This window comes from Centruroides sculpturatus, unplaced genomic scaffold (assembly GCF_000671375.1).
Source record: "Centruroides sculpturatus isolate CEXI.00-Female unplaced genomic scaffold, Cexi_2.0 scaffold1415, whole genome shotgun sequence".
Taxonomy (NCBI): Eukaryota; Metazoa; Arthropoda; class Arachnida; order Scorpiones; family Buthidae; genus Centruroides; species Centruroides sculpturatus.
The window spans coordinates 16684-88772 of NW_019385923.1; the positions used below are offsets into that span (position 1 = coordinate 16684).

The 72089-nt window shown below is 30.4% G+C and overlaps 5 protein-coding genes and 1 long non-coding RNA gene across 6 annotated transcripts; 4 read left to right on the forward strand and 2 right to left on the reverse strand.

Moving 5' to 3' along the window:
- The first annotated feature begins 5923 nt into the window (after positions 1–5923).
- On the forward strand, positions 5924–9383 carry LOC111612595 (glutamate receptor ionotropic, delta-2-like). The gene is made up of 8 exons (XM_023353827.1): positions 5924–5949; positions 6036–6121; positions 7298–7388; positions 7539–7697; positions 8041–8188; positions 8255–8484; positions 8592–8842; positions 9097–9383. The coding sequence occupies exons 2-8, from the start codon at positions 6096–6098 to the stop codon at positions 9317–9319; spliced, it is 1128 nt and encodes a 375-aa protein (XP_023209595.1). The 5' UTR covers positions 5924–5949; positions 6036–6095; the 3' UTR covers positions 9320–9383.
- Positions 9384–11281: 1898 nt separating this feature from the next.
- LOC111612602 lies at positions 11282–13736 on the forward strand. The gene is made up of 2 exons (XM_023353832.1): positions 11282–11688; positions 13336–13736. The coding sequence occupies exons 1-2, from the start codon at positions 11386–11388 to the stop codon at positions 13552–13554; spliced, it is 522 nt and encodes a 173-aa protein (XP_023209600.1). The 5' UTR covers positions 11282–11385; the 3' UTR covers positions 13555–13736.
- A 7288-nt stretch (positions 13737–21024) lies between these two features.
- On the forward strand, positions 21025–23487 carry LOC111612597. Its single transcript, XR_002754635.1, has 3 exons — positions 21025–21159; positions 21237–21322; positions 23471–23487. It is a non-coding gene; the product is annotated as an uncharacterized LOC111612597 (long non-coding RNA).
- A 1680-nt stretch (positions 23488–25167) lies between these two features.
- On the forward strand, positions 25168–29714 carry LOC111612599. The gene is made up of 4 exons (XM_023353828.1): positions 25168–27075; positions 28677–28824; positions 28904–29133; positions 29628–29714. Exons 1-4 carry the CDS (start codon positions 25168–25170, stop codon positions 29712–29714), a joined length of 2373 nt encoding a protein of 790 aa, XP_023209596.1.
- A 3577-nt stretch (positions 29715–33291) lies between these two features.
- LOC111612601 lies at positions 33292–35607 on the reverse strand. The gene is made up of 2 exons (XM_023353831.1): positions 35153–35607; positions 33292–33702 (listed from the first exon to the last, which is right to left on the reverse strand). Exons 1-2 carry the CDS (start codon positions 35471–35473, stop codon positions 33454–33456), a joined length of 570 nt encoding a protein of 189 aa, XP_023209599.1. The 5' UTR covers positions 35474–35607; the 3' UTR covers positions 33292–33453.
- A 16903-nt stretch (positions 35608–52510) lies between these two features.
- Positions 52511–55110, reverse strand: LOC111612603. Its single transcript, XM_023353833.1, has 2 exons — positions 54696–55110; positions 52511–52913 (listed from the first exon to the last, which is right to left on the reverse strand). Exons 1-2 carry the CDS (start codon positions 54996–54998, stop codon positions 52668–52670), a joined length of 549 nt encoding a protein of 182 aa, XP_023209601.1. The 5' UTR covers positions 54999–55110; the 3' UTR covers positions 52511–52667.
- Positions 55111–72089: the final 16979 nt, after the last annotated feature.

Consider the following 72089-nt stretch of genomic DNA (forward strand, 5'->3'; position numbering starts at 1 on the left):
TAATTTATTAACAATAGTTATAAAAATGTCAAAATTAATTTATAATGCAACATATTTATTTGTATAATTGATGGATCTTGTTATAGGTACATAGTCTGATATTATAAAACTCAATTTATTTCGTGAAAATATATAGTAATTGCTGATGAATTTATTTACAATAGTTACATAAAAATATCAACTTTTAATATTACAGTATAAAATTGCAATCTGAATGATTTTAACTAAAACTGTATAATCTTATGTACAGTATTTCACTGACAGTAAGAAATTTTTATATATTTATGGCAATTTATGTATAAGTTCTGTATATGTTTTATTCATGTTTTAATTAAATGATAAGATAACAACTTAATAGTTTTGTATTTTACAAGCATTTGTACTGAAGTGTTTGAAATGGAATTTGATTTTTATTTTTTTAAGACAATATTTATGTAAATTTAATAAATTGATTTTAAGACAATACTCTACGATCATTCACTGTCCCCTCCGGTTAGACAGTGAATCTAGAGTCAGATTGACAAGAATCTAGATTCAGATTGAGCACCGAGGATAACCGTGTTCGTGTCTGCAGGCCCCGTGGTGAACGCCTTCATTTTGCCAATGTTTCGGAGCGGCACATTGTCTGCACAGCTGGTGTGATGATCTCGAATGTCATCATATACGACATTTGGTCACCTATATAGTAGTGATCCAAGGGACAATAACAGCCAAGCGGTATGTTAGTGACATCCTGCAGGCACGTATTGCTTCTAGTGGCATTATTCCCAAGAGTAGTTTTCAGGACAATGCTCGACCATAAACAGCATAGGAGTCACACAACTGCCTCTGCAACATTGGCACACTTTCTGGCCTGCCAAGTCCCTTAAAAACCTTTCCGCCCATATCCCGAGTTAATTTTACTTTAATACAAAGAATTTAGAAGCGATTCAAAAATGTTTGTGAAGTAAATTCTTGTAATCTTTATATCTACAAAGGAATATTACTTTGTAAGTAAATAATATTTAATTATTCAAATTTAAATATTACACCATAATAAAATTATAGTAATAAAACAATGAATTTTATTCTTAACTAATAGAAAATGTGACCCTGTAAGGAGTAGCGACTGAGAATATACAAGACTAGGTTAGTCCCCTAAATTCCTTGAAGTACCGTCTAATTATTATTCTAATACATTTGTATTTGAAACCTTTCATTTGAAAAATATGTATTTTTCGTGTATATTTCCAATCCGGCCTCCCCTCTTTTAAGCTCTTTCACGAATCAACTTGAACACTTTTCAGGGCTGTTTTAGTTGACTCGTGGACAGGACTAGCTTGTAGATACGTGTTCCTGTCATACTATTGTCTTTTGTACGCTTCCGGACATTCTCTAATAAGAGTTTCTGTTTTTTTGTGCTTACTAAAAACAAAATTGCAATAGTAATTTTTGTATTTCTATTACCATAAAACACTGTAAAGTTTTCATCTATAGTGTGAATCTACTAAAAAGACCGTACGAGTATACGTGATTAGAAAGCTATGAGTTTAACAGCGAAGAATTTAATGTAACAGAAGCCAATCCTTCTTGCGAAACATAGTGCAAAATCTGTGAATAATGCAGCTCATTCAGGTGAATTGCCAATTATTGCGACTCACGTATAATGCGCATCCTTATATTTTTCTCTCAAATTTGTAGGAAACGTGCGCAGTATATGGAGAGAGTATTCATCCTTCATGCATATAATAATAAAGTACAATTTCTATACAGACTTTTACATAAATCGAAACTTGGTAGATGTTCCATTTGGTACATCCAAACGAATTTTTATACAAGATCACAATCATTTCTCATTCCATTAATTTATTATATAAAAAATAAAAGCAGTTCTTCAAAACAGCTCTCGTATTATTATTTTACATTAAGAATTAACATTTCACATTTTATTTATTAATTTGTTAATCAATTAAGAAGCAAAGAGAATAAAGCCACATGTATGTTTTATAAATGATTACATTTTTAAAAAATAACAATATAAACATAACGCATTTGTGTACGTTATCTTTCACTATTTGTGAATTACAGTAGAGCGCCGATTTTCCAAAAGTCAATCACCCGAAATAATTCCAGTCGGCAAATTTAAATTTTCTCCAGTGCTGTGGCACTTCAATCTTTGGCTATGTCTTGAACTACTCAAATATTTTACGTTTTTGATNACTTTTCCTTTGTTTAAGGGTATTTGGGCAGTTTATTCTCTGTTGTATTCTCAAGTAAACAATACATACAAGTACAGTACAGTATTTTCTAAGGAAACATTCATACTTATTTTTTTAATCCCATTCCCGATCACCCGGCATTTTCACAAACTCGGCCACCCTTCGGTTCACATTAAACCGAGTTTTCGAGACTCTACTGTATTAGAATACGAGAAAACTTTTATAGTGCAGTTGGTGATCGGTTAACAAAAAAAGCAGACAACGAACACTTTCGAGAAAGTTTTTTATGTTCGGACAACAATCTCATGTTCCAATAAACACTTGACAGAAGAAGAACATGAGACATCTACAATTGTATACATAACCTCTTTTGCATTAGTTAATTAATTTTTGTTTTCTGAATTTCAGTCCTTTTCTGAACTTTTTATTTTAAAAACTGATAATATTATAGAGATAATATTTTACTATTTTTAGAATAATATTAATATTATTCTGAAAAGAATGGAGCGTCAAGAACTGTGTTCACAATATATACTAAGCAGGAGATAATAGTCAAGATAGACTGTAGGCAGTTTGGCTTCCACAAGTCTACAGTAAATACAATCTTAGAAATGAAAAATATAATAAAATCTCAAGCAGATTAATTAATAATGTTTCATGTTTACAGAAAACAAAAATAATTTATATGCAATAGTTATTGTTTTCATGCAAATAGGAATGACATGATAAACATTGTTAAAATCCATTTAACAAAATGAAATAGAAAACATAAGATGAAAACCAAAATATTCTGTACTTTGCTAATAATTTACCTTTGTTCAGTTTCAGAAGGCATCGTAGACGAAGGTGAGTAGGATACAATCATCTTTTGTACGAATTTTATTTGACAAATTATTAAAATAATATATTTTGTTGTTGACATAAAAAATTACTGATAAATGTTATTAGAATTTTGATGTTTTATGTAACTCCATATCGATTCTTTACTGTTTGATATTGGTACTCAGGGGTACATAGGAACTAACATAGCTTAAGCCCTGGGCCCCAAGTGTCAAGGAACCACAAAAATTAAATTATCATCATAAATTTTTAAACCTTTTTTTATTAACAATAAGCATTCATGGATATAAAGTTTATTATCTAACACCATTTTATAAAAAAATATTTTTCAACTCTGATTCTGATGTTATTAAAAATAAATTTTAAACACTAATTGAAAGATGCTTAATCTAATAAAAATGGGGCCCCATTAGACTTCAATAAGCTCTAGACCCCGAAAAACTTAGATCCGCCTCTGTTGTTATTTGTATTAATAATCTGACTTTAATAGATACTGTATTTATATTATTAAGATTGAAATTGTTTAATTTTCCTGAAATAAATATAAAATAATAAAAGTTATCAATTCATTTTAACAGAAAATGAAAACTGTACTATGTTTAAAAAAAAATATATATAATGATATTCAATATTTACTGCTGTTATAGAAACAGAAATTAATATCCTGTGAAATTTTTAATTTATAAAGCTTAGAACCATTCGTGATAGTGAAATAAAGAAGCAAAGATGATGAATAAACTATTGTATGGGGTAGTAATAATTTCCTTTTTTTCTGTCTCAAAAGGCATCAAAGAACAAGGCAAGTAAAATATTGATATCTTTTATACAAATTTTATCTCAAAATCATTCAAAATATTACTTTTATCACAAAGAAGTGCAAAATAATTTCTGATGTTTAGTACATTTTAAAGATATTTTCGTATATAAGAATATTAAATCTTTTTTCAAGTGTTTTTGATAATGTAATTCAATAAAGTGATTTTTCAATTTAACTGGTTCATCAAAACTCCTAGGCTTTATTCTACGCAAACTTCACCTTTATTTCAAAAATTTCGTAATCTTGAAAATTCGGTTAGATTACGAAAAATCAGTTTATAATATGTCTATGGTAAGAATCAATTTTAAATTAATCAATAAACATCAGCCATTAATTGCTTAGTTGTAGCAAGTTACTTCCGGTTTCTTCTTCATTTGTTAAACTCGTCACCGCTAATATGATTCACTTTATGGTACAGTAGCGTCTCGAAAACTCGGCACTCGATAACCCGGCAGTCCGGATAACTCGGCCACACCCTAGCAGAACAAAAATCCTTAGTTAACTAATTTTCATTATAGACAGCTTTATGCCTCATAAAGTATTTTTCTCAGGTCTGTCTCATCAGGTAAATTACTGTACACAGTGTATTCATTAATTTTCATTTTCATGTATTAAAGGCTCTATGCCTTTATAAAGGACGTACTTTTCCTTTGTTTAAGGGTATTTGGGCAGTTTATTCTCTGTTGTATTCTCAAGTAAACAATACATACAAGTACAGTACAGTATTTTCTAAGGAAACACTCATACTTATTTTTTTAATCCCATTCCCGATCACCCGGCATTTTCACAAACTCGGCCACCCTTCGGTTCACATTAAACCGAGTTTTCGAGACTCTACTGTATTAGAATACGAGAAAACTTTTATAGTGCAGTTGGTGATCGGTTAACAAAAAAAGCAGACAACGAACACTTTCGAGAAAGTTTTTTATGTTCGGACAACAATCTCATGTTCCAATAAACACTTGACAGAAGAAGAACATGAGACATCTACAATTGTATACATAACCTCTTTTGCATTAGTTAATTAATTTTTGTTTTCTGAATTTCAGTCCTTTTCTGAACTTTTTATTTTAAAAACTGATAATATTATAGAGATAATATTTTACTATTTTTAGAATAATATTAATATTATTCTGAAAAGAATGGAGCGTCAAGAACTGTGTTCACAATATATACTAAGCAGGAGATAATAGTCAAGATAGACTGTAGGCAGTTTGGCTTCCACAAGTCTACAGTAAATACAATCTTAGAAATGAAAAATATAATAAAATCTCAAGCAGATTAATTAATAATGTTTCATGTTTACAGAAAACAAAAATAATTTATATGCAATAGTTATTGTTTTCATGCAAATAGGAATGACATGATAAACATTGTTAAAATCCATTTAACAAAATGAAATAGAAAACATAAGATGAAAACCAAAATATTCTGTACTTTGCTAATAATTTACCTTTGTTCAGTTTCAGAAGGCATCGTAGACGAAGGTGAGTAGGATACAATCATCTTTTGTACGAATTTTATTTGACAAATTATTAAAATAATATATTTTGTTGTTGACATAAAAAATTACTGATAAATGTTATTAGAATTTTGATGTTTTATGTAACTCCATATCGATTCTTTACTGTTTGATATTGGTACTCAGGGGTACATAGGAACTAACATAGCTTAAGCCCTGGGCCCCAAGTGTCAAGGAACCACAAAAATTAAATTATCATCATAAATTTTTAAACCTTTTTTTATTAACAATAAGCATTCATGGATATAAAGTTTATTATCTAACACCATTTTATAAAAAAATATTTTTCAACTCTGATTCTGATGTTATTAAAAATAAATTTTAAACACTAATTGAAAGATGCTTAATCTAATAAAAATGGGGCCCCATTAGACTTCAATAAGCTCTAGACCCCGAAAAACTTAGATCCGCCTCTGTTGTTATTTGTATTAATAATCTGACTTTAATAGATACTGTATTTATATTATTAAGATTGAAATTGTTTAATTTTCCTGAAATAAATATAAAATAATAAAAGTTATCAATTCATTTTAACAGAAAATGAAAACTCTTACGTAGTGAAGATAGCAGTGGTATGAAAATTTTATTTTTAGAATTTTTAATATATATTCTCTGTATTGTACTAACATATATACATACATACATGTTTTTTAACTAGCAATCTAGGTATAAAAATACTCCGCACGATAAAATCATTCCAGACTTTAGACTTTTCTACATGATTTACCAAAGGTTGAAGTTTAGGTAAGTTTAAATAGAAGAAATATATTGTTGAATTATTATAGTACGCGATATCGATTGAATTGTTTTTGAATCTATAAACTTAATCTCACTTATAGCTTTAGCTAGATATTCAAAGTTTCATCTGCTCATCGATCAAATCTGTACGAAAGATACACTCATTTTTTTTACTGCCACAAATTAAACTTCAGTTTACTGTAAATTGTCTTTAATGTGTAATTCTGGCTTACTAATTACTTTCATATTTTTATTTATATGAAAATAAATACTAAATTTTAGTATTTATGTAAAAATATGTCAATATAAAAATTGTAAATTTATAAATTCTCACTGTTATCCATTCAGCTGTCTGTCATCTGTCTTCTTTCAATCTTGAAAATAGTGTCAGGTACATAAAATTTGAAAATAAATATCCAATATAACAGTATAGTCCAATATAAACCTAAATTGACGTTAATTCAATTTAAATCTTTTTCCTGGACACAATTAATGTATGACTGGCTCGACTCCATTGTTACAGGAAAAGTATAATTTACAAGGATAAGTAACTACTAATTTGAGGCAGTGAACATATATTTTAATAAAATAAATTAAAGATATGATCAAAAATTTCAGCGGAGCATTGTGACTATGTCACAATTATTTCTCGTTGTGTGTAGCATGTTGAGTTCGTTTCATGTGCAGCAAAATGACGTTAATTTGGGGTCATATCGACGCTTCCTCACTCCTTCGAAGTATGGACCTGAGCGTTTATACACAATATGGGAGTGGCTGCACACGGATTTCATTCAGTTATTTATTCATTTATTTTTTTAATTTTTTATTAGTTTTTTTTTATTGGTATTATATTATTATAGGCATATTTTTAAGATGTACGAAGTCACTATGTAAACAAAAATGAATATAATGCCTGAAGTAAATAAATGAACTAGACAGAAAAATATCTACGCTATTGAAACTACTATAAATAATTACAACGAAATAAATTTTATTTATAATTTTACGAAAAATAATTAAGTTCTATTTATAGTAAAAAATAAAATAATTTATATTTATTAAAACACTGTTAGAAAATTGTGAATTTTTTAGTTTTCTGTTGTGTAACTCGTTTATTTACGAATTCTGACGTAAATACTTTATAAAAATCTACAATATCTTATTATAACAATACGTTTCCAGATATAAAATAATAGAACCAATGCTGGATTTCCCTCCAACATCGTATACAAATGTATCACCTACTGGAATTCTCGGACAGTTAGCTAACAAAGTAAGAAATAGTATAATAATTTATTTACTGTTAAACTAACGTAAAAAATAGTAAAAAGTTAACGTTAAATTACATAATGCCATAATTTTATTTACACATTCAGAAATTATATAATATTTAATTATAAAATTGTTTTGGTTTTTTTTATAGACAGCAGATATATATCCTTTTTATGCTTCATATTCAAGTGAAATAATAGATTTTGTAGACTACACTCCTATTATCGGAATAAATTCTATAAGCTTTGTTATGAAACGTATACAAATAAAGCCAGGATGGAATGCAATTTTCAAACCTTTGTCAATTGAAGTTAGTATTTTACCTGTACTTATGTTATTTTCGTTGTTACATTATTATTTTTTTTCTATTTCTTTTCAAATAGAAAAGGAAACTGACAGCGTTACTTTTTGTATTAAAACTTTAACAATCTTCTTAATCTTAAATAAATTAAAAGAGACGTTTAGCCATGAAATTATAAATACATTACCATAGCATTAAATTTCGTATTTGATTTTATGAAAGTCTTATAATGAGATCTTTATTAACTCAGTTTTATTTAATCAGAAAATTTAAAAAATCTTTCCTACAAATGCTAGGAAACTGTAAGTGTTTTAATTATGATGAATTATTTTTATTACTCTTTTAATGAAAGGTTTGGTTAACAACAGCAGCTATCGTGATTTTCGTTACATTAATTCTTCCACCCATAATAAATTACGAATTAAACAAAAGAGAAATTTCACGCCGTTGGACAATGAAGACAAGTTTCTGGTTTATATTTTCTTCTTTCGTTAATCAAGGTATTAAAAATTAACATACATTTACGTAATAATTTCAAACATCCCATTCATGTTTTTAACTTGCAGGATTTGAAATAAGCTATATAAAAAGAATATTTGCAAGAATTGCGATTGGAACTTGTGGTATCACAATTCTGATATTAACCTTCAGTTATAGCGGAACATTAATTTCTCACTTGACTGCTCCAAGAGAATTGCCCGTACCCAGAACATTCGTGGAATTAGTTGATTATATGAAGAAAGGAGAGGTTTCTTTGTATACTTATGAAAAGTTTGTTGTTTACAGAATAATAACGGTAAATTTTTATATATTTGTTAGTAATTAATTAACGATATATTTGATATTAACAATAAAATTCGGAATAATGTTTAATAACTTAAATTGTTTATTGTAATTTTATAGCGAGCAAAAACAGGTATTGTTAAAGATATAAGAGATCACATCGTAACCAACAACAATTTTGTGAATTGGGACACTTTTTTGCCAACTCTGAGAAAAGGACGAAATGCAGTTATTTTCAATCAGAGATATGTACGTGCCTGGATGAGTCTTGCCGACGATCTATTTTTCATTTCTGACGACTCAATTGCAATTGTTCCATTTGGATATGCTATGAGAAAGGGGTTTCCACTGAAAAAGAAATTTGATGCCATGTAAGTGTAAATTTGAATTTATTTAAAATGTTTGCTTTAACTGTTTTATACGAAACTATACTAGTAAAAATTTAAGATATAATATATGACAGGCATATCACTGTAAATCATATATACAATCGAATGGACATCTAAAACACGTTTCTGCATGGTGATATGTATTTCATATATGCCGATCTATAGTAAATTATTACTTCATAAGTTATTTACAATAATAGAAAAACAAATATATATTACTTTTCTTTTCACCGCAGAGTTACTCGATCGTTTGAGTCAGGAATAATCAGTAGATTTCGACTCCCAATAAGATATAAAAATGAAAACATGGAAACGAAAATTGAAGCATTGAATTTACGACACTTCTTAGGAGCTTTCATTCTTCTCGGCGGAGGGTACTTATTAGCCGTTATCTGCTTTATTTTAGAATTGTTTGCTGGAAAGCGATGTACTGCTGTGTTTGACCGAAATAGCTGTTAACTCCAAGTTATTAAAAGACCGCTGCAATCGTCTACTATCATATAATTTAGAAGTATAACCTCACAATAATGAATAAACTAAAAGCAAACAAGAATTTTAAAAACGTTTAAACTTATCTATTTATTATGAAATATATTCAGAGTTTTCAATTGTATTTAATGTTAAAATCTTCTATCTCTTTCAATATTCCTTATGAAAGATAAACGTAAATGCAAACGATAAGTAAACAAGAAAGTGGATAATTCACTTTCTTGTTTGCTTAACATGTGCATTTACATTTACAATTACGATAAAAAGCATTATATTGACGAACGTATTTTTAAATGTTAATTAATTAATATAATAATGACATACGAATTACTATATTGTAAATCAATCATTGTGTATACGATCAATCAACGTGTATACGATCTTTTCAATTCATTTTCTGCAAAATGCAAGCATGTACTATTTACTATTGTATATACGCTAAGAGATAATGAAATAAGAAAACTTTCAAGAAGTAAAACGAAAACTATGGTTAGACTGTTACACTGTTGGATCAGTTCTTTTTGTTGCGGTTTTTGACTATAATTCTTTCGGAGTCTGTAGTTAATGTAAGTTAAAACCATTCCTGCAATCTCTAACTACAGAAACAATAAATCATATACTACTTGTCTCGTTGATGAATACTGTAACACTATGCAGCATATTACACAAAACAGATAAGTTTTCGTTTTGCTTATTTGTATACTTCATGGCAATGAAATCTTTATGTAGTTTATCGTTCACATTTCTATTTTTATGTGAAGTATATTTTTTTGAAAGAACAAACTGTTATTTTGTATTAATCCGATTTGTATTTTTCTACAAAATTAAAGTTTTTGCACGTAGACACATTGATATTTCTATTGTTTTCTTATGAATTTCGAATTGTTAATTTTGGTCGAGTACGATTCAAACATTGCCACTAATAGATTGCTTGATATATATAGGTTTTGTGTTGACATAAATGTAAAAGGTCAGTTTCATTGCTGCTTTTTCTTTTTCTTTCTATTGTTATGAAGAATATAATTGCATCACAGTTTTTCACGTTGTGCTGTGAATTTAGTTAATTATATAATTAACTCAAATAGTATTTTATTATATATTTTCTGCACATTAGAAAAGAGCGAATTACTATAAGTATATATGTATAAGATAATAAAATAACGGTATAACTGGTAACAAGTAGCACGATCAGTTTGATCAAATGAACGATCAAATGCAAGGTTATGAATATTTTAAAATTGTATTTTCATGTGAACATTTACAGATTATATGTAATAACGTAATAAATAAGCTTTGTGAACAGAAAAGTCTACTTCTACTTGCATTATTATTATATACATTGTATTCTCAGCTGACATAAATAATTCAAAATATTTACAAAAAGTTATTTAATGTACAGTAAAACCTTGATAGTTTAACATAACTCTTTACTAAAAGTTTTTGTAAAACCAATTGGTTTTAATGTCAAACAAATTTTTTATAAGAAACAATATGAAATGAATTAATTTGTTTTCTGACCATCAGAATCATTTTTATTTGTTCGTAGCTATACTAAACCCTGCATTGCTAACTTGTACATAGTTTGTACAGTTTATTGGAAAATTGTAAGCTCTTTATTATCATAAGAACCTAATTGTTATCGAAGTTTTACATGAGTTTTTGTATTTAAACAAATCATAAAAAGATTCTCAGATGTTAAGTTTAACAACTTCCATCACGTGCCTGCTTATTTACAAATATTAAAAAATAAGTCGTTTATTTTTAAATATCTGCATATCGTTTACTATTTTACAACTCCCAAAACCTTAACTCTATCATTATGTTTTCTTTTCTCCTAAATACAAAAATAAAAAAAATTAATAAAAATATTTTATATCTGATTAAAAAAACAATACACTGAGTACACCGAGTAATAATTCGTTAACTCTCGGTATTATAGAGAAACAATAAAATAATTGTGCAATTGTTAAGAGCAACGTTACAGTTTCCTATTCAGAAACGTTTTGTCTTGGTGTGACAAAAAGAACCTGAACAAAATGCATTTAAAAAATTCTAATTTTTATCGGAGAGAACTCATTCTCTGTGGATACAATCTGAAAAACAATATCCACATTATTGAGATCTGGAGTCGAAGTTTGAAAAACGCACCATTTCGATGCAGATACTGCAACAGAACTTTTGATACGAGAGAAGAGTTACGAAAGCACATGAGGGATGTGCATGCAAATCCAGGTAACGAAACTCGTTCAGGTAAATCATTAAAACACGAAGAATTCAGAACATACAGAGAATTCTTTATCTTGTACCAAGACATAATTTTGCATGATTTATTTTTCGAGGTATGTACTGAAAAATTAATTTTATTATGTTTTCAATATGGATAAGTTTTATCAGTAATATTCACTAAAAATTATCATTAATTTTTAGTGAATATTAAATTTTTGTTTTATTACTACCAACAACTCTACAATTATCGGGTTTTGGTATTTGCGGAACACGGTAGTCTGATTCTCAAAGTAATTTTAAAAATTATTTGAGAATAACTGTGTGCAATAATATACATAGGTTTTAATATTTCGTATGGGTTCTAAACAATGTAAAAAGTATAGCATATTATTTACCACGTCACCAGCCAGAGTAATGCTAAAATAAGAGTTGAGTATATTATTTCAACAGTTTAAAAGTATAATTACTGTCTCACAGTTATTTTCACTTACGTAGTAAAAATACTTGTCTTGAATATAATGACTATGGCTATTAATAATAAAATATTCATACCCATTTAGTAACTGTCAAATATAATTAGATTATTTCTTTAATTTTAAAAGTTTATGTATATTAGGAAAATTGTCATCATTTTCACATTATGATCATGGAGGTGCTTGTTAGACCTGGAAAGATGGTTTCTATTTTTACTCGATTTTATTTTTACAATATGTTTATTTGCACTAGATATTTTTTTAATTTTAAGTACATTTTATATTATTATACCAATACGAAAGAAAATCGTACTCAGAATTACAGCCAAAAAGTAAATTACTAGCGCGAATACTTGCGGGGGACACAGTTCTAATCCACATAGATTACATATGGAATTATTTCTGTTGATATTAACGAAAGAAACTACAACTAGCTCAAAATATAAAATATTAACATAAGAGCAATTCAAACAACAATATTAATATATCGCTGTTCGAGACAAAAATACAGCCTTAATAAAAATATATATACTAAGAAAAAATAACGATGGATTACATTTATAACTTCGTCAATTATAAAGCGAATTTATATACATTTAAGTAAGCAAATACATCATTTCACGACAACCACAAAAATTTAATAAATTATATTGAAAAAGCATTTTATGTGATATCCAGCATAATTAGTTAAAGATGTATCTAATATAACTCATGTAATAAATTGAATCAACAGCAATATAAGGTTATACACTTTGAAATGTTTCCTTATTGTCTTTCGCATAATTTTATTCAAAACGAATATAATTTGATACAAGAGGCGACAACAAACATTTTCCAAGACTCACTGTTAGAAGAAAAAAAAAAGTTTTACGTAAAATATACAATGGAATATTGCAGAGTTTTAAGTTTGTTCTCCGATTAATTTCTGTCTTAACATGGATTAAAAAAACGTTTACATACAAGATGATAATCACTCATTTCAAAACCAGTAAATGAAACAGAAAAGATAGCAATACATGTGGACGAATAAGAGACCACAACATACTAAAATACTTACAGGAAAAACTTTCTATTGCAATCTTAGCTATTGGACATTGCGTTTACTTCAGTGTCAAACAGCTAATATTCGAATAGAAAGTTCTCTCTGGAGGCAACCTAATTGTAGTTCGCCCATGTGTAGCATTTCCTTATTACTTTAATTCAATTTAATAGTATCTTCGTCTTTAGTAAACAAATTGTTTTCATATGTAAAATATATTTCATTCACAAATAAAATCTTTATTACAGAAAATTTTTGCAACGTTTACAAAATTACAAACCGATTTCGAAAATTCCAAGAGACTGAGTTCACAAAAGAAAACAGAAGAGTATTTTAAAGCTGTACCAAAAGTTATAGATAACAATGATATGAAGGTTGCGGGTCCCGAAAAAAAAAAGAGAACATTAAAGCAAATGAAAAGCCAGATCCAGCAGAAAGCCGTCATGAATTCCTTCCGGACAGTGTAGATAGCAAACCTGAGATGGGCAAAATTTAAGCTAATTAGAAATTCTGAAACGTTACTTATATTTACAAAATTTTTATTATTGAAGTGCTGTGAGCACTCATTTACTTTTGCTGCATTTAAATAATTTACTTTAAATTTGTTAAACAGTTTTTAAATCCAAAATTATAAAAATTGCAACCTTGACATTTACCTATAATAATAAAATGGTTTCAATTTTAATTTCTTTATTTTCCAATTCCATAATTAATTTCCTATAATTATAAACATATCTATATAATATGAGAGTATCGTTACAAGTAATTAATCTGAATATTAAAGTAACAATTAAAAAAAACAATAATAGTATAACCTTTACTCCTTTCAAAAAACAATGTTCTATAAATAAAACAATTCGTTACACTTCTAACATACTTACGTATATAAAAATGAATATTTTTAACATGAATATATAAAAATTAAAACAAGAACCAGTAGAATCACGGAAATAAATAAAAATAGAAGCGAACTAAAAAGGAAGTTTATGTTAAATAGCTACCCCAACAGAATAATTAAAACCTACGAGAAAAAAAGCTAAGCGATAAGAAATATGAAAGAATAAAAACAAACGACAACATCAGATATATTAATTTTCCGTATATAAGAGGTCTAAAGGAAAAAATAGATGAAGAATTGAAAAAATAAGCGTAAAACTAGCACCAAATTATGAAAAACTAGCTGCAAGTACCAGCTTCGCTTGGTTTTTATTTCTACATTTATATGTAATATGGATTTATATATATATATATAAGTCTGTTTCTCTTCCTCTACATAATCTTTCTCTGATTCGATGTGTTTCCCTATAATTTTCAAGTTGCTCTTCTATCTGCTTATTTCTGTCTCTTTGATAATTTTCTGGTAGCAATGTTACACGTACTTCTATTTCTTCCGTGGTTTCATTTCACCGCGTCATCTTTTGCCTTTGAGATATGATTCGAGACCGTAAAATTTCTTTCTTACGCTTTGGCATTGTTTTGTATATTTTACTTTTCACACTTAACTATTCACTTTTTACTTTCTACTATTTCTGTTATCCGTACACTTTTACTCATAAAAAGTCAACTGAAGCATGTGCATCACACGTCTCCAAAAGTCATCCCCCACTACTCACACATAACAGTCCTCGACTATTCGAAAACATTTAAGGTTAAGATTCAATTATAGCCAATCTTACCCGTTTTCACAAAATGAAAGAATTAGGTCCCCCGTTTCAAGACTAATTAGAGAATTTTTACATGGGTCTAAAAATATATTCGATTTTCCGCAAAAACGCAAAACACCGCATCTGCGCCTGTAAATCTTGCACGTCGCTTTCTCTTAACACTTCAATTGTTACTTAAGAACCTCTCCCCGCGGGGAAAATTTCAAAAAATCCCTTCTTAGCGTACGTTCTCACGACGCACCCTAACTTGTACCAAATTTCAACCTACAACTCCTAACGGTTTGGACTCTGCGATTATTATTATTATTATTCGGAGTGGCTATTTTACTATGCAAAGGGCAATTTTGGCAACTAAAAATAAGATTGTCGACGATATCAACTTTAATATTCAAAAGAAAATGCAGAACTGGCACGAGCTCCTTCTCTTTTAAGTTTGGGCATTGTATAAAATATAAATCAAATTAACGTTTTATTAATAAATACACTAAGTACACTTTACACACTTTATTTCTCGATTTATATTCAGTCTCTTTATCACTTTGACTATTCACATTTCACTGTTTGTTTTTATTCACTCACTGCACTACTTTTTTACTTCTTTTTCGGTTCTTTTCTTCGTCACTGATAAGAAACTGACGTTCGAACCGACGACGAATCTTGCTTTATGTACCCTCACCAATGGGTAGTCTCACCCATACAAAAAAGGCTTCGAATAGTCCACAATGTTCCATAACATTACACAACATTCGAAAGTTTACTGGAATGTCATGGAATGGTCTCGAACACTCTCGAACACTTTCGAATGTTCTGGACTGTTCTAGAAATGCCTAGAGGGCGAAACTTCCAGCCCTTATATCTTCAACATTCAGGTAAAAACGGGAATTTTCTTCATGGATGGGGAATAGAGTGCTACCACACGATATAACTCCCTTGATCGTACCAGGTCTCGTTTTTGAGTTTTAGCAGCACGCACACTGTACTGTACACTTACCAATATAATATATATTGATGATGATTGCTTGATTGATTACAGTCTAGATTAAGGGCGAAACAACTAAGAAAAATAAGTAAACATGAAAAAGGGAAAACAAGAAGTGTTGTTTATGAAATTCTATGTACCTGTAGCAATATTAATGTTTATATAGGCGAGAAAAAACGGAAATTGGATGTAAGATTTAAAGAACATATATCAGATTATAACATAATAGAATAAATTCTGTATTTCATGATTATTGTTTATTAAATGATAGTAATGGTTAGTGATAAACTGTAATGGTAAACTGTAATGGTAAACTGTAATGGTTAGTGATCTGTTGTATAAGACTGTTGAAAGTCTATTAACCTGTAATCCTTCAGTTAGTATACCGGAAATATAAAAACCTTTTTATAGAATGAATTTAATCTTAAACCATTTGAAATAATTTTTAAGAAAATTATTTCCAGGTACGTACTTTTAATATTAATGTACTGTAATAAATTTATACATCGGTTATATATATATTCTGTTACATAGTTTCATACTTATGAGTTGGTTGTTTGTCTAAATTAGGTACAATTAAATTCTGCGCTGGTAAAACCTGTTATACTTATACATAAAGTTTTGAAACACTTTATTGTAAAAAGTTTAATCCAGGAAAAAAGTTTTTTATGTTATAGCTATTATCAGAAAAAGAATTTATGTATAAACATTTTTTGATATTTAGTTGACTGAGGAGTGGCAGTGCCCGAAACGTGTTATCGTATTTGTAACCGTATCAACTAAATAAATATGGAACATCGTCAAGTGTTGAAATTGTAACACATCTTCTGTTAAGTGAATAAAAATAAATAAAACAAAACATTGTCGTTTTTAAATCTTAACTGGATGGGTTATGTTGTAGAATGTTACGCAATTACCAGAAATATAACTAAATCAATGGTCATGAAACTGTGATAGGACGTCACTTTAGAGTCCGAAAAAAAGGTAAATTGTGTGTTTTAAAAATGACGTCATTGAAAGATCTATTACGTGTTCATGAAAGTTCAAGTCGAAAAAATGAAATCTTCTGTCAGCAGACAGTTCTGAAGACACGTCAGTGTGTCACGTGACTGAGAAGACTGACCCAGTGATCATGAAGACAGTTTACGTCACACGCCTTGTACGCATTCGCTCTCCAACGTGTAGTTCAACGACAACAACAGGAATAAGTAATTGCGTATTGAACGGTTCACACTTAGTAAGTAGAACTATGACTTTTTGTTTATGGCCTTTCTATTATGGGTCTCCCTAAAAAAATTCTGTATTTTGAAAATGTCGAACATATATTTGATTTTGAATGAACGTAATTAAAAAGTGTTTAAACTAATAAACCGTTAATGACGTAACTATGAAACGAGTTTACATTTACTCCATCGACGAAGTTTGATTGGTTCTTTTTAATTGGCATTTATTACGTCAAACAAGATGTGTTTGTTGTCATGACAATAGGTGATATTTAAATATTTTAGTTAATCGCACATCAGAAGAAGAATGAAAGACGTATTCTGTATTTTAATACTAATTTACTTGTCATCTCTTACAAATGGTGAAAGAAAAAATGGTGAGCAAAATGAAATTATTTTTCAAGATATTTTTCGTTGCAAATTTTTGTATATAAGTATATTTATCTCACTAATAAAATAATTAATGTAAACTGTAACCTACACTTTATTCTTATTCAGCTGCATTGTATATATGTGAATGTATGTATTATTAGAAATATTTTCTAATATTATTTATAATAACAGTTTTTATATAAAAAAATTCGTACACTTTTCGTTTATTAAAAAAACTGTTATTAAGAATTTATTTTATAAAATAATTTGAAAAATTTACTAATTATTAATATAAAATTTACACTTATATCTGCCATCGTTGCGTTGTATATATATTTGTTTATTCACAAACACTTCAATTTTAGGAAAATTCATGTATCCAATACACACACCAAAGGAAATATTCATATCAATATAACTGAAAGTTTTCTCTCTTTTTTGTTTTATATAAGCTTTTATTTTGTAATATATTTCTCTTATATTTAGCAGTTCTGTATATATTTTGACCATACTGTTATCTGTGGACTATGTCCCATGTGTTGTAACTAAAGTATACTCAATAAATGGAACGCGATGTCGCCATGGTTCCCACTTCACACTTTCCTATCATTCCTTACTTTTCTTCCCTCTTCTCATTTCCTCTAAAACTCTTCATCCTTCCTTTTCAAAGGCTATGCCGTAAGGTTCGGCCTTCTAACACTTTTAAACATATCATATCATATNTACCTCAACTTTTTCTACTTCTTGTCCATCTAACTGTAAAGATATTATTTTTCTGTTTTTCCCCTAACTACATTACCTTAGTTTTATTGATATTGATTATTACAGTATTTCATATCTGAGAGTACGCACAATCAATTTAACTTTTAATAAATTGATTGTGAGTACTGAGTATAAGAGTACGTTCTTAGTCGAAGATTTTCATAAAGTAACAGAACAATAATGTAACAGTGACATTTGCTATAGAGTAGTAATAATTTACTATTTTAATTATATATAACATAAAATTTTGTAATAGAGGATATGAGTACATCGACCCACCCTACAACACTGTAGATAATTCTGTTTTATATAAATTTCATGTTGTACGAGTCACTTAGATTTTACAAATACGTGTGCCGGGCTGTGAACGGTTTATGTATTTGTAAAATCTAAGTAACTCATACAACATGGAATTCATATAAAACAGAATTATCTACAGTGTTGTAGGGGGGTCGACTGTATTGTATTTCTGATAATTTCTTTTAAAGTATTGTGAGGGGATTTAGCCACTCTTAAAAAATTTATTTAAATTTAAAATATATATATATAATCGATAATCAAAAAAAATTATTTGTATTATTCAGAACTAAACTACTATTGTGATTGAATGGAATAGCGCTAAATAGAATCAAGCTAAAAATATATTATGGAAAAGTACTAATTTCCTCAATGTAGTTGCTTAAACGTTCCTACAGGTAAAGAATTTACTCAGAATAAGCTGATTTGATAACGTTAAAATTTCGTTTATTTAATGAAACTGATCGAGTTTGTCTGTTTTATAAAATAACAATAATACATTTATAATTATCACTTTATAAAATACAGGAAATATATGTAAAATGAAAAAATTATATTTCATAAAATTATTTACATTGTTTTCAGAATAAACTTCTATTTATTCATTGATTTCACTTTATGAATATAATTTTATAATAAAATTTGACCTTCTGTTATTTCTTTTATTTTCTACTTCGTATGATTGATTTATATAATTAAATGAAAATTGAAAAATATTTTTAAAAAATTACAGCAAACGAATTCATTAAAACATTTTAGTACAAATAAACAATTATTTTAATTAGAAAACTAATTTACTTATGAAAACAGTACTTTTTAATTCGTATTTTACTTTTGTAAAAGAGAAATTTAATTATGTTACTATTTTCATTTGTACTTTTGTATGGTAATATTCAAAGAATTGATTTTTAAAATTACAAAATCATTTTAGAGAATTTAATTTATAAAAAAATCAATATCCTTAACGAAATTAAAATGATTGCCTAAAATTCAACTTATAGATCGATAGTACAAAAGGACATGTATTTTGTGTTATACAATTCTTTTTATGTTTTCTGCTCAAGGACAGGTGTTTAGAGCACTGAATGCTTTTCTCAAACTATCTCTATTATTAGCTGTGGCTTTCGGAGTTATATAAATTTGTCCAGTTATAAATCATCCATTAGTATTTTTTTTTCTTTTTCTCTTTTCTTTACTGTATCCGCTTTATATATCAGCACTGTCTTCAGCAAGCAATGTCTTCTGTAATCATGCCCTGGTCATTTTCCTTTACTTTTACCGATTTTCTTTAATATTTTTTTTCTTTGTTGAATTTCTTATAAAACTACTTCGTTTCTAAAATTATCTGTCTTAATCAGTTGGATCTTTCTTCCCCGCACGTCTCAAATGCTTCCATCAAACTTCTGTCTCTCTTTCTCATTATGTACGTTTTTTCTCAGTATAATACTATACTCCAAACATCGCGCTTCACCATTCGCAGTGTTAGTGAAATATTTAATGATTTACTTAACAGTTTTTTCTTTCTAATGAATGCATTCTTTCCATTGCTTTTCTGTTTTCTTATCTCCTTTACACTTCATCCTTCTTCACTTATCCATGAACCTAGGTAGTGAAATACCTCAACTTTTTCTACTTCTTGTCCATCTAACTGTAAAGATATTATTTTTCTGTTTTTCCCCTAACTACATTACCTTAGTTTTATTGATATTGATTATTACAGTATTTCATATCTGAGAGTACGCACAATCAATTTAACTTTTAATAAATTGATTGTGAGTACTGAGTATAAGAGTACGTTCTTAGTCGAAGATTTTCATAAAGTAACAGAACAATAATGTAACAGTGACATTTGCTATAGAGTAGTAATAATTTACTATTTTAATTATATATAACATAAAATTTTGTAATAGAGGATATGAGTACATCGACCCACCCTACAACACTGTAGATAATTCTGTTTTATATAAATTTCATGTTGTACGAGTCACTTAGATTTTACAAATACGTGTGCCGGGCTGTGAACGGTTTATGTATTTGTAAAATCTAAGTAACTCATACAACATGGAATTCATATAAAACAGAATTATCTACAGTGTTGTAGGGGGGTCGACTGTATTGTATTTCTGATAATTTCTTTTAAAGTATTGTGAGGGGATTTAGCCACTCTTAAAAAATTTATTTAAATTTAAAATATATATATATATTTCTGTTCGCCTGAATATGAGAGTTAAACTACTATTAATTTGGACCTCAAATATTAAAAAAAATAAATTATTTTATTATGTCACGTTTAGTTGTGTTACACTATTTTAATGTATTTATATCTATTGAAACTTTCTATAATTTGAGTCACATAAACTAACATGGTCTGAACATAGAAGAATCAAACATTCTGTAAAACAAATATCAAAGTATTCTGTAATGCGATATACAGTCGACCCCCCTATAAGATCATTGATTTTTCCGTTTTATCTGAATTACATGTTGTACGAGTCACTTAGATTTTACAAATATGTGAGCCGTTCACAGCCCGGCACACGTATTTGTAAAATCTAAGTGACTCGTACAACATGTGATTCAGATAAAACGGAAAAATCAATGATCTTATAGGGGGGTCGACTGTATAGTTTTTCTTAAATGTGGTATTTTATTAATTATTAAAATATATTTACTACTCATTATAAATCAAATTTAGCCATGTAATTATGAAAATATAAGAAATATTTTACTGTTTAAGATGACAATGAAAACTCTTACGTGGTGAAGGTAGCAGTGGTACGTAATATCATTTTTATTATACAATTATTAACAGTAATTATCTACCTTTTACTGATTTAAATACTTTTTATCAGAAACCCCAGTTTAAACACCTTCCTCACGATCAAATCTTGAAAGAATTTAAACTCTTTAACATCATTTACAAAAAGTTAAAGTTTAGGTGAGTTGAAATAAATGAATTTTATTGACGAGTTATTTATTTTTTTAAATTTTCAATCTTTATATTTTTATTCACTTTTAAATGTTTCTTTCTCTCCTAAATTTCACCTGTTCAGAAATAGAATTCGAATAAAACAAAAGCAATTTTTTTCTCATTGCCAAAAATTAAATTCAGTCTTTAAAACATATTTTAATGTGTTATTTTTCGTAAGTATATAGCAGACATGGGCAAATTCTGCTCTTTTTGAGTTACAGTTCTTGCTGAAAGTGTTAATTTCTGCTTTTTATTATTCTTGTTACAATTTTATTTTCACAGTTTTGTGAAAATATGTGTATTAAATGATTTATTACTCGTTTTATATTATATTTATATAACATAACAAAATCGCGGTACAGAACTGCAGTACAGAATAAAAAAGTACAGAACTGCGGCTCCCATGCGTTTTCCAAAACCAACATTTCGGCTCCCACTGAACTCTTGCTTGCCCACACCTGGTATACAGTGAAAAAATGTAATGCAATCAAATCTTGGTATTCGATATAATTCCTTCGTAAAAGTTGTTCGAAAACCGATTTGTTCTACAACCGAAACAAATTTTAGCATGATGAATATAGTTTGATTGGCGTCATTAAGAAAGAACTGTCTTCCACCGACATAACTTTGACGATACGACTGTATTGTGAACAACTGTTCGGTTTAAAGACAAAGATCAGAAAACTTCGTTTAAAAGCTGACGATAGAGTCCGATATTGTTACTAGAACGCGCCAGTACATAAAATAAAGTTAATCTTACTTCTTACCTGTTACGTATAATTAATCTTAACTGTTCGCATTTCTAGTTTTTCGAAGGAAAACAAGACAAACTTGGCTTCATGTTAACAGTATACTGTTTTTCGTTATCGCCCTTTCTTTTAAGAGTAATATGTCCCGTTTATTAACATCTTAGCAGTGGTTACAGTTGTAAAATGTGTATGAAATTAGTTATAATTCAATATGTTTCACTATGTTTCTTAAATTTATTGACATATATTTCCATATATTTGATTATTTATAATACCTAATAGAATGTAAATGTCATGGAAAGAGTTGTTATACTGTACTGTGTAGAGAAAAATAGCAACGAAAGAAACGTGTATATGATGACGACAGGGGGCTTTTCTTTAACTCTTTCCGCTTGTGGACAATAAGGGCTGTTTCACACTGTGACTGATTGGACCGACTGGGCCGACTCCAAGTCGTGTTATCATGGCAACAGCAGTCGGCCAACCGATTGGTTGTTTCAGTCGGACAGATTTAAGAAGTAAAGTATATCTGTAGTCTGGTCGGAGCAGTCGGTGAGGTACATCCAATGAGAGCTTCGAAACTACACCCAATCAGACTTTGGATATATGAAAACTATCGAATCAATCAAACATAACTTTACATTATATATATTTCTACTTTATTTAAATTTTCCCTTTACTTTATTTCTTTCATAACTGCTTAAATTTTATATGGGAACACAAATGACTTATATATATATTGAAAAACATTATCGACATAATGAAAAAAATGGTATTATTATTTAGTCTTTTCAGAAAAAATTATAAACGAAGTAAGATATTTCCGCAAAGTTTAACCAAGTAGATTACATAAATATTTTTAAAAATTAAAAACACTTAAAACGATTTATAACACCCGTTCCAATTGGTCCTTTCGAATCGTCCGCCGACGTATAATCGTACTCAATGTGAATGCCTCTATTACTAATTGGTCCGATTATAGGATCGGTCGAATCGGACCAATCGGTCCAGTCAGTCATAGTGTGAAACAGCCCTAAGAGGTCCTCTTTTAGCAAGTCCATTGTGGGTTTGGACAGGCTCACAATGGAGCGGCCGGGTGGTGGGGATGGAGTAAGGACATATCGGACTACCGGAAGTTTTTTCGGATTGAAGAGACGTTACTTAATAAACATATAAACAGCTACCATTAGAAAATTCAGAAAAGGTTAGTAATAGTATAATTTATATGTATTTAGAAGGATTATGGAAGAAACAACTGTATTCTATAAGATTCTAATGAGTGGTTGACAGAGTCCAATTACTTTCACATCCGATATAATTCTCTTTTGATTAACTATAATATCTAAGTATAAGTATAAATTTGCAGATATAAAATAGTGGAACCAATACTGGATTGGCCTAAAATGCCAAATAAGGATGGATCATATGGCGGAGTTGTTGCTCAATTAGCTAACAAGGTGAGGAATGATTAAATAATTTATTTAACGCTTAAACAATACATATAAAAATAAACCAGCAATTTCCAATAATGTTATGTCATCAATTTAATTTGATTTAACCTTTTACAAATTATATATAATTTTATTTAATTTCATTTATTAATAATTAATAATTTCATTTAATTTTACAGACAGCAGATATTTACGCTAACCTTGCTCAAATTTCACATAAAACAGAAGATATTTGTGACTACTCTTCTCTCATTGCAACATATTCTATGAACTATTTTATTAAACGAATAGAAATCAAGCCAGGATGGAATGCAATTTTCAAATCATTTTCAATTCAAGTTAGTACTTACGTCGTTTTCCTTGTTACATTTTTATATTATTATCATGTTTCTATTTTTTTGTCTAACATAAGGCAAAAATAATAGTATTTCTCTTATGTATTAAAAAATCCAGCAACGAGTTGCATATTTTTCCCGGCTATTATTAGTTTTTATTTAAAAAAAATATCATTCATATTAAGCAAAATTAAAAATCAGTTGTGTGGGGCTACCTGCTATAATTGAATACAATCGTACCCAGCAAAAATAAACAAATAACGTAACCAACACCTTGTTGCTTGCTGAGGGAGTTTTATTAAAATCGAACGTTTTCGATCCACTTAACGGATCATCATCAGGATAGAATATACTAAAATGGAATACAACATAAATGGAACAATATGTTCAAAAATTCAAAAATATCCATAAACTGATAATATATCAATTAATAAAAATAAATAATAAATTGTAAACGATACCAAATAATAAATAATATACTACGACGACCAAACATTAATAATAAGTTTCCTTTAAATCAAACAAATATCATATTTCAGTTGATGCGCTACTTGTAAGCTTCTTAACGGCAAATTTCCAAGCCGAGGGAAGACCTTCCGCATCCCTAGCATTAATGCATCCGTCTTTAAGTTTGCTCCTGTATATCTCCATTTTTTCGGCCGTCCTCGCCAAGGTTGGTGAGTGCACCTGTCTCACGACTTCCGCTTCCTCCCATCCAATCAGGGATCCTTGGGCCTGCGCCATCTGGGCCAATATTGTTGTATTAGACCCTTTTCTAGCATCATACTTATGTTCCCTAATCCTTACCCCGAGGTTTCTGGTAGTGACTCCTACGTAATCTTTTTTTATTCCTAATTGCTGGTTCTCGTATGGAATTTTGTAAACACCTGCCTTATCTACTTTTTTAATAACCCCTTTATCGTTTCTAAGAATTTTATATAAATTGGGAGCTCTTTTCAAAATCACCTTTGAACCTTTAACGCTTGCAATTTCCTTCATAATTCCTCCTAAATATTTGTTGAATGTAAATATAATTTACATTCAACAAATATATTTATTTTTATTAATTGATATATTATCAGTTTATGGATATTTTTGAATTTTTGAACATATTGTTCCATTTATGTTGTATTCCATTTTAGTATATTCTATCCTGATGATGATCCGTTAAGTGGATCGAAAACGTTCGATTTTAATAAAACTCCCTCAGCAAGCAATAAGGTGGTGGTCACGTTATTTGTTTATTTTTGCTGGGTACGATTGTATTCAATAGTAGCATGGCGACACCAGCTGTACCGTACAAGGAATACAGGAAGTTGACGATAAAACTAGTCAAAGCTAATTGTAAGTTGGAATTTTTAAGAGAGTGTTTAAAAAACGAGGTTTTTCCTATGTCTATATTTAGACTCCGCATTCCGAAAGAATGCTTCTCGCTAAAACTACGTTTTTGTATGGCGTGCCTTAGGAAATCTATTAAATTAACAAAAAATAAAAAGTATGGGATCCTGAATCGCATTGTTGAAATGGAAAACAGGGTTTTTATTGAAGATCCGGATAAGCTTATAGATATGAACCTTAGAGTCGTTCGTCTTACGGATAATGTTCATAAGAACTTAACTAAACGCTATATTAAGAAAATGAAGTGGATTATTTATAAGCAGGTTCCAAAAAGTAAAGGGAAGAATATTACAACTTACGTTGTTTGGGACCAAATTGATGTACCTAATAGGGTAAAAGCGCTTCTGAACAATGGCCCGAACTTCGTCCCGGAAGATGCAGTGAATTGGGAAACCTCCATCCAGGAGATCGAAAGAGGAATTATTGGTCTAGATCCGATAGAGAAAGATTATATACGTTGGAAGACTGTATTAAAAAATCAAGAAAAATGGAAAAAAGGAGGAAGTATTAACAAAGACATCCTTTATACTAAGCGTTGGCTGAAAGCAAACAACTTAATTGCCGCAAGAGCGGATAAAAGTAAACAAATAGTTTTAATGAAAAAACAAACGTATGACAAAGCCTTAGAAGAATACATCAAAAAGACGGAATGTATTAAAACCAGCAGTAAAATTGTGGAGGCTATTGATAGAAGAGTTAGGAAACTGGAGGAAACCAAGCTTGCGAAGGTTTTACCTTTTATCCGGAAATGCCGTAACCCCAGACCTGGGATCCCTAGACTATTCGCCTTCGCTAAAACGCATAAAGAGGGCAAGGAAATAAGGCCAATAGTGGAAAAGCATAAAGCACCTACATTTTTCCTAGAAAAAAGGTTACAAGAATATATCTCCTCCCTAATGGAAAGTAGTAATTTGGTTGCAAAAGATCCTGTAATGGTGGTTAAAGAGCTGCAAGACATTACTTTGATGGATGAAGAAGTGGGAACTGTGTTGGATTATGAGAGTTTATACCCCTCCATTAAGATTAATTCTTGTTTGGAAACTCTATTGGAGTTCTTGTTTAGAGAAAACCCGATATTAACGCATCACAGAAACGAGGTTATGGAAATGGCTAATCTTATATGTTGCGAATCTTTTTTCACTTTCGAAGGCCAAACTTATAAACAAAAGAGGGGAGTTCCGATGGGAAGCCCAATTTCGGGGCTTCTATGCGAGCTTGTGGTTAGAAAATTGGAAGAAAAAGTATTACGAAGCTTTGAAAGAGAAATCGTTTTCTACAAGAGATATGTGGATGATTTATTTATAATATGGAGGAATAATCGAGAAATTACTAGCTTCATAGATAGAATCAACGATAACGAGGAAGGCCTCAGCCTGAAGCTAGAGCAGAAAAGTTCCAAGATGGTACATTTCTTAGATATTAATATCATCTTTAGCAAAGGGCATGTATCCACCGGCGTGTACATAAAACCAACACATAGCCCACTATACATCCCTGCTAAGTCCAATGACCCCTATCGTTACAAAATGGCAGCATTTCGTGCCTTGGTTAGAAGGGCTTTTCTATACTGCGACAACATCATAGACCGGGTTACTGAGATCGAAAGGATCATACAGTTGGCAGAAGCCTTAGGATATAAGAGGAATATTATAACGGGTATTGTTAAAAAATATGAGAAGAACAATGATAAAGTATCCAGACAAGGTCCATCTAAGTACACAAAATTTACATTCAACAAATATTTAGGAGGAATTATGAAGGAAATTGCAAGCGTTAAAGATTCAACGGTGATTTTAAAAAGGGCTCCCAATTTATATAAAATTCTTAGAAACGATAAAGGGGTTGTTAAAAAAGAAGATAAGGCAGGTGTTTACAAGATTCCCTACGAGAACCAGCTATTAGGAATAAAAAAAGATTACATAGGAGTTACCACCAGAAGCCTCGGGGTACGGATTAGAGAACATAAGTATGATGCTAGAAAAGGGTCTAATACAACAATTTTGGCCCAGATGGCGCAGGCCCAAGGATCCCTGATTGGATGGGAGGAAGCGGAAGTCGTGAGACAAGTACACTCACCAACTTTGGCGAAGACGGCCGAAAAAATGGAGATATATAGGAGCAAACTTAAGGACAGTTGCATTAATGCTAGGGATGCGGAGGGTCTTCCCTCGGCTTGGAAATTTGCCGTTAAGAAGCTTACAAGTAGCGCAACAACTGAAATATGATAATTATTTGATTTAAAGGAAACTTAGTATTAATGTGTAGTCGTTGTAGTATATTATTTATTATTTGGTATCGTTTACAATTTATTATTTTTTATTTATTATTTTTTTATTTTTTATTTTTATTAATTGATATGTTATCAGTTTATTGATATTTTGAATTTTTGAACTTATTATTCCATTTATGATGTATTCCATTTTCGTATATTCTTGCCTGATGATGATCCGTTAAGTGGATCGAAAACGTTCGATTTTAATAAAACTCCCTCAGCAAGCAACAAGGTGTTGGTTACGTTATTTGTTTACCTGCTATAACATTTTGTTATAAATAAAAATTTTATATTTTTAATTACTAGAAAGTTACAAAAGGCTTAATTTTTAGGGTAGTGATAAGTTTTATGAAAATAGTTTATATATTAATAAAGAATTAAATTCTTTATTAAGTCCTAACCTCTCTAACACTGAAGCCAGATGGCCGAGCAATCAAGGTGGTAGACTGCCTACCGCTCTGGGGACCTGGACTCGAATCCAGATGGGTCAAGAAGTTTTTCGGTGCGGTTATGTCGGGCCCTGTCTCTCACCATTCGTGGGTCTGGCGGAACCCATAATGGGCCTACCATAAGAGGCCCTCTTAGTGCTCATAAAGCGGAAAGAGTAAAAAAAAAACCCTAACACTCTCGAGATATGACACTTGACAGCCCTTTATCACCTCACTCTCTCGATCTTTTACAATCAGAATGTATTCGCATTAATGCTTTTCATATATAGCCATTGTGCCAAATTTCGTTATTTAATCTTTACTCCATCCTGAGACATTAAGCTAAATACACGCCTATACACACACACACACACACGAACTTTTTGGATTTAGGAAATGTACATAACGTGGAGATATGAAAAAAAAAGTCAGAGGTCAAATTCGAAACGACTTCCATACTTTTCTTTGTTATGTATAGCCCACATAACAGCCGGGAAAGTAATATCGAACTGTAATTCTAAAAGCTTGAGAATTCTTAAATATGAGAATTAGGTTCCTACGTGATTAAATTAATTATAGCTTTATGATAAACATTTAGTACTGTTTAAAAAAAGCAGAAAGAAACAAAAAAAGATAATACCACAGAGAATAGTTTTACTAATATGTTTTTTTTTTTTCTTTACAAAAGGTTTGGTTTGCAACAGTTATAACCATGATTTTAGTTACATTAATTCTTCCTCCAATAATAAATTACGAATTAAACCAAATTGAAGGAGAACGTCGTTGGACATTAAAGACTAGTTTTTGGTTTTTATTTTCTTCTTTTACTAATCAAGGTAGAAATACGTTATATAATATGATGTTTTCGTATTAATTTCATCAATCAGATTTACGTGATTTTCCTTTTTTTTCTAGGATCTGAAATCAGCAATATAAATCGACTGTATTCAAGAATTGCTATTGGAATTTGCTCTGTAACAGTTCTCATATTAACATTTAGTTATAGCGGAACATTAACTTCTCACTTGACTGCTCCAAGTTTAGAGCCCGTGCCCAAAACATTTCAGGAATTGACTGATGCTGTAAAGAAAGGAAGGATTGCTTGTGGCACTCGTGACTCTTCGGCTGTTTATACCTTTATAATGGTAAAATTTTTAATTGTATTTTCTTGTCAGTCAATATTGTCTTTCATATTGAGTGTATATGGTTTGTGTTTTAGTAATGGAACTTTTCAATATGGTAATTTTATAGAATTCGAATATTGGATTTGTTAAAGATTTAAAAAAACACATTGTAGCCAACAACAACTTTTTCGGTTTTAACGATATGATGCCACGCGCGAAAAAAGGAGGGATTGCACTTATTTCTTATGGTCGAGTTATAAAATCGTGGACAAATGCTGATGAAAAAAAATGGTTTATTTCTGATTTCTTTAAAACCATTATAATAAAAAAAGAAGAAATGAACAAATTATTACTAATTTGCATAAGTATAAATATGAATGATTTGAAAAAAGTACCAAATTTATTATGGGCATCCATGTATTATATGATTCATGCAGGTAATAATAAATAAATATATATATATATTTATTTATTTACATCACAATACACAACAGTGAATAATTTCTATATTATAGGGTTACCCGTCTGTTGGAGAGTGGAATAACAAATACGGTTCTTTCCGATATAAGCAAGAAAAATCAGAAAATGGAAAGTGGATTTGAAGCACTGAGTTTAAATAACTTTTTAGGGGCATTCTGGATCCTTGTTGCAGGGTATTCGTTAGCAATTATCTGCTGTATTTTCGAACTGTTAGTAGGAAAACGGTCTAGAGCAGTGCTTAATCATACTGAGTGTTAATGGTTAATTATGCATTCTCATGTATTAATATATAAGTATTATATCATAGTACTTTTGGGTTACGTAGAAAAACTCTAGGCGTATTAAAGATTTTTCATCTATTATTCTAGTAACAAGTTCTTCAATTATTTAACCTATTATTCCACTGTTAAATAATAACGTAAATTAATCTAAATATAATAAAAGAAATATTCAAATTTATTCACTTTTACTGTACAGTATCTTAAACTGCTATCATATAAATGAAAATAGACAATAACAATTCTTTTCTTGAAAATGTATCAGTCAATCGCAATTTTTGACATTCACGTCTGCCATTATCTGCGAAATGCAAATTAATTATTATAAATACTAAGTGATCTAATCAAAGAAGTCTTTGCAGTAACACTTTCGAAGTGTTGAGCTGTTGTGTTTGTTTTAATTCATAAATTATTAACTAAGGAATATCCAAATCTAGGGATGCAGATCGTACATGTTGTTTTCGTCATCTCGATTCCCATCAAATTGTTCTGTATGAATATTGATTTGCATGGTTATGACATTCATCTGAGTTATACAGTGATGAGAACTATACTATTTCTTAAACGTTAGCAAGTCATCGTTAGTGATGACTATCTTTCAGTATCAGCTTTGATTTGCATCGTTATTCTTTGTTGTAGAATTGAGTTACAGAATATCAATTATGCGATGAAGTACAAGAGTTTCACACACATGGTGAAATTTATTGCGTTACTCATAGCGAGTTTTACGTTTAATTGATTATTCAGTGTATGTATAATTAGGACAATACTCTTCTGTAGTGTAACTTGAAAAAAAGATCGAAATTAATCTCATATTAAACAGAATACAATCTAAATTAAAAATGTATGTGTCTATATTTATAAGTCACTTGTAAATATTTAGAAATGTTTTGTATTAATGTAATATAAAACTATTACTGAAGAGAATGTTCTACTTGTTCAATTTCATTTGCACAAAAATTAAATTTTGAAACTCGGTTTTACTCTTTTTGAAGAAGTAAACTGAATATGAGTTTTGGATAACATTTGTTTGTTTATTCAATGAACTGTAGATGACTACATGTTTAAATGTTAAAAAAAGTGTTTTATTGTACTTATTAAACTCTGTTTCCCAACTATCAAAATATTAGTCAATACAAGGAATAGTTAAGTATCTTTAATTAATGTATGGATATATCTCATAATAATAAATTTTCTCTATTTCCAAATCGAATAACTCCTGCATATTTTGATTTTTTTTTAATTTTTACCTTTTATTATATACAGTTAAATCTTTTAAAAAACCTGAATAAAAAGGTAACTTATCTAGACGAAAAAGTACTTTAGAGCGAAGTGGTTTTTTATGTTGTAAAGAAACCTGTTTAACAGGGTAACCTACCAACATCGGATAAAGTATTCGGTACCCTACGATTCTGATGCAAATAGGTTTTATGTAGCATAAATTCAATTACCCTCAAGGCATTTGATCATAGTCGGAGTGGTAACAACACATCTTGAACAACAAACAGCAAAGAGAGCAATATAATATTAAGTTAATTTCTAAACTTCCTATCTTAATTACTGTTTTTTAAGTAAATAACAATGAACTTCTGTGTGGCACGGTGTTTCCCCTCGTTCTTCTTTTATTCGTAATACATATAACTTTATTTATGTGCGTCGTTAGATTTGTTTATTTACTTCATTTTCTGATAAAGTATATCATTGTATATGAGGAGGTGCCATGCAAAAGCAAACAAATCTACAAAAAATCAAATTTGAGTTTAGAATTAATTATTTTTTAGCCTTATTCCTATTTACTATTAATTAAATCAATTTAATTAAAAAATACATATCCAACAGTAATTTAGGTTGGAAAATCGATGGTCTGTGCATAATCTCTTTACATGTGTTTCAAGAAAGAAAAAAAAAAAAACATATCCATTGCACTTTGCCTCAGCAAATGAAGACCTATGATTGAGTCACGTATCTCCCAGAACGAAACAGGTGGTTTTGTTATTGTTGTATCATTTTCTTGTTCTGTTGGAACAAAGATTTTCATATTAAAGTACTGTTTATTCGTACATATTTTATTATACAGTGTATTTCAGTGTTATTATTCAGTTAAAAATAGATGAAAACAGTATGATAAGCGCAGTAGAAGACAATGTTCGAACTAGAAAGAAACCTAAAACTGTTCAAGTGGTAAGAAAGTTTCTGTTTTTCATTTTGCAGAGTTCATTGTTTATCCTTATTTTGTAAAATGCCATTTTTTATAAGTCAAAAAAGTAGCCAGTATAAAAAAGTAAAAAAGTATATAGTTGTCAGGAAAAAGAAAACATATCCTTACACAGTTCATGCAAAAAACATATCCATCCTATCCAATTAAAAAGAATCATCTCTATTTTTCGTGTTAAATAATCAAATACTAACTATATTTCTATCAAAAACTACCTTCAAATATTTATGTTAAATAAAAAATTAAAAAAATAATAATATTTACAGGTGTAAAGTGAAAATATATTCAACAACAGCTTTTTACGTATTACCAACAATTGTTTAGAGTTTACTTGTTTGCTTTAAATAGCACCTCCGCATGTATATACCTATGTATGTATATATACAGGATTTTCCCAAATTATTAGTTTTTGATGAAATAAATCAATAATAGCGAACACATTGATAGAATTATTTAAAATTGTCTATTATTTCTTTGTAATTTTTTGTAATATGAAAAATTTTAATATAAGATTTAAAGAATTAAAAATAAAAATTAGTATTTAGTATGACCACAATTGACAGTCATTAGTTTTTCTATATGACAACGAATACTCTTTATACATTGTTTTTTTAATTTTTGTTCTAATCACTACTCTATAATACCATATCTTAATAAGATCCTCCATTAATTCTCTTTTTTTAGTAACAAATTATTTTTTCATACAATTAAATGTTGCAATATAAGCAATTTTTTAGAAGTAATAGCGAATAGAAAATAAGAATTAAAAAATACTCATTTCTTTAAAACCATTATAATAAAAAAAGAAGAAAATAGTGTAAGAAGTATAACTTTGGTCCTTGGATCTAATAATTTAGTAAGGTACTGTATATTTATAGATAGATGGGTGTTTAATTTATATTTTTCGTTCTATTTAATTTAAGTTTACATCTTTAAAATAAAAAATAAGTATTAATTTGTGTTATGTATAAATATATTTTCAAACTAAACAATAACAAAATTCTTGAAGTAAGAGTATATTTGTTCCTTTCATGTGATAAATTTTATCAAGTATTTTTCATTTCACTCACATTTTAGATTTTATTTATAAAACATTTTTTAGGTGTCTCCTGTTTATGACTGAAACTCTCATTCTATATAGATATGTTAATAATTATTGCAAATTAACGATAGAACTAGAAAAGAAATTAATTAAAATTGAAGCGATTTTTATTACTGTGAAAAATGCCATTTTCACAATTATTATAATTTTGAATTTAAGAAACGTTTAACCAATTTTAACATAAATTATATAAATGAACCAAACGTAAATGAGTGCACTTGAATTAGAAAATTTTGCAACTAAAGATAACGTTTCAGTATTTATAATTAGTCTGAAACTTTGCCGATCCCAGATTTTATATCTACACTTTCAAAAGTGAACGTTTGAGGACCTTCTGCTGAATTTTGTTTTTCATTTGCTTTAATGTTTTTCATTTCGGGACCCTCAACTTTTAATTCATCTTTATCTTCAATTTTTAGTATAGATTTAAAATACTTTTTTGTTTTATTTTCTAAACTCGACCTCTCAGAATTATCGAAATCAGCTTGTAATTTTTTAAATGTTGCAAAAATTTCCTGTAATAGAAAATTTATTCATGAATCAAATATATTTTAATCTTAAAAACAATTGCTATACTAAAGAAGAAAATGCTATTAAATTAAATTAATGTAATAAGGTAATGCTACACATAAAAGATATACAATTGGGTTGCCTCCACGAAGAACTTTCTTAGCTGTTGGACACTGAGCAAACTGCAGTTTCTGTCTGCACGTGCCTAATCTGTTGTTGAGTAAGAAACCATCGATAAACTACAAGAATTACACTAGCGTTCTATGGTATTTGTCATTTGCCCGCAGGTGTTATTCATTCATTCACTGGTTTTGAAATGAGTGATTATCAATAATAAGGCGACAATGATAATTTGTCATCAGGAACCTAACGGAAATATCGCTAATGATCATAAAACTTAAGTAAAATCAATAAACACAAAACAGTTCGTCATCTCCTGAGTTGGTGTGTCACAGAAGTCTGTCTGTCATTGAGAGATTGCCGATCATCACGAGTTTCTTACCATTTCGTCATTGAACAAGAATTTCGCCGTGCTCTGACATAACCGCTACAGAATACCGATTCCCAGAGCTCGTATTTACCTACGTAGTATGTACCTATCCTCCACCTGCTAGTGCCAACGTCTATTCCAACTGCCTGTTTACTCATCGAACAAACAATACTCTTTGTGTCATGTATCTGCTTACCGAACAACAACTCAACGGATCAAGGTGTTTATCAGCACTCGATCGAATGTAAACTCCCTCTCTCTAGCAGCAAGAGAACGGTTATGATAGTCGTAACAACTGTATATTAAAATCCTATTAACCTCTTATAGGTATAAATATGTAATATCTTATGTAAATAGACAGGTGTATGTTCACGTTAAATCTGTAATTGAGTTCATTTCTTTCGGACACGTTGTCTCTCGAATCTTCTATATCCGACCGCTGCAAGAACAACGTTTGCACGTGAATCGAAATATAACCGCCATCGCGATTTATCTGTCTCTTAGAGCACAATAGTGTCAGACCTGACGTGAGATATTGACGTCGTGTCAACCCTGCGGTATCATTTATATTACTATTGTTTCAATTCATTATGAGAAAAAAAATGAGAGTTGAATTATTTTCATCTTTAACTAACAATACCGAATTTCGCATATATTGTTTTTCAATAATATTTATTCAATTTTTGTTCCTGTCGCGGAATGATGCTATAGTTTCTCTTAAATTAAATGTCCTAAATTTGCTGCTTATGTGAAGAAGTTACATATGTAATCCCTCGCTAATGTTTTCAAGTAGTTTTCGAAATTACTTTCAGATTCAGACTACCGTGGTCCGTGAATACCATTACCCTGATAAAAAGGGAGTTAATGGCAGTAATAAAAGATAAATCTAATATTAGTAGAAATTAATAATAATTTCAAACTTATCCATATTGGAATAATAATAAAATTAATATTTTAGTACGTACTTCAGAAAATAAATCATGCAGAATAATGCCTCGGTGTAAACTAAAATGTTCTCCGTATGCTCTTCTGTATTCCTCGTGTTTCAGTGATTCACCTGAACGAATTTCCTTACGTGGGTCCTTATGTTGACTATTAATATGATTTTCTAACTCAGCCCTAGTATTAAACGTTCTGCGGCAGTATTGGCATTGAAATGGCCGGTCCTTTAAAGTTCGACTCCAGATCCCAATAATGTGCATATTGTTTTTCAGATTGGATCCACAAAGAATGAGTTTTCCTTCATAAAAACTAGAATTTTGTTTATCGATTTCGTTCAGGTACATTTTTCACACCAAAACCGACTCTTTCTGAATATGCAACAATAACGTTTATCTTAACAATTGCACAATTCTTTTATTGTTTCTCTATAAATCGAAAATTGACGAATTATTACTGGAGTATTGTAATCAATTTATTGTTTTGTAATCAATTTATTGTTTTTATCATCTATAAAACGTTATTATTTTAATACAAGAGAACGAAAATTTCTGTATTTAGGAGTAAACTGGACAAAGTGAAAGAATTAAGATTTTGAGAGTGGTAAAATAGTAAAAGATACACAGACAGTTGAAAATAAACAATTTGCAGTTGTAATTTCTTGACATCATAACATTTCTGTTATTACTAATAAAAATTAGCAACAACAGTAGTTATTTATGATATAATAACATCCTCTTTTGATATGTTCTCTCCCAGATAAAACAGTATACTATTACTTTTACTAATTAAAAAAAAATATGTAAATAGATAAAATAACTTGTCCTGACTGAGTGATTTATTTACCCAGAACAAACGGCCCAGAGCAAACTGCCGAACTTAAAGTGGTGAAATTTTGACAGATAGGGTACGTCATGAAAATGTCTAAGAAGGGATTTTTCGAAATTTTCCTTAGGGAGAGTGGGAGAGCAATACGACTTAGCCTGAAGAACGGCTTCTACTGTGATCCCGCAGAATATAAGGAAATTGTAAAAATTAATATGAATCATGTTTTTCGAAATGTAAACATCCCCCAATAGAAAAAAAGAATAAAGTCACCAGTTGTAGTAACAACCAGATGGGAAAGTTCAGACGTAAGTTTCAAAAATGCTTCGTCATCGTCAACATTTGGCAATCACATGGTCACACATGGTCATTTCCCACGACAATGAGATACAAGCGCGAGCTACTGGAAGCTCGGGGGCGATCAAATTGGAAGTTATATTCCATCTCCCGAACCTCCATACAATGGACCCGATTCAACGAAAGGAGAAGACCGGTTGGAAGACACTCAAGGGTTGAGACACTTCCATGTAGAACTGTTATCGCCGCACATAGCTCTCATCCAACATTAGAGATAATTAGTAGGTAACTCTCTCTCTCTCTGTCTTTCTGGAAAATAGGCCTAGCTCAGGGGTCGGAATAAGTGGCTCGCGAGCCACAGGCGGCTCTTTGCATAGACGTTTGTGACTCATCGAACATAAACTCCAATTTCACCTCACCTCATTTCACCGCAGCCTTATAACTTATGAATTTATGAGATAGAGCCGCCGAACAAACTTCGATTCGTACGGCATACTTTCTACCACTCTTTAGCCCGTCCGCACGACAACACTCGCGTTGATTAATATGAGTCGCATGCGAGTGGCAGCATTTGAATTATATCTATGTATACATAACCCATTGAAAGCGTGTCTGTCCATGTTACGTTATGCCAAAAACGGCCCCTAGAGGCGCCCCTGTCGTGTCTCGTATTTCGCACATTTAAATTAACTGTATAAATTATTATTATTCATTTGGCCAATAGCCAATAATAATATAAATAATTCAGTATATTTGTAATAGGAATTTATTATTGTCACGGAATGCCTGTAACGAGCACTGGAAGGCGTCTCTCTGGTGCCCGTTATATATGCGGCTCTCTGGTACTTTTGTTATACTGTTTCAATGACAATTTGGCTCTTCTCACTTGACAAACTGCTGACCTCTGGCCTATCTGATAGATTAGCCCTTTCTACGGCATTAGAGATTGTAATCGCATTTTTATCGCATTTAGCCATATATAACCTGTCTATGAATCGAACTTTGTGCAGCGTCTTGTATCTTCTAGTTAGTTCTAATATAATAAATGCTTTATTTTGTTTGTCAAACCTATCTCCTGTCTTTCTAAGAACACCTAACGACTTGCTCACCACCTAGAAACTCGAGAAAAAGCCATCCGAAACGACAAGCGTACGAGTTCTTTGCAGACTGCTGCCGCGTAAGTGGTTCCTAGGGACAATACTAGTGCCCTCGGTATCTCACACTACTGTACTAGTTTAAATGCGACTTTTTGTTTTTAACTGCGTATTAGTAGGGTAAGCCATAAGAATGCTCCCAAATAAAAAAATTTTGGATATCCCCGGGAAGACGTAGAGGATGATTACCTTGTAGAACTCGACTTCTATTTTACTATTTTAGATGCGGTTTTCTGCCTTTTTGATTGCGGTTTAGTAGTGCCATGAGAATGCACATTAAGAACGGATTTTTGGAAATTCAACTCTCCGATGGAAAAAACGAGAAACTTAGTTTTAATCAGTATATAGTGGAAATAATAAAGAAGAAAAGTAAATACAGGTATACCTCGCCTTACGTCGGTAATTGGTTCCAGGAAAACGACCTAAGTCGAAAAACGACGTAAGTCGAATTTACTTGTTTCCGAATCTACTTGTCACTAGGAAAAACCATAAATTATTATTCCCAGATCTGTATTTTATTTATTAATGCATTTTTAATAATATATGGTTAATAAGAATCTATTTTAAGCTTACAAACAAATAAATTTTAGTTTTTAATAGAGTACAGAAAAAAGTAATCTAAATTTACGAATGCATGTACTGTTCTGTAAATACAGTACATACTTGTAAATGTATATATTTTAATATGATTTTATGTGCTTTAAACGCTTTTCTAGTGATATTACGACTTCAATATTTGTGGCGGACGGACGTAAAGTCGAATAAAATGACTTAATCTTGACTTTTTTTTTCCGTATACTTTTTTGACAAACGACGTATAATCGGGAACGACGTAACTCGAAACGACGTAAGTCGAGGTATACCTGTAGTGGCACATTTAGTATATTGTAGTACGACTCGTGTTCATGGAGTGTACAGGTTTTTGAAATAATTCGAAGGCAATGGTAAAAAACTAGGAACTAATTTTTATTATAATTATTAACTGTGTACAAAGACTAAGCAGCCATCTTTCTGCTTTTTTTATAAAAACACTACTAGTGCTCCATGCTTTTTTTCTCCTCCTCGCGGGATTTTCTCTATAAAAACTTCTTACATATATATTTTGGAAATTAATAAATATTTTAATCATTTCCACTCTTCGGGTAACCCAAAAAACAATATATCCAAAATAAACGAATTTCAACGAATATTTGAATTAGTTTCATATTACAAAAATTCGTTGTAAAATGTAGAAAAAAAAAAAAAACATTTTAGATTTTGAAATTTAAAATTAATCACTCTATTCAAGTACTGTACGGTTATCAAATAAGTTAATTTCATATTATAACGGAAATTAACTTACATGTCTGAGCAACGCTGGGCTCATCCGCTAGCAGCCTAATAATTCCGGTGCTTTTGCCGAAAATTTCTGAAGTTTTTGTTGGAGGTTTCTGTATTAAAGTAATTGAATCTGTTATATTTTATTTGTTAAAAGTCGACGGGTAGGGAGAAAAAGGAGTAGAGTATATCGCAGGTAGGGACAGACTTATTGACAATTTTACTTATTAGCAAACATAATTTTTCATAAATCCCGTTCCTACTCTCAAAATTAATCTTTTAAAAAATTTTCAATGGTTAAAACTAAAAAAATTATTATAATAAAATATGATAACATATGGTGCCAAAAATATCGCCAGAAGAGTTAAGTAATTGTTTGCTTGATTTTTCTCATTTAATCATTTGGTACGCTATATATAATTTTCAACAATACATTTTTCCGGTTTGCTAATAAATTCGAAGAAAAACGTCAATACGGCTAGACGCAAAACAATGATTAATTTAGTATACAAGACAAAAATTCTTATCTGGTTTACGTATCAATTGTCTGAATAAAACGCAAACTTAGTCAAACAGTGACCATTTTATACACTTTCATGTTTATGTAATATTAATTTCAGACTTCATTACAAGAATGATGAAGTAGCAAGTAAGAATCTACTGATGTTGTATAACATGAGAAGATTTCTCCAAAAAAATTAAAGAAAAAATATATTTAAAATGCTTGATCGTATTTACCAACCGACCAACATTAAGTAGGATATCATTAACGTGTTAATCTGATCAAGCACAGCTCTAAACCTCTTTCCTGATTAAATCTACATACAATCCTAAAACAAAACATATATTTTCTAACGAATATCCTGCAGCAAGAAGAAAAAATGTTTCTAGCGTTTATATAATCTTTTAAATTTTTTAAACAGCTATAGAAACCGCAGGAGCTACAATACAGTCGACCCCTCTATAATTACGGTCTCTATAATTACGATTCCTATAAAACTACGAAAAAATTGTGACCGGTATCCGTAAAAAGAAGAAAAAAAATATACGTATTTTGGAAATGTTGAGTCGGAATAGTCTAGAATCGATTAATTTTATGGAAGAAAACCTTTCAATCAGCCGTAGTCCGTAAACTTCACACGTGTCGGGCTGTGATTGGAACGACTCGTAAGAAATCGGATTCCTAAAGAATGGAACGTATCTATATTTTATAGAGGGGTCGACTGTATCTATTTGAATGCTGAATGTCATTTACATTTTATCAATTAGACCAGAATTATAACATACTTTCAGCAAATTTTGTCGAGATCACAATCATAAAAATAGAACGACATTGCATTCGATAAACTAATCCACTTTAAACATGATCAAATCATCCATTTTTAACATCGATTAACTCCTTTCCTCTTGTTGCAATGTTTTGATGCATTTTGTAAACAAAACTATTGTTCTGTTATCAACTGTGTAATTCTGATATAAAATATAGTTGAAGCACAGCCATTTTATATTTCTTATTCACTCGTACTCACGTAGCAAATTACCAAAAACAGTTGGTCGGTTGAACAATTTTTACTAGCATCCTCTTCACAGATGTAAGAAGATACAGTTCTGGATTTTTAACGAGTAGACACAATTGAAAGCAGACAATAAACCACAAATTCTATTTGTTTTAACTTGGCAAAGCTTTGCAACAAATGATTATTACGTCAAATTCCCGTCATTTTGCTGTATGCATCTAATACTAGAGAATAAACGAAATAACTTAAACTTATCTCTTTATTAGGAGGCTTAATATATTATCATATAAATAAAATATATTTTAGCAATTAGTGAGCAGAATAATTCATTTAAATTTATTTTANAAATAAATAAACAAATATCTCCTAAATTTTGTACCGTTACCAAATTGTCATCTTTTAATTTGCTCTGATATTAGAACAAACTTTTATTTCAAAAAATTAAGCTTATTATTGCAAATATACACAAATTGCCACAAATTACTTTTATACAAATTACAAATTATAGTAACTGCCGAATTTCGTAGAAATTAGAGTGTATAGCAAATAAAACAGTGAGATAACTTTTGATGACTCCTCTAGAGTGTATGTTTTATATCCTACCGTTGTTACAATTTCTTTAATTCTATTGATTTCTTTTAAGCGGTTCTGTATATTGGAACAATACAAAACGGTTTTTCTAACCACCACTCTGAATGCTGAAAGGCTAAGGTAAAAGTAAAAAGCCACTATAAATATCCCCATGATAGGAACACGCCTGTTTAAAACCACTTTTATGTCAAAGAATTGATGTATATTGTATATTTTTTGCTCTTTCCCAAGGCAAAATCTCGATTTTGTTGATGTTAATTCTTATTCTTTATGATTACTATTTTAAATCTAATTAGAATTTTAGTGTTGATTAAAACATAATAATACATTATGTTGTTTTCTTACTTTCCAAACAGGAGAAAAAGGGATAAAATGTCGTATGGATAACATTTTTCTTCTTGGAATTATTCGTGCTAGAAAATATGACATGAAAAGATCTTTGAAACTGCTGAAGAATTATTATGAAGTGAGAATACAGTATCCTCAGTACTTTAAAGATCTACTTCCTTCTAAATTGGATCATGTTTTATCACTGAATGGTATTCAAATCTTACCAAAACCAGATAGTAAAGGAAGATTTATTTCTTTTAGTCAATTCAGTAAGTAGACCTGTTGTTATTTAATTCTTACTAAGCATATATAGAAAATTAAAATATATGAGATAAATATAAAGAAAATACATATGTAGAAAACATAAACAATCGAATCTAGTGTTTTAACTTATTTTCAAAAATTGTGTCGCATACTTATATAACCTTTTGTAGTTATGTTGACATTTGCGAATTTTTACAGGTAAAGTAAGGAGGAAGGAATTAAAGTTATTTTGATGGTAGACAAAATAGTCAGTGAAATCTTGCGTAAATCCAAAACATGACCTGTTGCATAAAATGCTTGTAATTGTCACGAACTGTACTAATTAGAATTTATAAGCAAAATGTAACCTACTCTTGTATCAAATTACAAGCTACTTGTCGTACGCAAATTTGACTACTGTCCTTAATAATCAGTAAGAAACTGCGTATACTTCCTACGAGCTATAAGTTAAATGAAACTTGTAACTGATAACGTGTGAGTTGTAATTTTCATACACCTGGATCTAACATTATGTGTGATAAATGCAATGTTTTAATATAACCAGTTAAAATGTTCAGCAACGTCTGCAGGTTACAAGTCACTATCACCAAAATAACTTCAATTCTTTCTTATTTACNAAAAATATATCAATTATGTATAGATATAAAAGAAAATATACTTACAACTCATCTTGTTACAGCTTATTAAATGCCTAAGCTTATCATTGATTCTAGTAACTGTATTTATACCTAAATCTATAAAAGTATAATGTTTAAAATTTATATTGTAATTGAAACGAAACCTGTGTTTTTTAAAGTTAGTTACTAAAATGAAATAAAAGTAAAAGATTATAAAGTATAAGAATTTAACTCAAATTGTACAGTAGCAATAATAATAATAATATTAAAATTGTGCCATTTTTCAAATCAAATTTATACTGTCTAATCAAACCAACTCGTTAAAGTTTGAATTACTATATGTTTTTATATACTATCTCATATAAATTTATACAATTTGTTTTGTTTTCTTATTTTCTTCTGCATCGTTTATGTACAAAAAATAATATAAATTGACATAAAAGCTGACAACAAACATTTTTAACAACGTATACTGCTAAAAGAGAAATGATTAGTTTTATCTATACTAATATTATAAAGAGATAATGTTTGTATGTATGTTAGTTTGTATGCAGCAAGTAATCTCCGAAACTACTCATCCGATTTCAAAAATTATTACACCAATATTTAGAATGGAACTTCAGGGTGGACATAGGCTGTATATTATTCCGTTAAACATCGGAGATGGACAGTTCTTTGCGGTAAGCCTTACGGGGAAGGCTTACCGTAAAGAACTCTGCTTCTATTTGTGAGATAAGCAGTGGGTCAGGGGTTAATCTGGTACTGACCACTTAATCTGCACAGGCTGGTAAAGCCCGATCACGGAGTCGTTCGGATGACTAAGAGGGCAAAACAAGTGGGGAGTGCGTCGGTAAGTCGACAGGTTTCCTCGGATAGACAGGAGACAGGTTTAACAAATAACAAAGTAAATGTTTATTCTATAACTAAAGTAATTTACAGGAGTATACAAGTCACTGATTATTGCCTAAATGCGGAAATACAAGTATATAATCGCTCTAACTATTCACTATGTCTCGTGAGAGGGTTTACACAGGCTCTAGAGTGAGAGAGTTATATTGGCGGTCAATTATACCTTATGTTGGAGGACGGTATGCGACGATCATCCTGGACTATGGAAGATGGCTATCTATCACAGGTTTATATCTTCTACCGGCTTCTCCTAGGACAGGATCGGAACGGGAGACACTGTATTTAGACCTTCCAGATGATCGCTCGGAGGGACGGTCGCACTGAGGGAACGATCGCCCGGAACTTCCCGTGACGATCGTTTTTATACGATCGTCGTTGCCATTGAGCCAACAGGTCGTTCACCCGTTATGCTGACTAATTATCACGTGCACGTTGACTAATTAACAAACGGACGATGTGTAAGATTCGACATCCGATCTATTTCCGTTATAACGTATGATAAAGAATTTTTCATCCTCTAGTGTAAAAATATGTTAAACTCAAAAATTTACGCCCTGTAAACCCTCGGGCTCACAGATTTATACTATTTCAGATGCGGTTTTTTGCGTTTTTGATTGCGTTTTAATAGAGTACGTCAACAGAATGTACACTAAGAAGGGATTTTTCGATATTCCCCCCGCGGGGAAGAGAAACAGGATTAAGGCTTACTGTGAAGAACTTGGCTTCTATTATACTATTTTAGATGCGGGTTTTTGCGTTTTTGATTGCGTTTTAATAGGGTACGTCAAGAGAATGTACACTAAGAAAAAATTTTTCGAAAAATTTTCCCCCACGGGAAAAGTGTTATACATTTATAATAGATACATTTTGAGCTACAACAAGGCATGGCGGGGTCTGCTAGTATAAAATATTCAAATAGAATATTGCAGATTTTCAATATTGTTTCCTCATTATTTTATTTCTGTTAAGAAACAAAATAATGAGAAAACATGAAATAAAATACAAAGTAAAAACTGTTCACATAAAAGATAATAATCACTCATTTCAAAACCACTAATGAATAAATAACATCTACGGGCAAATAACAAATATCACAGAACACTAGTGTAATTCTTGTAGTTTATCGATGGAAACTATTCCTCAGCAACAGACTAGACACATGCAGGCAGAAACTGCGGTTTCCTCAGTGTCCAACAGCTAAAATTCCAATAGAAAGTTCTCCCTGGAGGCACTCCAATTGTATATCTTTTATGTGTAGCATTACCTTATTACATTAATTTAATTTAATAACATTTTCGTCTTTAGTATAGCAATTGTTTTTAAGTTTAAAATATATTTGATTCAAAAATAAATTTTCTGTTACAGGAAATTTTTGGAACATTTAAAAAATTACAAGCTGATTTCGATAATTCTGAGAGATCGAGTTTAGAAAATAAAACAAAAAAGTATTTTAAAGCTATACTAAAAATTGAAGATAAAGATGAATTACGAGTGGAAGACTCCGAAAAGAAGAACATTAAAGCTAACGAAAAACAAGATACAGCAGAAGGTCCTCAAACATTCACTCTTGAAAGTGTAGATATAAAATCTGGAATGGGCAAAGTTTCAGACTAATTATAAATTCTGAAGCGTTATTTTTAGTTGCAAAATTTTCTAATACAAATACACTCATTTACTTTTGGTGCATTTATATAATTTATGCTAAATTTGGTTAAACATTTCTTAAATTCAAAATTATAAAAGTTGTAAAAATGACATTTACCCATAGTAATAAAAATCGCTTTAATTTTAATTTTTTTACTTTTTAGTTCCATCGTTAATTTGCAATATTTATTAACATATCTCTATGGAATGAGAGTTTCGGTAATAAACAAGAGACATCTAAAAAATGTTTTATAAATGAAATCTAAAATTTAAGTGAAATGCAAAATGTTTCATGAAATTTTTCACATGAAAGGAACAATATACTCTTACTTCAAAAATCTTGTTATTGTTTAGTTTGAAAATATATTTATACATAACACAAAATAATGCTTTTTTAAGACTTAAACTCGAATGAAATATAATGAAAAGTATAAATCAAACAAAATCTATTTATAAATATGCAGTACCTTACCAAATTATAAGATCTAAGGATCTACCTTGATGTGGTGGAATGGCTTGTGTGCTTCAAGAACCCCGAGAACTACGCCGGGGGTAGTTTAGCTATTGGCATGGCCTCCAATGCTGGACAGGTCTTCGTGGGGTAGGACCCAGACTAACTTGTAAGAGAGATACCTAGGAGAAGGAAAACTCCGATAGAGGGAAACAGCTTTTTCGATATTGTCCTGAGGCAAAAATCAAATGCTAACGGAATGACTCATGTCCAGATAACTACAAGTCAGATCATAGTGATTGGAAGATTGTTGCACTGTGATGCAGAAGGCAAAGGGAAACCACAATATTATTTTCCCAAGTCTACCTACAAATACTATGCATTCTACAAATCAAACCTTGGCTTGCAGTCTTCATCAGACCTTCAATGGTAAGGGGGTACTAATAATCTACGGAAAGACCAATATTTGTACTTGGAATGTGAAGAGCTANGACAGGATTAAGGCTTACTGTGAAGAACTTGGCTTCTATTATACTATTTTAGATGCGGGTTTTTGCGTTTTTGATTGCGTTTTAATAGGGTACGTCAAGAGAATGTACACTAAGAAAAAATTTTTCGAAAAATTTTCCCCCACGGGAAAAGTGTTATACATTTATAATAGATACATTTTGAGCTACAACAAGGCGTGGCGGGGTCTGCTAGTATAAAATATTCAAATAGAATATTGCAGATTTTCAATATTGTTTCCTCATTATTTTATTTCTGTTAAGAAACAAAATAATGAGAAAACATGAAATAAAATACAAAGTAAAAACTGTTCACATAAAAGATAATAATCACTCATTTCAAAACCACTAATGAATAAATAACATCTACGGGCAAATAACAAATATCACAGAACACTAGTGTAATTCTTGTAGTTTATCGATGGAAACTATTCCTCAGCAACAGACTAGACACATGCAGGCAGAAACTGCGGTTTCCTCAGTGTCCAACAGCTAAAATTCCAATAGAAAGTTCTCCCTGGAGGCACTCCAATTGTATATCTTTTATGTGTAGCATTACCTTATTACATTAATTTAATTTAATAACATTTTCGTCTTTAGTATAGCAATTGTTTTTAAGATTAAAATATATTTGATTCATGAATAAATTTTCTATTACAGGAAATTTTTGCAACATTTAAAAAATTACAAGCTGATTTCGATAATTCTGAGAGATCGAGTTTAGAAAATAAAACAAAAAAGTATTTTAAAGCTATACTAAAAATTGAAGATAAAGATGAATTACGAGTGGAAGACTCCGAAAAGAAGAACATTAAAGCTAACGAAAAACAAGATACAGCAGAAGGTCCTCAAACATTCACTCTTGAAAGTGTAGATATAAAATCTGGAATGGGCAAAGTTTCAGACTAATTATAAATTCTGAAACGTTATTTTTAGTTGCAAAATTTTCTAATACAAATACACTCATTTACTTTTGGTGCATTTATATAATTTATGCTAAATTTGGTTAAACATTTCTTAAATTCAAAATTATAAAAGTTGTAAAAATGACATTTACCCATAGTAATAAAAATCGCTTTAATTTTAATTTTTTTACTTTTTAGTTCCATCGTTAATTTGCAATATTTATTAACATATCTCTATGGAATGAGAGTTTCGGTAATAAACAAGAGACATCTAAAAAATGTTTTATAAATGAAATCTAAAATTTAAGTGAAATGCAAAATGTTTCATGAAATTTTTCACATGAAAGGAACAATATACTCTTACTTCAAAAATCTTGTTATTGTTTAGTTTGAAAATATATTTATACATAACACAAAATAATGCTTTTTTAAGACTTAAACTCGAATGAAATATAATGAAAAGTATAAATCAAACAAAATCTATTTATAAATATGCAGTACCTTACCAAATTATAAGATCTAAGGATCTACCTTGATGTGGTGGAATGGCTTGTGTGCTTCAAGAACCCCGAGAACTACGCCGGGGGTAGTTTAGCTATTGGCATGGCCTCCAATGCTGGACAGGTCTTCGTGGGGTAGGACCCAGACTAACTTGTAAGAGAGATACCTAGGAGAAGGAAAACTCCGATAGAGGGAAACAGCTTTTTCGATATTGTCCTGAGGCAAAAATCAAATGCTAACGGAATGACTCATGTCCAGATAACTACAAGTCAGATCATAGTGATTGGAAGATTGTTGCACTGTGATGCAGAAGGCAAAGGGAAACCACAATATTATTTTCCCAAGTCTACCTACAAATACTATGCATTCTACAAATCAAACCTTGGCTTGCAGTCTTCATCAGACCTTCAATGGTAAGGGGGTACTAATAATCTACGGAAAGACCAATATTTGTACTTGGAATGTGAAGAGCTAATATCAAATAGAGAATTTACATAATGCCATAAAAAAGTTGAGAGAATTCAACCTGGACATTCTTGGAATTAACGAAGTGAGATGGAGTAATTCATGCAAAATGAAAGTTGTAAACCACACAATTTGACACTCAGGAGGTAACACACACAATAAAGGACTGGCCATTATAATGAATGAAAAATTCGCTAATGCTAGGGAAAGGTTCAAAGCACAGTCTAACAGAGTAATAGCTGTGAAAATCAATACAAAACCCTTTAAGTTAAACATAATACAAGTATATGCACCTACAACAGATACAAATGACCAAGACAGAAAAAGTTTACGAAGAAATAGAAAATGCACTGCAAACCACTAAGTCACAAGAAATTACCATTATAATGGGAGATTTAAATGCAAAAGTTGGCAAGGGTAGCGATTCGGAGATTGTAGGGCCATTTGGTCTAAGATAAAAAAATGAAATGTAGTAAAATGTAGAAATGTAGTAAATACAACTTAACAATAGAAAATACCTGGTGTGATCAACCAAGAAGAAGACTATATACATGGAAAACTCCTTCTAATAACTCTATAAACATAATCATAAATCAAATAGACTATATTTTGACCAATTAAGACTATGATCACTAAAACCAAAACTTACCCTGGTGCAGATTGTGGCTGTGATCACAACTTGCTGGTACCAAACCTACATTTAAAACTAAAAATAACTAAGAAAAAATGCCCCAAACAAATTTTAAACACGGAGACACTGAAAAACGCCTTTGTTACATCAAAATATCAAGAAATAATCAAGAACAAACTGAAACAACATGAAGACAGCAACCACATGACAAATCTGGAGGTTCAATGGCAAATACTGAAATCAGCAATTGTTAATGCAGCAGAAAAAACAATTAACAATAAAAAAAATTGAAAAGAATAAGCCATGGATGGCAAATGAAATCTTACAACTCTTTCAATTGGCAAATGAAATCTTACAACTTTCTATTGGAATTTTAGCTGTTGGACACTGAGGAAACCGCAGTTTCTGCCTGCATGTGTCTAGTCTGTTGCTGAGGAATGGTATAGATGAAAGAAAGAAGTATAAAAATAAAAATCAACAAATGTATATGAATATACACAGAAAAATACAGAAACAAATTGTAAGAGCAAAAGAAAACTAGCTAAAAATTAAATGCAAGGATATGGAATTATTGGAAAGAGACCATAACTCGAAAGACCTACATAAAAAGATTAAAGAACTAACAGGAAAATTTCCACTAAGAAGTGTAAAATGAAAAAAACCAACAAATTTCATAGAAATGAAAAGTAATGGGAGAAACATATTGAAAACTTTATTAAGACCAAAGGTATTTTGAAGAACCTGAAATAGATGAAGAAGGCCCAGACATCATGGTAGAAAAAGTGAAACATGCAATTATAAACTTGAACGAAGGTAAGGCAACTGGACCAGATTGAATTCCCATTGAACATATAAAAAATATAGGTGACAAAGAATTAGATGCATCAGCAGAAATCTTAAAATAATTATCATCAATATGTATAATAAAGGTAAGTGTACAATGTGCGTGCCGCTAAAACTCAAAAACAAATCTCGGTACGATCAAGCGTTCTACACCCCGTCCATAAAGAATGTTTCCATTTTTACCTGAAGGGCGTGCTGTTGAAGATATAAGGCTGGAATTTTCGCCCTCTGGAAAATTCTAGAACCATCCAGTACATTCGAGAGTTTTCGAATGCACCAACATTCCAGAAGGTTCCAGGATGTTCTGGAACGTTCGGGAACATCGCGCAACATCCCAGATCATTGTGGAACATTCCAGAACTCTCTCGAATGTTGTGGGATGTTCTGAAACATTGTGGACCTTTCGAAGCCTATTTTGTATGGTTGGGACTACCCATTGATGGCAGTATATAAAGCAAGGTCTGTCGTGGGTTCGAACGTCAGTTTCTTATCAGTGACGAAGGGAAGAACCGAAAAAAGTGAAAATTCCCAAGTAGCGCAGTGAGTGAAAAAAACAAACAGTGAAGTGTCAGTAGTCAAAGTATTACAGTGACTGAATATAAATCGAAAATAAAGTGTGAAAACTGTGTAAATTGTACTTAGTGTATTTGTTTATAAAACGTTGATTTGATTTATATTTTATACAATGCCCAAACATAAAAGAGGAAAAGCACTTGCCAGTTTTAAATTTTCTTTCGAATATTAAAGTTGATATCGTCGACAATATTATTTTTAGTTGCCAAAATGGCCCTTTGAAATAGCCACTCCGAATAATAATAAGAATCGCGGAGTCCAAACAGTTAAAAGATATACGTTGAAATTTGGTACACAGTTAGGGTGAGTCATGAGAACGTACACTAAGAAGGGATTTTTCGAAATTTTCCCCGCGGGGAGAGGTTCTTAAGTAACGACTGAAGTGTTAAGAGAAAGCGACGTGCAAGATTTACAGGAGATGCGGTGCGGTACGCGATTTGCAGATGCGGTGTTTTGCGTTTTTGCGGAAAATCGAATATATTTTTAGACCCATGTAAAAATTCTCTAATTAGTCTTGAAACGGGGGACCTAATTCTTTCATTTTGTGAAAACGGGTTAGATTGGCTATAATTGAATCTTAATCTTAAATGTTTAGGAATAGTCGAGGACCGTTATGTGTGAGTAGTGGGGGATGACTTTTGGAGACGTGTGATGCACATGCTTCAGTTGACTTTTCATAAGTAAAAGTGTACGGATAACAGAAAAAAATAGAAAGTGAAAAGTGAATAGTTAAGCGTGAAAAGTAAAATATACAAAACAATGCCAAAGCGTAAGAAAGAAATTTTGCGGTCTCGAATCATATCTCAAAGGCAAAAGATGACGCGGTGAAATGAAACCACGGAAGAAATAGAAGTATGTCTAAGATGGCTACGAGAAAATTATCAACGAGACAGAAATCAGCAGACAGAAGAGCAACTTGAAAATTATAGGGAAACACATCGAATCAGAGAAAGATTATCTAGAGGAAGAGAAACAGTCTTTTATATATATTAAAAATCTATATTACACATAAATGTACGAACAGGTCAAAACCCTGAGAAGAAGGTACTTGCAGCTAGTTTTTCATAATTTGGTGCAAGTTTTACGCTTGTTTTTCTCAATTCTTAATCTATTTTTTTGTATAGACCTCATATATACGGAAAGTTAATATATCTGATGTCGTTTGTTTTTATTCTTTCATATTTCTTATCGTTTAGCTTTTTTTCCTAGCTTTTAATTATTCTGTTGGGGTAGCCGTTTAACATAAACTTCCATTTTAGTCCGCTTCTATTTTTATTTATATCAGTGATTCTACTGGTTCTTGTTTTAATTTTGATGTATTCTATGTTAAAGATATTTCTTTTTATATACATAAGTATGTTAGAAGTGTAACGAATTGTTTTATTTATAAAACATTGTTTTATGAAAGGTGTAAACCAGGGGTGTCCAACCTTTTTGTTTCTCTGGGCCGCATTGAAAGAAGTTAAGGAGTTTTGGGCCACAACTATATATACTTATGGCCTAATATGCAAGTATATTTAAGGACTAGCTGTTACCCGCGACTTCGTCAGCGGAGGTTTTGCAAGCAAACCCCATTTACATCCAATATTTCAATAACCATAGTAATTGTTATATAACACCTACCGCTGAAGAGAATTGCCGAAAATCAAACGAACTATTTTCAATTTGATCAATTTTCTGAAACGTTTACAATCGTTCTATAATCGAACCAATACGCAATAACAAATTCGAATTTAAAACAGTTCGAACATTTTTAAAATTGAAATATATAAAAATATTTAANCAACACCTCCGGTAAAACTGACCCATCCAGGCAGAAAGTATAATCTTTGTCTAGTTTTCTTTCCTAATTAGATTATAATACATCATTAGGTAGATAGGTCTAAACCAGGGGTGTCCAACCTTTTTGTTTCTCTGGGCCACATTGAACGAAGTCAAGGAGTTTTGGGCCACAAGTATTAATATATTATACATACTTATGGCGCAATCCTTAAATATACAAGTATATTAATATTTAAGGATTAATATATCTAGATTATAGTAATAAGTATTAAAACTTTATCACGAAAAAGAATATTTTAAAAAATTACTTCTACAGACACTTTCAACGTTTACTTAGAAATAGATAAATTCATTTATTATAAAAGAGACAAACGAAAATTTATTTGAAAAAAACAAATATTTGTTTAATTTGGGTCTTTAATTAATAAAAAGCGATGAAACACCATTTTAAAGTGCATTTTTATTTGACTAATATATTTACAAATAATATGTAGCCGAAAAAGTAGCCAAAGCACCAAATTATATTTTTTACGGCAAACAAAAAAAGTAGCCAAATTTGGCACAAAGTAGCCAAATCTTGCAATGCTGGAATGAATACTAAATAAAGCTGGAGTTGGGATTCAAAGGATTATAGACCAAAATGCGGGGAAAGGAGAGAAAGAACAAAAGGTAAAGAAGTGAGAAAGGTTGGAGAATTAAGGGTCAATATTTGCATAACAGAAGATCTATTTAACCTTTCTCACTACTTTTTATCTTTTGTCCTTTCTCTCTTTTCTGTCCTTTCTCTCTTTCTGTCCTTTCCCCAAATTTGGGTCTATAATCCTTTGAGTCACAACTCCAGCTTTATTTAATAATCTTTCTTCATTCACACATCTCCAAGTATTTGAAAATATTTCCTTTCCACTCAAAAATAAAATATAAATAAAGATTTATGGCTTGTAAAACTTATTTTTTGAGTTTATGCCGTTGAAATAAATAAATTATGAAAGAATTTAAACATTTGTCGGTTTTGTTTACACGTTTATTGGGCCGCATTAGAACTTGCCTTGGGCCGCATGCGGCCCGCGGGCCGCGGGTTGGACACCCCTGGTGTAAACGTTATACTATTATTATTTTTTTTTAATCGTTACTTTAATATTCAGATTAATTACTTGTACCGATACTTTCATACTATACCGATATGTTTGTAATTATAGGAAATTAATGATAGAATTAGAAAATAAAAAAATTAAAATTGAAACAATTTTATTGTTATAGGTAAATGTCAAAGTTACAATTTTTATAATTTAGAATTTTAAAAATGTTTCACCAAATTTAAAGTTAATTATGTAAACGGAAGAAAAGTAAAGGACGTGTTGACAGCACTTCAATAATAAAAATTTTGTAAATATAAGTAACGTTTCAGAATTTCTAATTAGCTTAAATTTTGCCCATCTCAGGTTTGCTATCTACCCTCTCCGGAGGGAATTCATGACGGCTTTCTGCTGAATCTGGCTTTTCATCTGCTTTAATGTTCTCTTTTTTCTCGGGACCCTCAACCTTCATATCATTGTTATCTATAACTTTTGATACAGCTTTAAAATACTCTTCTGTTTTGTTTTGTGAACTCAATCTCTTGGAATTTTCGAAATCGGTTTGTAATTTTGTAAATATTGCAAAAATTTTCTGTAATAAAGATTTTATTTGTGAATGAAATATATTTTACATATAAAAACAGTTTGTTTACTAAAGACGAAAATACTATTAAATTCAATTAAAATAATAAGGCAATGCTACACATGAGCGAACTACAATTAGGTTGCCTCCAGAGAGAACTTTCTATTCGAATATTAGCTGTTTGAAACTGAAGTAAACGCAATCTCGAATAGCTAAGATTGCAATAGAAATTTTTTCCTGTAAGTATTCCAGTATTTTGAAATGTCTTATTCGTTCACAGGTGTTGTTATCTGTACTGTTTCATTCACTCGTTTTGAAATGAGTGATTATCATCTCGTATGTGAACGTTTTTTAATCTTTGTATAGAAAGAAATTAATCGGAGAACAAACTTAGAACTCTGCAATATTCCATTGTATATTTTATGTAAAAAAAAAAATTTTTTTCTCTTCTAACAGTGAAAGTCGTGGAAAATGTTTGTTGTCACCTCTTCCATCAAGTTATATTCGTTTTGAATAAAATTATGCAAAAGACAATAAAGAAATATTTCAAAGTGTATAACCTTATATTACTGATTACGTTAATCCAATTTATTACATGAGTTGTATTAGCTACATCTTTAACTAATTATGTTGGATATCACATAAATTGCTTTTTCAATATAATTTATCCAATTTTTGTTGTTGTCGCGAAACGACGTATTTGCTCTCTTAAGTGTATAAAAATTCGCTTTATAATTGAAGAAGTTATAAATGTAATTTATCGTTATTTTTTCTCAGTATATATATTTTTATTAAGGCTGTATTTTTGTCTCGAACAGCGATATATTAATATTGTTGTTTGAATTGCTCGTATGTTAATATTTTATATTTTGTGCTAGTTGTAGTTTCTTTCGTTAATATCAACAGAAGCAATTCGATATGTAATCTAGGAGGATTAGAACTGTGTCCTCCGTGAGTATTCGCGCCAATATTTTAGTTTTTGGCTGTAATTCGTTGATTCTCCTGAACACGTTTTTTCTTTCGTATTGGCATAATAATATGAAATGAACTTAAAAATAAAAAAATATCTAGTACAACTAAATGTATTGTAAAAATAAAATCGAGTGAAAATGGAAAACTATCTTCCCAGGTCTAACAAACACTTCCATGATCGTAATGTGAAAATGATGACAATTCTCCTAAAATTAAACACGATAATATTTTAAAATGTGACCATAATTTGGCTATGACGAATTAGGTAAATATATATTTTAAATTGCCAAACAAATATAAAGAATGTCATAAAGCAACGAAGTAAAGAACAACATCGTTATGCTGATTTCCAATTTAAAACCAGAGATTCTTACACATTGCATAGTTATATTTAAAAGATGTAATTTTATACTTAAATAACATAAACTGTTAAAATCAAAGAAATAATTTAATTAAATCTGACATTTACTAAATGGCTATGAATATTTTCATTATATTCAAGACGAGTATTTTTACTACGTAAGAGAAAATAACTGTGAGACAGTAATTATATTTTTAAACTGTTAAAATAATATACTGAACTTTTATTTTAGCATTACTCTGGCTGGTGACGTGGTAAATAATATGCTATACTTTTTACATTGTTTAGATCGCATACGAAATATAAAAACAAATGTATATTATTGCACACAGTTATTCTGAAATAATTTTGAAATTACTTTGAGATTCCGTGAATACCATAACCCGATAATTCTAGAGTTGATGGTAGTAATAAAAGAAAAATTGAAAACATAATAAAATTAATTTTTCAGTACATACCTCGAAAAATAAATCATGCAAAATTTTGTCTTGGTACAAGATAAAGAATTCTCCGTATGTTCTGAAGTCTTCGCGTTTCAATGATTTACCTGAACTAGTTTCGTTACGTGGATTTACATGCACCTCATTAATGTGCTTTCGTAACTCTTCTCTCGTATCAAAAGTTCTGTTGCAGTATCTGCATCGAAATGGTGCGTTTTTCAAACTTCGACTCCAGATCTCAATAATGTGGATATTGTTTTTCAGATTGTATCCACAGAGAATGAGTTCTCTCCGATAAAAATTAGAATTTTTTAAATGCATTTTGTTCAGGTTCTTTTTGTCACACCAAGACAAAACGTTTCTGAATAGGAAACTGTAACGTTGCTCTTAACAATTGCACAATTATTTTATTGTTTCTCTATAATACTGAGAGTTAACGAATTATTAATCGATGTACTCAGTGTATTGTTTTTTTTTATCAGATATAAAATATTTTTATTAATTTTTTTTATCGTTGTGTTTAGGACAAAACTATACAAAATGATAGAGTCAAGATTTTGATAGTTCTAAAATAGTAAACGATATGCAGCGATTTAAAAATAAAAGAATTATTTTTTAATCTTTTTAAATCATAATATTTCTACCAAAACTACTAAAAATTAAAAACATCAGTAGTAATTTATGAGACGAAAACATTAGCGGCCGGATGGCCGAGCGTTCAAGGTGGCAGCCTACTGCTCTGGGGGACCTGGGTTCAAATCCGAACGGGTCGATGAATTCCCAGAAATTTTTCGGGGGAGTGGTCCGTTCGGATATGTCTGGCCGAACCCATAATGAGCTTTCAAAAACAGGCCCTCTTAGTGCCCACAGGGCGGAAAGAGTTAAAAGAAAAAAGATACGCCTTAAAAAACATGGCCTTAGTATGATTTGTCTCATGTCTTAACGTGGATTAAGAAACAAATTCAGATACAAGATGATAATCACTCATTTCGAAACCAGTGAATGAAACGGGTAACAACACTTGTGGACGAATAATTACATTAAATCAATTTCATAGTATTTTCGTCTGTTGTAAACAAACTGTTCTTATCTGTAAAATATATTTCATTCACAAGAAAAATCTTTATTACAGAGAATTTTTGCAACATTTATAAAATTACAAACCGATCTCGAAAATTGAAAGAGATTGAGTTCACAAAAGAAAACAGAAGAGTATTTTAAAGCTGTACCAAAAGTTATAGATAACAATGATATGAAGTTTGCGGGTCCCAAAAAAAAAAAAAAACGTTACAGCAGATGAAAAGCCAGATCCAGCTGTGAGGGGTTAGCCGGGGATACCGAGTAATTATTACTCTTGCACCATTTAATCTGCAAACTATTCTTATGAATAACCCTCTGTTTGTCTAGAAGAATGGATTTCCTAATTCAAGGAAATCGAGAGTGGAGGGTTTTTATAAATAATAAGGGTATAGACGGCGAAGTCTCTATCCAACGTATACATAAAGCAAGATCAGTCGTGGGTTCGATTCTCAGTTTCTTATCAGTGACAAAGGGAAGAACCGAAAAAGAAGTGAAAATTCCAAAGTAGTGCAGTGAGTGAATAAAAACAAACAGTGAAGTGTGAGTAGTCAAAGTGATACAGTGACTGAATATAAATCGAAAATAAAGCGTGAAAACTGTGTAAATTGTACTTAGTGTATTTGTTAATAAAAAGTTGATTTGATTTATATTTTATACAATGCCCAAACTTAAAAGAGGAGGCGCTCTTGCCTGTTTTGAATTTTCTTTTGAATATTACCAGGAATTTTCTTTCGAATATTAAAGTTGATATCGTCGACAATATTATTTTTACTTGCCAAAATTGCCCTTTGAAATAGTCACTCCAGATTGGTATAGTTATAAACAATGTTTGGATAAATTTGGTCGATGAGTTCGTTTTCAGTAGTGGCTACGTTGCAAAAACCACTGTTGAGTTCAATGAGTCAGTGAGTTATATGCCTTCGCCTATTTGTAAAAGATTTTAAGCAAAATGTTGTTTATAAACTAGTATTGTAAATAATTAGAATATGTTTCAATAATTTTTTTTACTTCATATTTTAAAGTTTATCCTTTTATTCCAACTACCACACAATCTCATATCAACTCCCTGAGCAAAGCCGGATACCCCAGCTAGTATATACAAAAATGGAAAAGCACCAGATGAAATTAACTATTCTATTATGGTATGTATACCATAGAAAATAGGAACTATAAAACATTGTGAACACAGAAGAGTTAACCACTCAACAGTCAAGGGCAGATATATCTGTCCAGGGCAATAGTGTGGCAGTGATGAGGGACAGATAGATTTGTTAAATTCTTTTGCGGTATCGCCAAAAACTAGCAAAAAACTTCCGCGAAAAAGAAATTCACATAAAAAAATGAATTATGTAACAATAAAAAAAGATTTTTCTTTACTAGACATATAAAATATTACTAAATCATATATGCTCTTTTAATGTTATATAAAGGATTTATTGGAAACGTAAAAGGCTATCACAGCGACGATCCCACCGATATACGATTCTTTAGTCACTTTGTCCATTTTGAGCATCGCATTCTCAATAGGAAATCTCAGACTCGGTATCAAAGCAGAGCGGTTAGCATAATTAAAAGAGCACGCTCTTTGCATTCTGATTTTCTCTCCTACGTTTTTCAATATTGCAGTCTGTTGAAAAAATACAAGCTAATGTAGCAGTCTGATCAGCCAAACGTTGTGTCTGTGCCGAGATTCTACAGTAATTTGCGTAATACACGACTTTTCTCACAACGATTTTTAATCTTTTATTAAATTTGATTAGAAGAAGGGGTAAAAAGCAGATGAAGTAAGACACATTCTCTCACTTTAACGCGATATGCATTATTATGATGTACTGTACTTACTGTATGTTACATTAGACACAATTCAGCTTTTTAATCAAACTTAAAGCTTTAATGCAGATGTGTTCAGATCTTTATAGTTAACTAACTCTACTGTATCTACAGAAACAAATAAATGTAATTTGTTTTAATACGTAACCGGTTTAAACTCAGCAATTTTTAGGATTTATCAAATCTACAGACTAAAAATACTTTAGATTGTAACTAAATAAAAAACAAAATATATATTTTATAATATTCTTTCCATTGTAAAATAATATTAAGAGGCATATCCGTATGAAATACAGAAAGTCAGCAGTCGCAATATTCAAACATGTGTAAAAATTTAATATCATATTGCATCTTAACCACCAGAGAATACAAATGTAAGCGAAAAACTTTGTAGTGACGGTACATCCATCTTTTAAATTAATTAATTTTGTCACCCAAATAGGAAACAAGGAAGGTACGTTTATAATGTATACGCGTAATTTAGATTATCACATTGAGATAATAAATGTTATGTTTATATTATTTATTTAAATGGATAGACAATAAATGTGTAGCTGTATAAATATGTATTCGTCCATGATACACAGTTTATAAATAATCCCGAAGTACGTTCTAAAATATCTTTACCACTTGTATATATTTTTTAATAAACATATTTCTGTTAGTAACAAAAGAAGAATAGTATAAAACTTGATCACATTTGTCAAGCTATTTGAATTGAAGTAACTTGAATTCAAGTTTGTGTTCATACTGTATACTGAAATTAATGTCAATCAAGTAAATATTTCAAACATCATCGTGAGTCAGAGCTTAACGGCATTTTAGTAACAACTGAAAACGAACGATTAATTAATAAACTTGGAAAATATGAAAAACGGAAACTCTCAATATAATGAGAAACGGGATTAGCAAAAGTCGCCTTTGTGCATCTGCGACTGTATTAAGAGAGTTGGCAACAGAAGACAGGGAAGCATACAAAAATAACATAAGAATGTGTGTAGAGCAGTTTGATGTTCTATTTATTATGACTATCAATAAGATACAAAAAAAAAATCAATATGAGAACCGATATCAGCAAGAATTAAAGAAGTCTTCACGTTGTTATTCGAGGCAAGTAAAAGTTGAAAGAACGTCAACCGCATTTCAAACTTGATAAAAACTTAGAATAATATTTTAAGTCGAGTAATATGAACCTGTTATTTATTTAAGTGATTTAGAGTTGCTTCAATTCAAGTAACTTGACTAATGTGAAAGACCTTTAAAAAAATATTAATAACAAAAATAGCCAAAATCGAAACAAGAGTTAATATGACTGAAAAATATAATAACCCTATTTAACGAAATTTACACAGAAAACTTCAATTAATAAACATATCATGGAATCGAGCAAATATTTATTTTGCCATCATCACAATGCCGGGCTGCAATTTTTATGATATTATTGATTTATTTAATTTAAACTATGTGCTTGTCACCTCAAATTACTACTGCTTTGCACATGCACTGTACATCATACTTTTCCTGTTAGCAATAGAATCATATCTGTCATCTATCTTAACGTCTTTCAGGAGAAGTATTTGAATTGAAAAAATGTCACTTCCCGTACAAACCGGACATTTGTGTATAATTCATCTGAGCTTCGTCTTTCCAAATGTTGTTAATTTTCATCTATAGAAATCCATTCTCGAAATGAAGAAAGGACAATTAGGTATAGAAATTTGTGGATGTAGAATTTTCCAAACTCCTGCTTAACTCAAAAAGACCAAAAAGCAAAATTCGCATTGTGGCGTTCTTGATGTGGTTCAGCATTAAAATTTATAAATAAAAATGTTTCGAGGCAAGAATACGTTCTTTTAAAGTTACAAACATATGTACCTTGTATCATCCTCTATTGTATTTGCATCAGCTAACGTTCAGAACGCGTTATGGCTTTTCTTTATCTCAAAAACACGTAGATTAAGAAAAGCCATAGGCCAAACATCATGAAAGCCACGACCCGAGTTTCGCTTTGTGGTTTTCTTCGGTAAGTCACAACCCGTTGTGGAAGTTTTTCGTTCAATGAGCGTTTCGTTCTTTAAGCCTAACACAGGGGTAGCCAACAGTTTTTGCCCCAGGGCCGAAATGGAAAAAAGAACTTTTTTCACGAGCCAAACCAGAGGCTGCCCTAGGAAGATTTTGAGGTAGTGCGAGATTTCATTGTGGTGTTACCGCGTAGAGACTAAATTGTACATAGAGATTACAAATACATTTTTCACATTATCATGCTTTATCAACATTCTATGCTGTACTTTCGAGATTTGTAATGGAGAGTTAACTCTAAACGCGCAGTGCATTGTTGACGTTTTTTTTTATTCTTTTTCTTAGTCGTCAGTATTTTTTATCGAGCTATTCGGACTTCTGTAGATAATATTGAAAGATTAATCGCGGGCCGTATAAATTCATTAGATGTTGGCCATGCCTGGCCTAACATATATAGTACCACTGAACAAAAATTATATGTACGCTACACTTTACGTTAAAACTTGTATTTACAAGATAAATCTCTTAATATATCATAATTGGTGAGGAAACACACTTCGGAAAATAATTCTATTTTACTCACCTTCTTCTATGCTACCTTTTGTAACTGCAAAAAAGTAAATTATCATTAACGTACAGAACACTTCTGTCTTCATTCTTATTCTGGTGTATAATCAACGCAAATATTTCTATATTTTAATTGATTACTATGACGTTTGCGTTTACATGGCAACAAGTATATAGTGTTTGACGTAATAAGTGCAGATTAAACAGAATCAATCAAACTGCGCTGATGGAGTGATTGTAAAATCTATTGAGAGTCGATTCATTTTAATCTGGTGTTAACCTATTTCATATGCACTAAACTAAAGAACAATTGAAATTAAATCGAGCATTCATTAATGTGCCTTAAAAAATTAATATAGGAGTGATTTCAGAGTCAGTTGTCTCTTCTTAATGAACCTTACGTTTAATAAAACTCTGATTAATTACATACGAACTTTATATGTAAACCGTAAACTCGTTGTTTCAATTCAAAATTTCTTCTAAAAGTAGTTAGATAGTTCACTGCGACATAACTCTATTGCTAACTGAATATGTATTATATACAGAGGAAAAAAACTACTAATTTGCGGTGGAAAAAATATATTTTAAATTAAATGAATTAAAACATTACAGCACAGCATTATGAGGTTGTCACAATAAGTTATTGATCACGTTACATTTAAAATTATCCAAGAAGGCATTTCTGTTATTTTCATAGCTTCCAGGAACTGTGGCTAACAAACGATTACGATAAACAAAAAAAATTTCAATTGTCTCTTCATTGGAGTTTCTTCACTAAATTTAATAAAACCTACAAATTTAAAGAAACAAAAATGATAAAATACCTTTCTCTTTCATTTCACAATAGAAATGCCAATCTCTGACCTAATCACCTCTTTAATACCGTATCAAATTTTTTATTTTTACGGCAGAAATTTCAAAAGATTTTGCTTACTATTTAATACAAGATGTCCGGAATGAATAAACGTTATTGTTGAAAATTTACGTAAAACATCTGGTAAATAAAAAACAACAAACTAGCTGTTTGTTTTTTTTTGTTATATTTTTGCTGGAATCCCGGATTAAGAGAGGGTTATCTTTCAACCGTATTCAACGTCAGATTCACTAGATCTGCCCACAATGTCATTGGATGGGATTGTACAATTACTGTTTATCATTTGCGAACAGGAATTTTTTGTGACCCTTGCATAGGATTTTTCCGACACTAGCCTAATTAGATCGTTAGGCATGCAAAATAAAAATTGTTTCCTTTTCCGAGAGGGAAGGATTGTGTATTCGCGATAAGACTGTGGCTGATATTTGAGATCAAAAACGAGAGCATTTTAACGCAATAAAAACAATTTTTAATGGAAACAAATTAAAATAAAATACAAAGATGCGATCCCTAATAACTAAGGAAGTTCCAAACTCCCTATCTGAACGCGAGAGAAACAGAGTTTATATCAATAAAACATAATACCTGGGTTTAAAATACTGAGACACTTTTGTCGATCGTCGTCTTCAGTAGTGAGGGAGAGAGGCGAAGTTCGGCGGTAGTCGGCGTAAAGATTTGGAGCGACAGAGAATGCCCTTGCGATTGAACACACAAGTAATCGACGAAAGGTGACTAACTCGAAATGGCTGAAAACTGCCTGGAGTCCTGGAAAACCGATTTTTTTATATGTAAGGTACCTCCAATAGAAATTTGAGCTTTGTGTCACCTTAAGGACGTACTAAGGAGTTAGACGTCCATATGTTCGTCAAAATTGAAGATAAGTTCTTGTGAACAGTAGTTCGATATCCCGTTTTGAAATAAAAGTTACAAATGTGTTGTCTGTTGATAAGAAAAATATGTGAAAGTAATGTATATGTTATTACCTTAACCTTAGTATGATTTGGATGAGAAGAATTTTTATAATAATTCACGAGCAAAAAATTGCTACAAGTAACGTCTGAATTAGAGCAGTTTCTAAATTTTATGAAACCTTGGTTCTATTAATAAATTTTATAATTCTGTTCGAATTTTCACATTTATATAAACGAACAATTATTGATTTACATTTTCCTATTGACAGCACCATAATAAGGTTAGTACAGGGTGAAAAGAAAGCCACTTAACACCCCTGCTACAGAGTATAGAATGTACCCGAACAATGTACATTAAGCACGTTATGTAACGTGCAAAACTTTGTATCCGTTCGAGGTAAGTCAATTTTGCAGCAATCAATTCCTTGTGAAGTTCGGATTTTAAACGCTTTCTCACATGATTCCCTTTCATTTACAGTTTTGCAGTTGCATTCAATATGACTGTCACAAGACGACTGCCGTACGTGTATCTCACATCTCACATCAATCCGTATTTCCCTTAGTGTAATGGGTTTCTGACATGAGCCAATTAACTTTGGGTACACTTTATGAACTGTAGCAAAGACGATAAGTGACTTTCTTGCCACCTTTTTAATAGGTTTTCTAATTTTTTATAATTTCTCGGAGTTATGAGTAAAAGTGGCTTGCTTTTATAAAATTTGGTAAACATACTTTCAGAAAAACGAATAGAAATAGTAAACGATTTGGTCGAAAACTCTTTCATTTAATCATCACGTGACAAAAAACTCTTCAGTCCAGCACGCGAATTAGTGGTGTACTAGTAAACAATAAATTTATTAAAGTCAGTAAATTTATATAATTATGTATCATTAAGAAATAAAAATCTAGTGTACATGATAAACATAGCGCTGAATAGAGCCGTATTCAACACATTTAGTAAATAGGTAAGGAAGCACTCTCTTCTAAATATACATACTTTAAGAAGAGAGTGTTTCCTTACCTATTTACTAAATGTGTAGTTTAGAAAAAATTGTTTAAAATTCATTTATTTTAAACAGTTAAGAAAATTTATAAAATAACGTTTTTCTTTATTGTTAGACTACAATATTGTATTTGTCTGGTTAAATGTTATAATGTTATTATTATTATTATTCTGTAAATTTACCAAACATCAATCAATCTTAAAAACAACAGCAAAGATACAGAACACCAAATGCCACAAGCGTAGGCTATATTAATTAAATTTATTTTAACAAAAGCACTATGGGAAAAACTAACATTTTCTCTTAATTCAATTATATGATATAATTAAAATTCTAAATTTGGACAAGGCATAATAGCGTAATGCTAATTTTATAGCAACACAGAAAAAGTGAAAATTGGCAAAGATATGGCTAAGTTGAATGAGGTTTGTTTGGCCACAAATCGATGAAAATAAAAGAGTTTATAAAATAATCTAAATATACAGTATTTTCTTTACTAATATTGTCATAGTTTCACAAAATCTTTCATAATATTCCGTTAGAAAACATCAACTTTTGCAGATAACTCGAAGAAATTATAATAAAAATCACAAAACTTCAAATAACAATTCTACTACAGTACTGTGGATACCACAGTCAAGAAAAGTAAATAATTATCTTTTATAAAAATGTATCCAAAATTAAATATTAATTAATACAAATTTAAAGAATTAAAATTTAATATTTAACATTTAAATTTACAAATTATTTTAAACAAAATATAAACTTCTTGAATTATTCTTTTAGAAAATTCATAAACTATTACATTTTCTAAAGATAATTTTCTTTTGTATTATTGTAATTTTTATCAACCAAAGATTTTCTTAAAAGATAAAAAAACATATAAAATGCCACTTAAGTGATAATTAAATATAATATAAAGTTTGTACGAAAGTAAAAGTTTTTATGCAACAATTTAACACACAAATTTTAGTGATAATAATTACAGTATATTTTTTCTGCTTTGATTATTGCAAACGTTGAAATTGGATAAAAGTAATTAAAATAGAAATGACCAGCGAATACAACGAATAAAATTCGGAACAAGTACTTCAATATTTTAGAAAAAGCTATAATAACATTATGCCAAGTAATTTACACGAAAAAATTCACTTGATAAAATGTTTATAACGTAAATAACGATACTTTTAAAATGAAAACGTTCCAAAAATAAACGAGAAGATTGAGATTGTTGTGAATGAACAAAGAAATTTATACGTTTACAAAAGCGAATGTCATTTTATAATAGCAATATAAAACAATATTTTCACATATTTTTATAAAATAAAGTCTAGTTAATTTACAAATTATTTATAACAATAAAATATACAATTTATTCTATAAAAATGATATTAAAAATTATTTAAATGTTTTATATAAGCTACATAATGCAGCTTAGGTAAAGTGAAAATTGCTTTACTGATTACTTCAAAACTTTTATTATTGAAATCAATTATGTAAATATCCCACAACAACTTTCGCGTAAAAATAATTGAAAAAATAATTTTATTTTACTCACCTTCTTCTAAGCTTCCTTCTGTAAGAGAAACAAAGTTAACTATCATTAACAGACAAAATATTTTGTTCTTCATTCTTGTTCCAATGTATTCAATCAAATGTTACGATGATATTATTAGATTTACGATGACGTTTCTGTTTACATGACAACAGACATATCGTGTTCGACGTTATAAATGTCGAGTAAAGAAAATCAATTACAATGCGTTAACAGCGTGATAATCAAATTTTTTGAATTTCTTCTTAATAACCACAAGTGGATATTTAATTAGAATTAACTGTAGAGGAAAATAATAGAAAATAAATAGAACACACATCAACTTTTCGCCTTATATTCCTTCAGGTTTGAGTTTAGAGTCGCACATACATAGAAAAAGCTAACTTACAGATCAATAAATTCTGAACACAATGTTAAAAACAATTAAATAAAATTCTGTTCACTTTGAAAACGTCAACAAACCTGAAACCTCTGAAACCTCTGAAACCATATGCATTGGTTGCCGTAGTTCTTCTCATGAGCTTATAAGCCGAGCGGTATACTAACTTGTGTGTAGTACATGACTTTGTATTATTTCGAAATAACTATAGTTTGTGAAGATTTTAGACTATATTTTGGTTTTGGAAAATTGATTAATTAACCTAATAAAAATTAATGAAAATAGTATCAATAAAAACGTCGACATATCGACGCTCTCTCCCATTGCACAGGTGTTAACTTTGAACAGATTATGTAAACTTTCTCTCGGTCAATTAGCGTTTAATAATTTAGATATAAATAGTCTCTATATTTCGAGGTGAATTGTCCACGTAAGGGCTTGACTGTGGATATATATAAAGGCCATATACAGTGGTTTTCCCTATGTACTCATTGCTTTAGCTTATTAAACATTGTTATTTGTTTACCTACCTATCTCATTAACTCGTAGCCGGCTGACACCTTATCGACTTACCAACCTTTCTCACTCGAATTACGAAGTATCCTCCTATTGGAACGTATCATCGCCGATTATCGGAATATTCGTTAGTTAGGATCCGAACTATTGCTATACTAACTGTTGTCAGAAGCTTTTCTTGTCAGCAGTTAGGATAGTAACAGAGATTTGGAGACGACTATATTTAAAATGCATCCAGTGACAAAAAGAGTAGGTTTTACCAACCCAACTCTGCTCAAGGGTTAAGATTTCCCCTACCGCGGATTTTCTCACATTATAAATGAAGTTGATTAAAATGCTTGCAAATACTATTAAGTACAAATATTGGGAATACAGTGACTGGTTTACTTGCCTTAACGTTAAAAACCTAAATTCGTATAAAGTGCCTCATCAATGATCAAACTAACTCAATACAAATAAGAACTATTATTTTATAAATGAAAATATAAAATACGGTATATTATTGAAGAAGGCGACAATGGCAAGCTACTACTTTTATCTTTGAATATAAGAAAATTTCATGATTTTCACTTCATGCCGTAAGTTTGTATACAGTTAATTGGAGATGCTGGCTCCTAGATATGGTGTCTTGGTTTTCATCTGTTTTTTGTTTGGATTTGTTTGTTTTTTTATGTTAATACTGTGAGCCGCCAGGGAGGTCGGAAACCGTCGACTCTCCCTTTTCGGCAACAGGTCGTTAAACCTGTTCACGTGTCAAGATGGCTAAATTTCGAATGCGATCCCGAAGGGTCGGGATGCTTTTTGTCAGGTCGAGTGGAGGAGGTGAGAGGGGTCGTCGACGAGGCGTAGGCGATATACGAGTAAAAGGACACCATTTAACAATGAAACAACGATTTATTAGATAAAACGAAAAAGAAAAAGAATTTAAAGAATACAAAAATCTAACATCGCGGAGGTGAATTTAATTCACTAACTCCTAACTCGCGGAGAGAGAGTTTACGTTGATTTGTTTCATACCTCTAGTTTACTTCCACGTAGGCACAGAGTTCGACGCACAAAGTTAAAGTTAAAGTTTCCCGGAGACTTAATCCTTTTAGATCGTAGATGTGAGACTCCCCCGAGGAGTGGGAAAGAAGTCGATTTTATAGCTTCGGACTGGGAAAATCAGTCATGTGATCACCTTTTGTGAGAGGTAGAGTTGGTCCTGCAGGTGTGGAAGTTAAAGTTGTTCCCGGGACCCAAAACAAAATGAAAAATTCGGACTATAAACTTTTTGTCTTGCAGCAGAGGAATGTCATTGTTCGAGGGTTGAATGTTTATATTAACGACGTTATAGAACGTTATTATTAGAAGTTATAAGTTTCGATCGATATTTGATTTTTTTTCCTGACAATGTTATTCTAACGAGGAGGCGACAAATTTATTTTAAATACGTCAAAAATTTAGCGGGAAAAATTTAGCACAGAATAACCCCAAAATGAACAAATTTTGGGCTTATTCTGAGGTCGGCTCTCACAATACTCAAGAAAAAGAAGAAACGCATTTAATTAGGGGAGATCGGGGCAAGATCGGCATGTTAAGCTTTACTTAAATCTTGTGTAATAAATACTGCTGTAAACTGAAAAAAAAGCTTTGCATATTGTCTATTGGAATGTTACCTTACTATAGAACTGGTTAAAATCAGTTTGGAAATAAAAATAATTAAAATAATTACAACTTTACAAGAAGAGAGAAATTGACGAAGTTGCCCCGGGTATAGGGGCAAGATCGGCAACTTCTCTCTTTTTGTAAAGTTGTAATTATTTTAATTATTTTTATTAAAGTTGCCCCTGGTATAGGGGCAACAGTAATGGGGCAAGATAGGCACGTATATAAAATTATGTTATTAACAATGTATAAGTTGGAATTCACTATTAAAACAAAGAAATACAAATCCAACACCCATTTAATATTATTACAACGAAATGCAAGTTCAAAGACATATATACATGAATAACAAATGCAAACATGTTTTCATTTATCATCTGTTTGATTTTTATCCTTTGCTTCTAATGTGGCTTTATGTTGCCGATCTTACCCCGCTAGTCATGATTTCGAAACATTAAGTACAACCCTGAGAACAGAATGCCAAGCCACGATCTGGCCACGTGAATAAGTTGAAGTTACATCCTTCTAACAGGAAAAGTAACTTTCGTTATCATGGAATTATAACAAAACCTGCCAATTCAATATAAATGGAAAAAAAATATTATATGGAATTGAACGAAAATGAAAATTTGCTTGATAATTCAACTACGCTTGTTGGAGAACAATAAAAACACTACACTCAACAAGCCACTAATAAAACTGAACTGCCTAACCTATATCCAAAGTCTCCTTTTAATTTGTTTTTTAAAAAAAGCGCTTGACAAACTTGCCCCGCTTGCCGAAGTTGCCCCGATCTCCCCTAAACAAAGTCATTAAAACACTTAAACACAAATATACAATAATTATAATTATGAATACTTCACATTTGTATTTTGTTAATTTAATCTTTGATTTGATTATGCCAGAACGAATTCTATTATTTTAATGCTGCGTTAACTGTTCTGTTCTCTGTGGCTTTTTATGTTATTTTTCAAAGAATTGATTACTCGAAATTTATTTGATAAGAATAATTTTATCCAAATCAATATTTCTATTTAAGGGTTATTTAATATAATGCACATCAATACTTTTTATTTGTTTACTGTCAGATAAAGTGTAGAAAATAAATGTATTGCAGTTGCCTGTTATGAAACGGAAAATCGAAATGTCTACCAAAAACCCGCTTACAGATCAACAGTAAAACTTAAATTCGTTAGTGCCTTAAATCGTTGCATGTAAATTAATTTGGTCGACGTTAGAACAATTTTTTAAAATTTCTGTGACTTTTCAATCACCCTATACATAGACTTATAAATCTTTATTTTTTAAATTAAATACATTCATAAATCAATATTTAATTTATGAATGTAGGTCATTTCAATTCGATTTTATATCACAGTAACTTTCTTTTATAGACAGCAGATATATACCTTTACTATGCTAAAATTTCCCATGAAACACAGAACATTGTTGACTACTTCTCTCTTATTGGAATAACTTCTATTAACTATTTTATTAAACGAATAGAAATAAAGCCAGAATGTAATGCAATTTTTAATTAAATCTTTCTCAAATTCAAGTTACTACTTTACTTATGTCATTTTATATTCTTACGTTGTTATATAATTAATATATTTTTTAATATTTCCTAAAAAGAAGGCAAAAGTAATGGCGTTACTTTTTATGCATTAAATACTTTAACAGATTTGTAGTCTTTTAACAGGTGAAAAGCGAGCACTTCTTCGGCAAAGCATGGAAAATTTCAACATCTATGAATTCATGTTTTATTTAATTGCATTAAAATAAACATTAGATGATAAATTTTTCTGGTGTTAATATAAAAAATGTCTTAAAAGCAAATAGAACGAAACTATGTATATTTTAATTATCATTAAACATTTTATATTTTTCCATGAAAGGTATGGCTGGCAACAGCGATTTTCATTATTTTGATTGCATTAATTCTTCCTGCAATAATAAATTATGAATTAAACGAAAATCCAAATGGACTTTGCTGGACAATAGAAACAAGTGTTTGGTTTTTGTTTTCTTGTTTTACTAATTAAGGTATAAATACTTTATGACGCTTTTACGTATTAATTTCAAACACCGCATTAATGTTTTCATTTTCAGGATCTGACATAATATATAGATCGATTATTTGAAAGATTTGCTGTTAGGACTTCTTTATATTCAATATTCACTTTCAGTTATAGCGGAACATTAACTTCTCACTTGACTGCTCCTACTTTAGAGCTTGTGCCTATAACATTTCTAAAATCACTTGATTATGTAAAGAAAGGAAAGATTGCTTGTAATACGCATGATTCAACTTCTGTTAATGAACTAACAATGGTAATATTTTCTTTATATTTTATTACTTGTGAATATTATCTATTATGTAAAGAAAGGAAAGATTGCTTGTGGTACGCATGATTCAACTTCTGTTAATGAACTAACAATGGTAATATTTTCTTTATATTTTATTACTTGTGAATATTATCTATTATATTAAGTGTAAAATAAATATGTTTGTATATTAACAGAAAATTTTACTACCATAATTTTACAGAGTTTTGATAAAGGATTTCTTAAAGATTTTAAAGATCAGATCGTAGCAAACAAGAAGTTTTTTGCTCGTACGTACATGATGACACATGTAAAAAAACACAAAAAAAAAACAGAATTGCTGTTACAGTGGTACTTCAGGATACGAACGCCCCAGCATACGAAATTTTCAGGATACGATATGAAATTCGAACATATTTTTGCTCCACGATACAAACAAAAACTCACCATACGACGTTACATTAGTTCGCAGCGCCATTTTTTATTCACTTCTGTTCGCGTGTTTGCTTCGTCGTGGAAAGATCTCGCTCGATAAAGGAAATCTTGAGATATTACCAGAAAGTGACTGATTTTATTGAAAAGAAACATCCCAAAAAGGTTCACACTGGCCATATTGCTGCTCAGAGTAATGGCATTTGCTTAAGTCATTTTAGAAACATTTTAAAAAGTAGGCAAAGCCAAACCTCTTTGAATATATATTTTAGCAAGCGACCTCTATCCAGTGAAAGTGCTGGTGGAAGTGAAGGAAAGAAAGAAACAAGCAGTGAATAAAAAATTTTTAAAAAATATATAAAACAACACTAATTTTTTAATCTTTTCTAAGTTATTTTTAAGTTATTGTTACATTATGTTATGTAAGTTAAGTTTTAGAATCATTTCCCTTCTTCCTCTCTTCCGCCACCAGTTTACACCTCCACCGTAGTCTATCTTGAAAGGTAAAGTGTAAATAAAACTATTATTTTTATCAATTATTATTCTGTTATGATTATTTATACATTTACAACTACAAAACGCATTTTTCAATGTTTTTTTTACTATAGTTATTTTTTTAATGTACTACTTAGCTTTAATTTGAGTGTGTTTTTCGTGTTGGAACGAATTATTTGGTTTTACATGTAATCGTACGGGGAAATATGATTCACCTTACGACATTTTCATGATACGATCCCAGTTTCGGAACGGATTAATTTCGTTTCCTGAGGTACCACTGTATTTCGTACGGTAAACTTATAGAAATATGGATAATTAGAGACAAAGAAAAACGGTTTATATTTGACGACACACTACTAACAACTAAGTAATCTGTTCGATTTGACGATCTTCTACGGTATTACGTATATATTATAATAAAATGTTCATCTTATCATTTTTTGCATTTTTTGTCAGTCTGCTTCAAATTATTCTTGCTTAACTGCGTTTTTCAGAAAATATGTATTACCTTGAAATCTGAAACTTTACTTATTTTCTTTTTACCTTCTGGTTATTAACTATTGAACCTTTTGTCCGATATGCAACAAGTTTCTCGCACTTTTCTTGAATCAGAGGAAAACAGAGACTAGAGTCAAATCTGCAACTTCACTTTTTCCGATTGATTATCTTGACACCACTTGATACATATAAGAAAGATAGGCTAATATATCTTATCAAATCAATAACAGTACAAAACGAACAATGCGTTAATAGTTCCTAATTTAAATGTGTGAACACCATGCGGAACAGTTCCTAGTAATTTCGTATCCTAAACGGTTTATTTGAAACTTTTCCATTCCAAATCTACCCATCTATTTCTAATGTGTTAAATTTCGCAGTTTTAATAATTACATCGTACATCTATTTGACGTAACAACAATTAATATAAGTACGTAAAAATTTTCTCTTTAACCATATAAAATTAATAAATTTATTATGCCACTCGTTAATGCATACGGGTAATTATTTTTCTGACTTGTTCATGCTAGTTTCGTAAAGTTTTTCTAAAATCGGTGTTAAATTCCAATTAAAACGCTTTTATAATTGTACTTTTTGGCACTATGAAACAAACTAATCTAATTTACATTATTTCTTACAAAAAAAAAAAAAAAAAATTCATTCGGTACTCGAACCGCCTTCTTGAACGAGGTAAGTCTAAGTATCGCGGTACCACTGTGTTTTGAAATCAGTGGAATTTTCAAACATCATTTCAACTGTTAAATAAAACCTTAAATTAACCTATAATATAATGAAAAAATATTCAAGTAAATTAATTTTCCTTCGCATTTAAATATTATAATTTAATTAAATTAAAACAGATAATAATTTTTGTCTTAAAAATTTTTCACTTTATCGCAATTTTTCGACTTTCATTATTGTCATTATCAGGGAAACGCAAAATTGTATTGTATTTTTTCAATATTGTACATATTAAGCAGACAAATTAAAGTGCAACTTGCAAGATCTAGCACGAGAATTTGGTGTCACTGCAAGTCTCTCTTTTGACCTGCTGAACGGTCGTGTTTGCTCGGGATATTTGGAAGTTTGAAGATACAGATTGAACACGTCGTTTTCTTCATCTTTGTTTCTATCAACTCGGGTAATTTTCTCACTGAACTGCATGAATACATCACTCAATTGAGTGACTATGTAGTGAGAACATCAGTACCGATCTCTTGTTTGTAAATCGAAATTCTTATTTCATTAAGACCTAACTCGCAGCATCTTGCCTC

Excerpts from the sequence above, each read along its gene's own strand:
- LOC111612599 (XM_023353828.1), top strand. The coding sequence starts at position 25,168 with ATGGCGACACCAGCTGTACCGTACAAGGAATACAGGAAGTTGACGATA. Across the intron at positions 28,825-28,903 it reads TTCTTCTTTTACTAATCAAG|GATCTGAAATCAGCAATATA; the intron begins GTAGAAATACGT and ends TTTTTTTTCTAG. Across the intron at positions 29,134-29,627 it reads CTGTTTATACCTTTATAATG|GGTTACCCGTCTGTTGGAGA; the intron begins GTAAAATTTTTA and ends TCTATATTATAG.
- LOC111612602 (XM_023353832.1), top strand. The coding sequence starts at position 11,386 with ATGCATTTAAAAAATTCTAATTTTTATCGGAGAGAACTCATTCTCTGT. Across the intron at positions 11,689-13,335 it reads TGCATGATTTATTTTTCGAG|AAAATTTTTGCAACGTTTAC; the intron begins GTATGTACTGAA and ends TCTTTATTACAG.
- LOC111612601 (XM_023353831.1), bottom strand. The coding sequence starts at position 35,473 with ATGTACCTGAACGAAATCGATAAACAAAATTCTAGTTTTTATGAAGGA. Across the intron at positions 33,703-35,152 it reads TGCATGATTTATTTTCTGAA|GAAATTTTTGCAACATTTAA; the intron begins GTACGTACTAAA and ends TTTCTATTACAG.
- LOC111612595 (XM_023353827.1), top strand. The coding sequence starts at position 6,096 with ATGATTTACCAAAGGTTGAAGTTTAG. Across the intron at positions 7,698-8,040 it reads TCAAACCTTTGTCAATTGAA|GTTTGGTTAACAACAGCAGC; the intron begins GTTAGTATTTTA and ends TTTTAATGAAAG. Across the intron at positions 8,485-8,591 it reads TTGTTTACAGAATAATAACG|CGAGCAAAAACAGGTATTGT; the intron begins GTAAATTTTTAT and ends GTAATTTTATAG.
- LOC111612603 (XM_023353833.1), bottom strand. The coding sequence starts at position 54,998 with ATGCATTTAAAAAATTCTAATTTTTATCGGAGAGAACTCATTCTCTGT. Across the intron at positions 52,914-54,695 it reads TGCATGATTTATTTTTCGAG|AAAATTTTTGCAATATTTAC; the intron begins GTATGTACTGAA and ends TCTTTATTACAG.